Source organism: Condylura cristata, unplaced genomic scaffold, assembly GCF_000260355.1.
Source record: "Condylura cristata isolate star-nosed mole 26May11 unplaced genomic scaffold, ConCri1.0 scaffold00039, whole genome shotgun sequence".
In the NCBI taxonomy this organism is placed as follows: domain Eukaryota; kingdom Metazoa; phylum Chordata; class Mammalia; order Eulipotyphla; family Talpidae; genus Condylura; species Condylura cristata.
This window is the reverse complement of record NW_004567140.1, coordinates 1635837-1707925: the sequence shown is the minus strand read 5'-3', so window position 1 is coordinate 1707925 and position 72089 is coordinate 1635837.

Here is a 72089-nt window from a genome sequence, read left to right as displayed (position 1 = left end):
GGGGTGGGGAAGAAAGAGGATATTTGGAACAATAATCTGATCCACTTAACAGACCAAGAAAACCCTGTGCATGCATTTTAAAGCTCAAGGGTCATTCATTTAGAGAGTGCACGTTCACTGTACTGCAGGAGTTCTAGTGATATAGGAATTTAAACAAGACCCCTGCACCTGCCTTCTTGTGCTTACAGTCTAGACTAGTGAGGGCTTTGGGGTGACCCTACCCCGTCCAGCTCTCACAGATGGTGGGGCTGCAGCATGTTCACCTGGGAGCTCTTGTGAAGTAAAAGAATATAGAAACCCAACTGCAAACTTAGCACGGAAGTCAATTCAGTTAGAATAAGAACAGAAATCCTGACAATATTCATTTTAAATGATAGACACGATATTCTTAAAGACCCACAGCTCCCAGAAAAATAATAGTTTAATTAATTCATTGTCAAGGGCCCCTCAGTTACTATTTAACCCTACAACCTGCCCCCTCCTCTTTGATATATAGTGTGGTGGTGGAGAAACTTAGAAAGAGGACATTGGATCCGCTACTGCTAAAATTAGAACACTGGATTGAAATTAATAGAACACCACATTTGGGGTGCAGCGAGAATACTTGGGCCTCAGAAAGCATTTAGCAGAGGCACTCACTGAAGGACATAGTTTTGTGTTGTGTCTTCAAATACGATCTTTCTGATAAATTGAATTTCATGGGATTCATATAAGTTATGGTGGGCTTATAATTATATCGTCAATAAAATGCTGCTTTATTTAGTATATTCTGACAGGAACGAACTTCTATTTTGACTAGGAATCAATGTGAACAGAAATTTCTGCTTATATAATTATGCACATTGGATGAATATAGAATTCTCACAGCTTAGCTTCTGGTTCTCTGCTTCCCAGATGTGTTTCTTCGCTCTTCCACATTTCAGGTCCACGTGCATGGGGCATGTTCCTAAGTCACCACAGGATGTATCTTTGCATTTGTGTGTCACGAGGCAGGTGAGCTGGCCCCAAGGGCAGACTGTTCCTGAGGGCACACACGGGGGCAGCTGTGGTAACTGTTTGTGCACATGAACCTCCCTGGTCACAAGCTAAATGTCCCTGCCTCTGTGTCCCTTTGAACAGCTCCTGACAGTATCCATGGTCACACACATCTACATGCACAGAGGAAAGGACATTGGAGAAGGAAGAGACCCTGTTTTAGCCAATTGAAGTGAATAGCTCTGATGTTGCAAAGTTTTCAGCAATGGTGTCTTACTTCATTCAGGCTGCTGTAACAAATATCGCAAACAAGGGTCTGGTCTATGGCAAATACCTATTCCTCGCAGTTCTAGAAGTTCAGGCCAATAGGCCAACAGATGTAGTGTCTGGCCATCAGCTCTCTGTGCCCTCACGTGGCCAGGGGAGCAGGCACCCCAGTGGCATTCATGAGTCTCTCAGACAGGTATTTCGGGGTGTGACAGACATTCAGTGTGTGATAGCACTGTGACCCCATGAACCCACCATGAGACCCCCTTGCTTCGAAAGGGGACTGTGCTGGTGAGAATCAACTAACTTCATGGTGCACCTGAAACCCACGAGGTTTCAGGAGACTCAGGCCTAAGATAGCTCCTGCAGGTTGTGCTGTGCTTGGTGTGGGAAGAGCCTTTAGGGTCCTATCACAAGCTGCTTGGCATGCACTGGTTACATCCTCACTCCCTGTTTCTCTCTCTTTCTCTGTTCCCCCACCCCCTCTGATGGCAGCAACCACAGGCTCGCAGAGTAAAGCCTGGCCCCACTTGTCTCAGCCCAGGAACCCCCTTATAGAGCTTTCCCAGGGGCTCAAGGACAAACTACCTAGATGACACCACTGAAGACCTCAGAGTCATACGAAAAATGCTCACATTCCCTGGCGATCAAGAGGCAGCTTGAAACCCATAATGAGATTCATTTTGGTCTCATAATATTGGCAAAACCTTAAAGGATAGCTAGTTTCAACAGTTGACACAGTTGGTAAATGGGTATCAACACCTGATGATATTCAGGGGGCCTTTATTGGACGGTCTGGCCAAATTTATAATGTGCATATAAATTTATGCACATTATACTGATTTATGTACACTTCGAACAACTTATTTTAGAGAAGAAGACAACCTCTAACTCACAGGTATGAGGGTGTTTTAATGACAGAGCATAGAAAAGATTCATGAAATAGCTAAGGTGACCTTAGCGTCCATCCAGGAGAACAGGTCATACATGACGGTACATGCATATGTGGAATCATCTGCAACCTTTAAAAAGTGGTGTTCCCAGGTGGCACAGCCGGTTAAAGCACCACATTATGAAGCTCTCTGAAGCCACTGCAGCACGAGTTCGATCCCCGGCCAGGAAGCTGATCCACATGGCGCGGCAGACCTCTTCTGATCCGCCCACTGCTCCCCTCAGCAGTGTACTTTGTCATTCTGGCTGTTCCACTCCCCACTCTGTCTCTGGTAAATCCTCTCACCTACCACACCTCTGGCCTGTACCTCAGGTCTATAAGCATAAATAAACAAATCTTTTTAAAAAGTGGGGTTCCCATGTAGAAATATCCCCAAGATGCTTTAATGTGTGAGGAAATAAAACCAAGCACCATGTATGTGGTGAGCTCCTACCCCCTCCCCCTGTAAGACTTGGAGCAAATTAGATAGCCTCTTGGGATCTCTGTCTCCTTATTTGGAGAGAATTTCTCCCAGGCTTTGGCAAATTAAGAGTGACAAGGGAGGGCTTCCCTGATGGCCTAGGGGTTACCTCTCAAGCGGGCACCACTACAGCCTGAGTTCGATCCCCGGCCAGGGAGTGACCCACAGGGCACAGGAGGCGCCCAGAGCCAAGGACCAAGGACGGGGAGAACAGCGTGAGGGCAGCTTGTCGGGTCTGGAGTCCTGCTGATAACTGGGGGTGGGTCTCCCCTCCGTGGAGCGCCACACACTCTCCCCACCCCTCAGGGTGGTCATGGCGGGGAAGGAACAGGCCGTGCAGGGTGTGCACCCTGGTGACGACTGGGAGCCCCTAGGGCCATCCCAGGCGTGGCGCAGTGGGTCTGCCGAGGCCACGTGTCTCTGTTCTGCTGGGACGTCGTTGTGGCATTGTTCCAAGAGACACACGTTTGCCTCAGCTTACTCTTGTAGCTTTGCGTCTTTGTATACGAAGAGAAATAGGCTCACACACAAAGTTAGGGAGCTGGCGACACTGCCCATCACTAGCAAGCACCGAGGGGCTTTGGGTGAAGTCCTGCTGTGTCAATGTATACATTCCCGGAGGCCTGTTGCACAGTCTACACTGCTATCTATCTGGACCTTTTGGGTCTTCTCCCCACCCCCACATCCAGAACAGTGAGCATCATGGCAGAGAACTTGTGTTTTGAAGTCACAGGATTCTTCTGGTCACTTCCAAGCTCTCTCACATCCTGGGCAAAGTATGACCCCTCTGAATTCCTGACTTGGCACATTCTTCGTAAGTGGACTATTTCATGTAAGCGGTATAGCTCCAACGCACACGCACAGTAGGTGTTCTAGAATGAGCGGTTTGGGCAATGAAGACTAAATGAATCGAGAAGGGGAACTTGACCTGGTGCAGAAAGTCGGGGAAGGCTTCCTGAAGTGGCTTGCGATCGGGGTTACAGGAGTTCACCAGGCGGCAATGGGGGCAGAGGAGTAGGGAGGGGCAGTCAGCGAGAGGGGAGGATCATTCCAGGTGGAGGGGACAGTCCACCCTCAGTTCACAAAGGGCGTCGGAGGCAGAAGGCCCTCAAAAGAGGTCAGCAAGATGCAGCATCAGGAAGTGAGAGGTCAAAGTAGTGCCTGAGAAATGAGGAAAGTGGGGTGGTGACGTGGGCGCAGGACCCCCAAGGCCATGGAGAGGAGTTTGGGCTTGGTCCTGGAGAACACAGGAACGACGAGAAGTTTGGGAGGGTCAAGATATCTGGTCAGACTTGTCTGTTTCAGTAGGTGCTGAGCCGGTCGTGAGGGTGTGGCCTGGGGGAGTCGGTCGGGGCAGAGTAGAAATGGGGACGCCTTGCAGGAAGCCACTGCCCTGTTTCTCGCAAGAAATCTGTAGCTTGGGCCCATTTTCCTTCAGCATCAAACCCCCCTGCATGAATAAACAAACCCCAAGACGCCTTTTAGTACTGCCTGCTCCCTGGCTTTGTGGTTTCACGGCATCTGAAAACACACCTGGCTCAGCCTACCTTGCGTCGTCTACAGGTGTCCAGCAAGCCGGATGGAGGGAGCCAGGGCACACTGTGGCTGCGTGCCGCCTTCGCTAGCAAAGCCCGACCTGCAGCTGCAGCGAGCACCTCAGTTTATATTCCAGACCACCAGCCACCATAATTATACATTAGCAGGCCCCAGAAAGGCACAATATAGATGCTCGCAGCCAGGGTCCCTGTTATAAAGGCCCTGGTCTTGGTTGGTTATTAACTATACTGTACGAAGCCTCATAAACACCTTTTTACACATACAGTGCAACCTTTCAATATAACAATCAAATGCTTTTCAACAAATTACAGTCTCCTAGAAAAAGGACTCCTTGATTGCTTCCCAGAAAGAGGTGGAAGGAAACTTTAGACAGAAGTTGCTCGAAGTTTGCTGTTTAGAAGCATGTTTGCTTTGGGCTGGGAAGGCTAACCTGGACTTCAGACTGGAGGGCCCTGGGGAAATCAGTGCCAATTAATCCAGACCGGACAGAGAAGAAGTCAGGCTGCAGGAATGATTCAGCCCATCTGACCTGCTTTACAGGTGAGTTTAATGCGCTCAGAGACAAGTAGTCACCTTTTGAGGTCACCCGGGAACTCAGAGGTTGAACTGGAGCGAGGATTTCAGAGCCAGCTGCCAGCATCCTCCTGGGCCCAGCTGCCAGTGGTGTTCAGGTCCTTTCCTGGGTGCACGTTGAGAGCCCGTTGTCTTGTAAATAGAACCTTGAATCCTTATCCCGGCTACCTTCACCCTTATATCTGCCCTTCTAGAAATAGATCTTTAGGTTTCATAGACCAGTAAAATTTACAGAGCTGGGGTTGTGAACTTTTTATTCTGCCGGTATGGACGAGGGAGGAAAAAACAAGCTAAAAAGAAAATGACCCATGTGTCATCAGCTTTCAGAGGAGGAAGGATATCATGCAACAAGAAGGGAGTAAAAGAGACAAAGGAGTCTAGAAATGCTGTCTGTAGATGAAGGTGTCGTCTGATTGCAAAGGGTCGGAGGGGCTTTTGGGTGGTGAAACTTCTCTGTTTTGACTGAGGTGGCGATGTGAGTGTGGACATCAGTCTGGACTCTTTGTTGTTCGGGTGGGGGTGTTCCTTCCGATACAAAGCCCAACACAAAGCCAGCTACAAAGGGTGGAACCCCTCTACCCTGATCAGATAGCACTTTCTTGGCCCCAGATGTCTCTGAGTTTGGAGCTGGACAGACAGACCCAGAGCAGAGGTTCCCGAGTGAGCCTCATCCTGAGCCCTCCCCACCCTCCTGGCCCCAGAAAGGGTGGTTAGTAGGGGTGGTTTTACCAAGAGACACCTGGAGGCACCTGCCAATTGCAGAGCCAAGATGCCCTCTGACCCGCACTTGCCTGTGCGTTCTTCGAAAGGGCACGACCACTCTTGACTTCGGTCTCCCCACCTGACCATCGACAAAGTCTCCCCCGCCCAGGGATAAACGTGTGACTCTCCAGAGTCTATTTGGAGAGTCAGGTCCTTACAGAGGCCAGGGAGCTAAGCCTGGCTCTTAGTGTCAACCTTCATTTTTCTGTTCACAAAGCATGAAACTTAAAGGTGGTGGATGAAATGCTGATATCACATCAGCGTCAGAGAGCCCTGGGAATCAGCTCTGGCTCTGATATGCAGGGTTTGCATGACATGAGGCAGGGAACTTCACCCCAACCCCTCCATTGACTCTGCTATAAAATGGGGGTCACCCTTCTGGCCTTACAGCGACATCATGAGATGGAATGAGATAACCCGACAAGTTGCTGGGTCTTCGGCACCCGGGAGATGCTGAATGAGTATCTGGAGCTTAGTGTGACTTCTAGGCTGGTCCTCATGTTTCCCAGAGGCCTGCGGCTGATGGATAAGACTCTTGGAAACTTGGCCTCCTCAACTCTAAGCCCACGAGGAAGAGCGAGAAGTGCGGGTGGTGGCCCAAGCCATGGCCGGTGCATCATGGCAGCTCCTTAAATGCGAGTTGGGACTGTCACTGCGGGTGGGAAGCTCAGCTCAGATGTGACCATGAGAGAAACACATGTGCTAACTGTCACTTAATTGCATTCCCTCTTGTCACTCAATACAGCATCCCAAAGGTTCTGTAAGAGCGACTGGGGCTCTAATACGAAAACAGATTGTAAAGTAGAGTTTGTTTTTTCTTAGTGCTGTTGCCAGGAAGTCTGCTGTGCTGGTCTGCACATGCACCCCCAGTGCCAGGGAAAATGTGGTGCATGGAACAGGTGTTCCATGCATATTTGTTGCATGAGTGAATGCGCTTACTCACAAAAGAATGAATGAAAGCAGCGTACTGAGACCTTCTGCATCCCATGCTCAGCCAAGGATGATTGGCTGGAAACAGAAGCCGGGCAGCGAGGCAGACGCAGCACAGTCTCCGGTGACGTTCACATTCAGCATCCACCCTCAGTGCTGCTTGGGGTCCTCCTTTAGGATTTGGTTTGAGTGTCCGCACGTGACGAAGGGAACATGCTCATGTCTCTGTAATTCCCAGAGAGCTTCACACAGGAGAAGGCCCCAAGCTCGATGTTCCCCAAGTGGAAATAAGTAAATAAAGCGCCTACAAGTTGGGTGCCTGGCCCCGACCTCCTCAATCCAGAATGTCAAGTCACATGCATGCTGACCTAGAAAAGAAAAAAAAAAAACAGGCTGGCAACTGCATAAAACCCAAACAAAGACAAACAAGTGTCCAAAGTCAAAATCCAGCCCGCCAAGGGTGCCCAGCGGACAGGACGCCTTCTTATTCACACTTGGGCTTTAAAACTGCACAAGACAATGAGGGCACTCTAATTGGAGCCAGGGAGGAGGGATAGAAAGGCCAGTCGCTAGTAAAACCGAAAGCATTTATTTATTATTTAATTTGTTTGCCCAGGAGACTTCGCTCCTGATGTGACATGTGGTTTTCATTGTAGCCCAACTTTTACCTAATTGTACAGCTGGGGAGATTAAGGCACAAGGGGTCACAGGCCGAGCCCAGCCAGGACCCAGCCCCCTAGGAGAGCTTTGCTCCTGGCTTCAGGGTAGAGACCACACTCCTTGCCCCTGGTCCTCCGGGGGAGACCTATAAATGAAAAAGGAATTGCCCTTTCAAGTCCCCACTCTCCTCCTTCTGATTCTCATTAATGGGGGAGGGAGGAGGAGGGAGATTGGGAGGGAGAGAAGCAGGAGGAAGGAGCCACCACCAGGCAGGTTCCAGATCTCAGGCAGGGCCGGGGTGTGGCCAGAGGGAAGCTGCTCTTCCAGGGGTCCCACCGGAGTGCAGCTCCTGTGGCCCCAAGTGACTGGCACACAGCACAGTCGGGTCCACTTTCCAGCCCCCAGAGTTACAAGGGACAAAGAGCTGTCAGCAGTAAGCTCTGGAGGCTGGAAGGGAGGAAGAAAAAGCCCTACTTGGACCAGACACGGTCACCAAGATGCCAGGGGCGTCTTCTCCACCAGATCAGTGAAGATCCGTCTTTATCACTTACAGTGTGATGTGGGCCCAGTTACTTAACCTCTCTGTGCCTCGGTGACCTGATTGGGATAATCAGAAAGATGAATAAGCTAATGGATGCAACGTGCCTAGGACATATAACTGATGCCAGTAAGCACTTTGAAATGGTAGTGATAACCGATCTACAATTAATGGCTCAAGAGACCACACTTTATTCTGTGACTGTATAGAAGTGAGCTCCCCAAGAAAAAGTGAGAGTGACTCTGGGTTCTGAAGCATGGGGGCAAGGGGGGGCATGTGGCCCCAGCGGAGTTTCCAGAGTACAGGGTGACAACAGCATCGTGGTGGGCATAGATGCCTGTGGGCCGACATGGCTAAGCAGGAGAAGACCGGGATGCGACAGGGCCGGCAGACTGGCCACGGAAGGCAGAGGCGGTCTCATAAGCCAGGCAAAGGTGCCCCTTAGGCAGTGGACCCTGCTGCAGGCTCTTCACCAAAGAGGGAGATTCAAGAGCAGTTGAGGACACTATTGTGCATGGACAGGGACAGGGACTGAAAACTCAGAGGCATTTGCGATCGGCTCTCACCAAGGATCAACCCATCTCATGAGTCTTCAAGCCAAGGGCACTCTCCCAGAGTCTCCATTTCTATGCCTTTCTCCCACACCCCTTATCCTTGATGGGGTGCATGACAGTGGACCTGCCGAGGCCTCAGAACAGCCCTGAAGGCACAACTAGCTGACTGACCAAGACCTTCAGATTGATCAGAACGGAATTGCTGCTGCCGTGTGCATCCCCTGCTTCCATTACAGCCTTGAGCATGGGAAGGAGACCAAGTCTGCCCAGAGATGTCTCGTCTGGACAAAGTGAGGAGACTCTAAACTGCCATGGGCTCAGGTGGCGCTCATCCTTCAAAACTTGGGGTTACCTTTTGTTTCCTTTCCATGTGCTTCCTGCTGTGGTGGGATAAAAAGCACATCATTTGCAGAGAGAAGATTCCAAATAGGACCTACTGGTTTTACTGTTCTTAGTTGTGTGACACCTGTGCTTCTCTGGCTCTCCTTCCCTGGCCTATAGAGCTTTTGTAGCAAGGAACAAATAGTCACTCAAAGACTGTTGAGGTTTGGAAATACCAGGGGTCCTAGAGATGTGGTGGCATTGGCTGGGCACTGAACAATGAGTGGTGATAGAGTCAAAGAATGAGGTCATGGCAGACAGCACATTCCCCACAAGGAACCCTCCACAGAGCCATGTGAAGGGTGTCACCTGCATGCACGTACCCCGGGTCCTGTTGGCACATGATATGTGACATGTGGGATTGCCAAAAATGATCACATCTCAAAACATGTTAGCGCTGATTACTAGAGATTGTTGAAAAGAGGTAGACCTATGTTTATTGCAGCACTATTTACAATAGGTAAAACTTGGAAACAACCCACAGGCCCAAAAATACATGTTTGGATCAAGAAGGTATGGTCTATATATGAAATGGAGTTCTACTCGGCCATCAAAAAGATAGACTCATGCCATTCACAGCAACATGGATGGTGCTAGAAGGGATCATGCTCAGTGAAATAAGCCAGAAGGAAAAAGAAAAATATAGATGGTTTCCCTTATTGGAGGGATAAAGGGGAACCAAATAAGGCATAAGGGAAAAATAATAAAAACACAGTACAACAAAAAACAAATAGACAATTATAAACCAGAGACATCTGCAGGGGAGGGGGAGGGATAGGGACTGAAAGGTAGGAGGAAGGAGTACAGGGGACTGTGGTGATGGTGTGTGGGTGAATTGGGGAGGAAATTCTATGGGGTCTACACCCCAGGGGGAAAAAGTAAGCATTGATTGTTTTAAAATGAACATTGATGTGTATACACACACACACACACACATGCACATATAAGGGTACAGGCCAGAGGCTCAGGGGTGGTGAGAGGATTCACCAGAGACAGAGTGGAGAGCAGAACAGGCTGACTGATGAAGTACACTGCTGAGGGGAGCAGCGGGCAGGTTGGAAGAGGTCTGCCACGCTATGTGGGTCACCTCTGGGGATTGAACTTGCACTGAAGCGGTTGCAGCTAGCTTGCAGTGCTGCATCCTAGCCGGTTGCACCACAGGGAGGGCCTATAATTAAATTTAAAAAAGAAGAAAAGAGGTAAGAGTGTTTCTTGCTTTCCTCGTGGAGCTCATAGCATTTCTCAATCTTTAAATGAAAAGGGGGTGCCCGCTCACTGTCCTCGAATCTAGGGAACTTCTGAGCAGAGCCACTGACTTCGGCCAAAGGGAGGCCAGGTCTCTGTGACAGACCTCAGCAACTCCAGTAACATCTTGAACATTCCAATAGCTAAGATACAAATGCGATCTAAGCCATTGAACTTAGATAAGAAGTCCTGTGGTGATTTTTTGAAAGAAGACATTGTGAATTTGAATATTTATTTAATAAGCAATAAGAATGCACTTCTAAGACTTGATGATGTAGGGGAAATAGCGTGTGTTGGTTTCCCTCATTCATGCCCCATTCGGGTCCTGCCCCTGTCACCAGCCTGTGCCAGCCCACTCTCCAAGGAGTAGTCAACACAGTCGTCAGCAAGATTTGGGGGCCACTCCGGTCCCAGGCCAGGTCAGTTCTCCATGGCCTCTCTTGGACTATTTCTCCTTCTCTAATAACCGCAGGAAGAGGCCAGTTCCCATGTCCGAGGAGCTTGACTGATTTGTCCTTCATGCACCTGCTGGCCACTTCAATCTCTAAGAGAAAAATCAGCATCTCTAGGTGGCCAAGGTTGAGATTGGAATTTCTTTCTTCCTTAACATTGACCAAAAGGAAGGGCAAGTTCCAGCCTTAAATATTTGATGATGTTCAGCTCTGAGAGGGGAAAGGTTGAGCTGTTTTGAACCTTGTTCCCAGAAGGGCAATGGGTATTATTAAACACATCCATTACAGTGGACACCTGAGATGGGAGTTTCACGACTCTAGAAGAAAATGCCCCAGAGATTTCTGGGAGACCCACGCCTGAGAATCTTCCTGGGGCCATCTGGCCTGGACCCTGAGACTCCCATCACTTTTAGTCCAACTTGAAGGTAGCTTGAGAATGAAGATAAATGCATAGAAAATATACTCCTACCACCCACTGTAAATGGAGCACCTGAAAGCAAGACCTTAGACCATCAAAAATACCTCGGCCAGCCCAGAAGGCCTTCAGGAACCAGCCAGAGGGCTCCACAGAACACAGGCCAGCATGGAAGTCGGAGCCTCTCTCCCCGCAGAATGCGGGAGAAGCTTCCTGTCACTCTGACCTGTCCTCATGCGTGGCTCATGCTCAGTCCCTGCCCCATGGCGGAAATTTGTGGCATCTGTGCTTAAACGTGCCCTTCCCTTTCTACTTCTGTCCTGTGAACTTGAGCAGCCCCTGTCTTCATTGTCTGCACCCACATGTTTCCTGAGTGACTTAAAGGCATCAGATTTGCATCCTTACGCTTGGTCATAAGTTTCATAAAGGTTCAAACTTAATCTTGACCACTGGCAGCACTTGATTCAATGATGAGCACATAGTAGGCTCTTTCTGGTTGCTTCCCTGGGGTATTAGCCAAGCCTTTGAGATTTGCTGCTGATTTGGTAGTGTGGTGCTATATTTGTTTCAAGCATTAGAAGTCAAACTAAGAGGGACAGACCACTTTATTCATTCCAGATCATCTTCACATTATACATGCCTTTATATCAGTGCATTTGATGCCTTCACCTAGCAACCTAACAGCATTGTTTAAAAATTTCCCTGCAACACATGCATTGAACACACACAATCACCATCCTTTTTGTTTGCTTGTCTGGACAAGGAGCACCAAAGGACTTTATTGCTCTGGTACTAGCTCTCTGGCCAGACATGAAAAAGCATGAGGAGGATAATACATAGATATTAGTGTCTGGTTGTAGAAGGGAAAAGAAATCTGTATTCCTCCCCTTGACAATTGACCCTGCACAGGGAAAAGTGCCACACGTTGTAGAAAGAGAAAATGCTAAATCTGTCCTTCACATAATACATCTCTGCTTGGGGATGTAGAGATTGGGGGGCAAACACATTGAATCACTCCTTCTTTCATTATTTTTGACATTGATTTGTCATTAGGAAAATTTATTAGGCTCCAAATTAAATTGATTTGAAGAATCATTAATTCATGGGATGAAGCCAGAGCCGTTTGGCTCCCCCCACGCTGGAATGAGGCAATATCGATAAAACAAAGGGGAACATATCAGAGCTGTTTAAAATCCACTTTTTCCTACCTGGAGAAATATTTTGGACATACATTTGGGGGGGGGATATTCTATTAGTCAACCTCAGTCAAATTGCGACCAGGAGAGGATTTTTCCAATATGTAAATCAGAGGGACAGACGGATATTAATTTCGCAGAGGTCATTCAGGAAAATGAAAGTCACCAGCTAACCCAGCTGCAGAAAGAGGGATTTAAGCACAGTCCCCTTTCCCCCTACAACATGACCCAAATCCAACTCGCGTGCACCCAGCACTGCCCCATCCCCAAGGTGACGCTCCATCACGCCCCATTTCCAGAAGCCTTTCCAAACGGTGGGCAGGACCACTATGAGTCCGACCCCTCTCCAGCCCTGATTGTATTTATGAGGATTGTAGTTTGAAAAATGACAGAAGAAACTTAGAGAAAGGGAAATTATTGGGCTCATGTGGCAGAAAAGCCCAGGGCTAGAAGGTGGTTAAGTAATGCCCCCAAGACACTGTTCGTGATCTCTCGGTCTTCCTCCTTCTCCTCGTTTCTTCCCTCCCCTTTTTGACTCCGGCAGGCTCCCCCAAGCAGGGGCACCCATAAGCTCCATTGACACCCTCCTTTCGACTAGTAAATTAGGAAAATGGCTTCCCTACCTCAAAAGTCCCAACAAAGCCCATGAATGGCATTCTTTCTCTTGGCAGGGAACTTCCTCACTTATTCCCTCATGCATTCTACTGTCTTGTTGCCCATCTATTCAATACTGCCCCGCTCTCCATCTTGTGCTAAATTTTGGGGTCAGAAGGAGCCGTTGCCTACAGCCCTCCTCCTCTTGAACCTCAGAGAATACAATGTAAAGCACAGTTCCTGCAGGTCTCAAATGTGGTGAAGGGCGATGTGGTCACTTTTACTGCCCTAGAAATTCCTAAGAATGACTTAGCTTTCCAGACAAATGCAGAGGAGCTCTCATTCTAAAGGAGGCGAAGAGTTAAGGTTACATTCACTTCACTCATTGGCCTGGTGATATTTGGGGGCTTCTGGGGTGCAGAGCGAGGGCCCTGGAATGCCACACATGACAGAGAGCTGTGTGCTTGGGTCCCCACAAGCAGAGGAAGACTTGGGTTTCAAATGGCAGTGCCTGGTGACCCAATAAAAAGAACTTTAAGCACACACACTCACATGCACACGCACACACATTCCTTCAGCTACTTTGCAATTTAAAGAGTCCGTGTACTCAAGCTGGCTTTATTTAAATGCTGCTTGCTGGCCCTCCCTGGTGGCACAATGGTTTAGGACGCAGAACTGCAAGCTGGCTGCAGCTGCTTCAGTGCGAGTTCAATTCCCCGGCCCCAGAGGTGACCCACATGGCGTGGCAGACTTCTCTTGACCTGCCTGCTGCTCCCCTCAGCCTGTTCTGCTCCCCACTCTGTCTCTGGTGAATCCTCTCACCGCCCCTGCACCTCTGGCCTATACCCCAGTTCTGTGTGCATAAATAAATAAATATTTAAATATATATATATAAAAACAAATTCTGCTTGCCTCTGTGCATGTGTCTGTGCCCAGCCTGTGCGTTCTTCCAAAAGTCGGAGAGGTTGCAGCTTGCAAAGCCTAGGGTGAGGGGAAGAAAGGAGAGTGTGGCCTCTGCCTGCTCACAGCCTCTTCAACAAACCCACCTCCTCCTTGAAGCCCCCCGGGCCCATCTAGTCCCGAGAGATTGCCTTGGCCTGGATGCCTGAGCACAAGGCTTTACTTCTCCCTTTGGGGAGCTAGTCACCAGATGAAAGGACACTCCCTGAACCTTTTCACTGGTGTGTGCTTGAGACCATTCGTTTAGGGGAAAAGTCATGGAACTAAAGGCCCAATCACAAGTTACCTAGACCATCATCATTACCACAGCCCCTTTGTATTTATTAAAAATCCCTGATGATTAACCCACTTTTGACTGTGGGTTAGGCATTAAGTTGGAAGAATTTTCTATCACTCCTCTTATTTCATCTCCCTAACAACCTTGCAAGGGTAAATATTATTGCAGGTTTCCCTTGCTATCCCAAAGTAGACGTTCCTATTTGGTATGATTTGGTAAGTTATTTTTGGGGTCTGGAAATGCTCAAAATTTTTTCCATATGAATTAATGGTAATAGTGTTCCCAGACTCAAAACAAAATCTAGAGACTCATACCAAATAGGAAATTTCTTTTTCAAATAGCAGGGGAAACCCGGAGTCTCAGTTGACAAGGTATCAGAGAGGTTCAACAACTTATCCAAGGTCACATGTGTCATTAGTAGCAAAACCAAGATCCAGACCCAGACCCTCATGCCCTTCTGGAAATATCAGCCCATTGCTTTTGACACAAGAACACGCAAGACATACTTGTTGGATGACGGAATGAATGATGTCATCGTGCCTACATTTCAGGGTTTCCTATTGTCGTCCCGACTCTGATGCACAATATCAGGAGGCTGAAATTTGGGAGCTCATGACTGTTGCAGGTGGTCCCATTCAGTCCCAGAGGAGCGAGCGACAAAGGGAGTCCCAGGCGCAGGACTTCTTAGAGGAGCCTTGTGGATCGCGCCAGGTTCATTAATGTCGGATGGTTCAAAGACAGTCAATACTCCCGTCGCTGCCTCCGACCAGGCTGCGTGAAATAAAGGAATGCAGCTTTCCTGTGTTCTGCCCAAGCAGAGCAAGTTGTGTGGGTAATTTCTGGTCTGGCCAGTAAAACCTCCAGGAGCCTTCCTTTAGGTCTTTAATTATGAACTGTAGGGGACACCACAAAATAAATACTTAAAATGTCTAGACAACCAGTCATCAGGGCAGGATAATTAACTTCAAACATTCTAAATTGTTGGAGGAGTCGTTATTCACCTTCTGTAGTTCCTTTCTAGATCCTTCCCTGGCCAATATGTTTGTAGCGACGAGACTGGAGTCCCAGCTGAGGCCTTCTCCTGGTACAAAGCTGCCTCTTGCTCCGGCTCTTAAATGACAAGTCACAAAATGACCGGAGAGCATACAATAAAGGGACATAAACTGAGACCATTAGTTTTTCCAAGGAGCAATGCGTCTCCCCACCTTTTTGCTGCAAGAAAACAAAGAACCTCACAAAGGCAGGCTGAAGGACGGAGAAATCGTTTTATTTATTTCACCGATTATATGTATTTCTGTCTTGATCTTTTATTACTAAAAATGAGGTACAGGCCACCCCAATTCTTGATTAGGGCTCTATACTTCTGCTTCTGGACATCAAAGATATAATTAGGCCCCTGATGAACTTGGGGTGTTTCCTCTCTAAAACATTCCCATCTCCCACTGGGGTTTTCCTCCCCCCAAACATTCCCACCTCCCACAAGCTGCCTCCAGGAAGCTTTGTCAGCATCAGGCACATGTTAGTTTTGTCACAATGCAAAAAACAAATACTTCACGAAAGAGATGGATTTCACATTGAGAATTGCTATGGACACCTGAGACCCCAGCCCTCACTTTAGAAGGGCCTCTGCAGACCCGGGAGGCCATGTTGGTGATCAGGCCCAAAACCTGAATGTGAGAAGCCGGGCTTTGGGCAACAAGTAGATTTTCGAACTCAGCAGTGCGGAGCTGAGCTTGGCTCAAGGCAAAGAAAGCTGTTCCAAATGTCAACAGCTTTCTCCTACCCAGTTTCACCTCCTCTTCCTAGCAGACAATCTCTTCTAAAACATCAAATAATGAATAAGAATTCTCATTGTTTGATCCCAATGTCATTTTCCTTTAAGTCAAAGAAATGCCACGTCAACCGTTATTTAATGAATATTTTATATTACATTTATAATGACCATATTTAATTGCTACAGCTCTAATTAAAGGTGATATCCAATTGCATGCATGTACTTTTTCAAAACCATAATTGTCTTGTGCAAGCCACTGAATAGATTTAAGAATCTTCAATAACAAAATTACATTAATAGCATATGCTATTAAATATGATTGATGGCAAAATTGGACCCCTCCTGGTTCCCTACCACACAAAAGCACACACTGCTTTTGAAGATGGTGCCTCGAGTGTCAACAAGAGAGCCAGGGAAAATAGGCTGGTACCTCCAAGCTGCCTCTCCCTAAGAAAGGGCAACATCTTGGTTAGAATAAGCGGTGCCCGTCTAAGCTGTGAGTTAGATGGGCTGGTGAAACTTTACCTGGCAAGCTCTGAGTGGCAATCCTGTGCCCAGCAACAACCAGGAGAGCCCAGGATGGAGAAGTAATTCGAGGTAGGTGGCACTTTTCCAGAAAGTCCCTTGCAGGCTGACAGCCCAGGGTGAGAGTGCAAGCAAGCCAGCAGCCAGACTGTACTTGGCCCTGCTGAGGAGTGTGGAAAGGGGAGTGTATATACCTCTGCCCCTATGCCAGGCCCTCAAGAGTCTTCATCAACTAGTAGCCAGACAAGGGGTCAGGAAAACATCAGAGGGAAGAAGGAAGAGAGATGTTGGACCCCGAGATCAGTGCTGGGAAACAAAGCTAAAATGCTCGAGCATGCTCGAGCGGGGAGGAAAACCAAGTGTTCGTGGTGTCTAGTTTCCATCTGATCCTGATCACATTTTTTCCTGAGAGCAGAGGTGAGGAAATTCAGGAGAGTGAGTGAGTTGGTCTTCAAACCCCCAACCCCACACTCCTGTAGAGCACGCGGACTGATGCCGGGAAGGTGTGGGCGCTGGCCATGCCCAGCTGTGCTTCAGTCTGATCCACTGTTTGCCAACTCTGCTCCTGTTGCCATGTCTGTAGAGAGGACTCCTTGTTGGGAAGGGAGGAGGGTGGCTAAGACATTTTGCTCTGTTACCCCCAAGTCTTCAGTAGGATTTGTTTTTGGGAGTCTGGGGTCAAGGCTTGGGGCTCACAGAACGCAGCTTCAGGAAGGATGCACTAAATGGACACAGCACGGAATGTTCTCTTTCTGATGAATGCATTTCCCTTGCACCCCTGTGCTTTTGACTCAGGTTGGGAGTGAAAAGACTCTGAGTGGTGACAGCATCAGCCACTGTCACCTGGCCCAGTGACAGAGCCTCCTCACCCCGTGGCATGAGCTAGTCTAGATGAATCCCATTGACTCTTTGGGGAGCGGGTGCTCTTATTACTCTCGCTGACAACTGAGACACCAAGTTTCCAGAGTTAAGAGACCAGGTCTCACAGTCTATGGTGGGATTCAGCACTTGAACCCAGGACCAGCCGAACTGGAAGACTTTGCCCTTTATCACAAAGTTGCACAGTCTCACTAGAGCAAGATGATTGAAACTTCTGGAAGAATGGCCTTTTCCTCTACTCGCAGGTGGATGACTTTGCCTGGAGGGCCTTGTTTGTTAGCCTCAAACTAACCTCATAAATGTTGATGGATACAAGCTCATTACTTTTCATCGTATTGGTTCCAGGACAACAGAGGAGAAATAGTTCTGAGTGCCTCAGAACATGGCCCCACAGACCTCTAAGCCCCCCGTCCTTGCTGCTCAGGGGGACGGGCTAGACTATCTTCTCCCACTTCCATCAGCATGCTCAAGAGGTCCTGGCTCCGGGCCCATCTGGTAGAAGCACGTGTCTCAACCCCTCATCACACACAGATGGCGCCAATATAAACCAGAGCAGACATGAGATTTCTTGGTCAATTAAGTTTCAAATATTAGACAGTAAAACCACATCACTGATGGGCAGCGATAAAGAGAGAGAGAAACCTGACTTGTGGTATAATTTCTCCAACTTTATTGATTTGTGATTGATACATGTCAGTTGCCCAGGACCATGCTGAGCTTGCGGTGTTTGGAGGTGGGTAGGGGTGATAAATATTTGAAGAGGTGTGAGCCTGTGTCCCGAAACACACACAATATTGTCAGCCAACATTACCGCAATCAAGCTAAATAAATAGCACAACCAAAACACTCAGTTGTGTATATTTAGGTTGTAAAATGGGATGCTTTGGAGACGGTTTAATCTTCATGATAGTTTACTAGATGTATGTATTGTGAGGTGATTACTACAATCAAGTTAATTGCCACATCCATTGTCTCACAGATTTACCTTTGTGTGTGTGTGTATGCAGGTGGTGGGAACACTGAAGATTGATTCCATTGGCAGATTTCTGTGACACAATACAGTAGTGTTAACTGCAATCACCAAGCTGCATGTTACATCCCCAGGACTGGTTCATCTCCTAATAGAGAGTTTGTCCCCTTAGATCAACATGCCCCCCTTTTCCCCACCCCTCAGCTGTGACAAACACGTTTCTACTATGGTTCTGTGACTTCCATTATTTCAGGTTTCACATATATGTGAGATAACACAGTATTTTTCTTTCTCATGATAGATTTTTAGAGATGAGCATGTGATTCCTTCTAGCAAGATTTCTAATGAGCAATAAACATCTAAATGTTTCATTTCACTAGAAATAGGCAACTGTAAAATTTTAGAATATGTTCATTTTTATCAATAAAACTGGTAAAGATTTAGAAGAAACTTACATGACCCAGCAATTTTTAAAAACCAATGATACTAGCAACTAATAAAGGGAGTTGAAAAGCTTGCATACTGTGTGATTATTATGTAACTTTCTGGGAAAAACAGACTATAGGACTACTAGAGGCCAGAAGAGGAACTAGCTACACAGGAGTCCAGGAGAATAATCTGGAAGCTGGAACTGTTTTATATCTAGATTGTGGTGATGATTTCCCAACAATACACATTTGTCAAAACTTGGGCAACTGGACATTAAGAATGGTGAATATAACTGCAGGTGAGTTACACTTAAATTTTAAAATGGAAAAATGAGCATGATCCCAATTTTATAGAAAAGAAGACATTTCAGAAAGTCATACACTGGAATTTTAAGTTTTTTAAAATCTGGTTATGGTATTCATATCTTTCCTGGCCTCTCCAAATTATATGAAATTCTTCACAGTAGACATACATTTTTACGTGTAGAGGCTGAAAAAATATCTCCATGTTCATTTAAAAGTCAGAAAGGTAATTTCCAGTGTTAATGAGTTAGTAATAAAAGAAATACCCTATATCACATCTGTAAAAGTTGATATTGACGATGTAGTGATAATGTCTCAAAGGCATTAAAATTTGCACGCCAGTTTTAGCTTTTATAGTAGAAAAAGTGAAAGTTTTATCTGTACATGAATATTCACTGAATTGTTTATAATCGAGAAAACTTTGAAGTGTAAATATCTAATAATAGAAGATTTGGCTGTGTGAATAGAGTACATGCGTTGGGCGAGATTATAATCATTAACCCTCACCATGACTTAGTATAGGAAGATCTTTCTTGACAAAGATGTATATATACTATGTCACTGTGCATAAATATATTTCAGTTACATATTGTCAAATGTTAACAGTTATTATGTCTGGTTAATAATGCATTTTCAAGTCATTGTCATTTTTCCTTTTTTCCCAATTTCTTTTTTTTTTAATTAAATTTATTTATTTATTTATCTGTTTACATTGCTGTTGCTTTTAAAATAATGTTTAGTTTTCTCCCTGCTTCCAATTCACCCTAGTACCATCACCAGAGGTCCCTGCACTCCTCCCTCCCTCCTTCCTATCCTCCTCCCACTCCCTGCAGGATATTTCTGGCTTATAATTGTCTATTTGTTTTTGTTTTGTTGTGTGTGTTTTGTATTGTTATTATTTTTCCCCTATGCATTAGTTGGTTCTCCTATATTCCTCCTAAAAGTGAAACCAATTGATATATTTCTTTTACCTTCTGACTTTTTCACTGAACATGATCCTTTCTAGCTCCATCCATGTTGCTGCAAATGGCATGAGCTTATCTTTTTGATTGATGAGTAGTATTCCATTGTGTCTATAGACCACCTCTTTTTGATCCAATTGCCTATTTTGGGGCATTTGGGTTTTTCCCAGTTTCTTAACAACTAAATCATATGTTATCAAGTATATAAGGTACTTGTTGATACACATCATTAGATTGTTCTACTCATCTTTTCTTTTTTATCTTTAGTAAGGCTTTATTTGTGACCAATTCTAGAATGACTGGTAGGAATGTGTTGCATGTGTAAAATTCTGACTGTTTTTTTGTTGACTTACTGTTATATTGTTTGACTTTGAACATTTCTATGACATTACTTTAGTATTTTTCAGTCCAAGTTAATGATTGCTGTCCTTTAGCAGTTGGGATTAATCATTCATGGTTCAGAATGCATGTAGAGTTCTGTCCATGAACTTATTTTTGTTTCTTATTCAGTCTTTCTCTTTTCTTCCTCACCTTTCACTGGCTTTTCTGTTTCTTGTTGTTGATATTTTCTTTGTTGTTGTTCTTCAGACATCATAATATTTTATCAACCACTTTTCATTTCTTTAGCAACTTTTTTACATGTCTTCCTTTCTTTAATAAATTTGTTTATGTTGTGTAGAAGAACTGGGAAATAAGCCAGAGGTACAGGGGATGAGAGGATTCACTAGAGAAACAGGCATATCTACTGAAATCCACTGCTAAGGGGGGTAGCAGGGAAACAGGAGAGGTCTGTTATGATAGATGTGGGTCAGTTGCCTGGTTGGGGGTCCGATTCAGACTGTAGCAGTAATAGCACTGAGACTTAACCTCCAGGCCACCAGGGAGGCCCCCTCTCTTTATTCTAACATCCATACATACCTCACATTTTCTGACAGAACCCAAGGTTATCCATGATTCTACTTTCCTCCTACTGATGCCAATAACCTTCATTAACTTTAATGTGTTTTCCTCCATATCTTCCTTTTCATGACTGTTAGGCTGTCCACCCCAATTTGGAAAGGATGGCATGTTAGACTACAGATAAGCATTAATTACAGTGACATTTTAAAAACCATATCTGGGAAAATTTTTCTTTGTCTTTTTCTCCTCTTGCTTAGGCTTTTGGTCTTCTTGATGAAGGATATCTCTAGTAGTTCTTTCAGCAAAGGGCTGTAAACATTGTATGCCTAGCAGTATATAAATTATTTTCATTTTGAAAATATCATGGCAATAGTTTTACCTTTTAAGCATCCTCAATAAATTAGCTTATTCCTTTGTCCATGGAATTTGATAAAAAAAAAAATCATGGCTAGGTAAAAGAATCTAGGTTGGCCATTGTTTTTCTCACCCACTTTGCATGGTTCCATGATTACCTAAGAGTAATCTCATTTTCATTTTACCTAAATTTTAAAATGTCATGGTCATTATAGATTCATAGGCAATTATTAGAAATAATACAGTGAGATTCCATGTATCCTTTGTCGAAGCTCCTCCAGTTGTAACTTCTTGAAAAACTATATAGTACACGATCACAGGAAGAGGCCTGACACATGTCAGAAGCCTAGCATTTCTCTCACTTAAAGGATCCTTATGTTGTCCTTTTTCCAGTCACATTCTCATCCTTCTTGCCGCACCCACTTGAGAGCTCCTTGTTGCAATTTTCTCACTTTAAAAGCATTATGGAAGTAAAGGCATATAGTTGGTAGTCTTTGGGATTGACTCTTTTCAGCCTTGTTCTCTGGAGAATCACGTGGTCGCTAAGTGTGTCGATGGCTCCTTCACGCCACTGAGTGTGTTCCCTAGCGGAAACATCACAGCTTGTAGGCCACCCCCCTGTGGGAAGACACTGGGCTGTCTCCAGCTGGGGGCTGTTGTGAGTGACTTACACTTCTCTGGAGAATATGCCCAGTAGTACGGTTGTTCGGTGTTTATTAGTCCTCCGAGAAATTTCGATCAACTATTCTCTGAGAACAAAGGCTTTGCTTCAAATTTAGAAAGTTCTGTTACCATGCTTAATTGCTTCTTCACTATAACCTCCTTTGCTTTTTTAGTTTTCTTTTGGAATTCAAGATGCTCAGTTTTTCATTTCTATATGAATTTGTGTTGCAAACGATGATTTCTTCAATTCAGTGACATCAGGTTTTATTTTTGCTTTTCATTTCCAGTCAAAGATCATCTTGTCCTTTGATACTTGATTTATCTTTGAAATTTCTAACCCTTTCCTATCTTTATTTCTGTTTCCTAATATGTTTATTTGCTTATATGGTAATATATTTTTATATATGTTGTGAATGATACTAAGTATACTTATTTTAAAGGCATTTCCAGATAGTTTGATTGTGCTGTCCACCTTGAATAAAATCATTTCCAAGTACTGGTTTTACTGGCTCCTAATTTTCCATTGTTTAGGGTTTTAGGCTCTTCGAGTGGCAATCTCTAATAGCTTCTGTTAATTATTCATATGTTACACTGAAACCTCTCTCTCTCTATCCAGCTGGCTTATGGTCATCACCTCCCAGGACTGCAGGACTCTTAGGCCCTCTAGTCCAACTCTTCCTTAGATGGTTTCTAATGTTTCTCCAGAGAACTGTAGCAATGGGGCAGTTGCTTTACCAACCCTTCAACCATGGATGCTTTTGTGAAAATTTAATAAAAATACTTCACTAGATACATAATTGCTGACAGTATATCTTGGCCATGTCAAATTACTATAAAAAGTTGCAATGCTTGATCTCACTCATCCTGTGCCAATAACAAAGAGTCTACAGGTTAGTGTCGGCTGCGACACCACACCACACCTTCCACTGGGGCTCTTGGACATTGGGGATTTTACAGATCCGACTGGTCCCATTGTTGTCTTGGCCTGAGAGTACACAAGTGCCTCTGTCTTTCTAACTAGGCAGTCAGCTTTGGTAACCATAGTCCCAGGAGCAGACATTAACATTTTCCCCAGTCTCCTTTTACAGGAGGGGATATGTGTTATATGAGTCCCTGATTCCACAAAGTGAAACTGATGCAGTTCTCAACTTCACTGAGAAACTTCACAGATGTCAAAGTTAATACCTGCAGGTCAGCGTGCTTAGCTCTGTGCACCACTGCTGGGCCTCTGTTCTGTTTCTAGACATGAGGGTGTGGTTGGGGGATTCATCTACCTTTTCAATCTTTTAATTTTAATTGTGTATAAAATCATAAGCAGTTGCCTTCTTGATGTCATTTTCCTTCTTGCTTTATTTTTTTTTAAGATTTATTTATTTGTGCATACATAACTGGGGTACAGGCCAGAGGCTCAGGGGCGGCGAGAGGCTTCACCAGAGACAGAGTGGGGAACAGAACAGGCAGATCGACGCAGTACACTGCTGAGAGGAGCAGCGGGCGGGTCAGGAGAGGTCTGCCACACCATGTGGTTACCTCCGGGGCAGGTGGGAATCGAACTCATGCGGAAGTGGCTTTAGATTCTCAGTGCTGTGCTTTAACCCACTGCGCCACCAGGGAGGGCCACCTCCTTCTTGCTTTATAACAAGCCCAGTGATGTGTCCCCCTGCTATTTAGCACTAGGTTCTGGGAAGTCTAGCTCCAGCTCAGATATGGGCATGGACAGTGATTGATTTTAATCAGTCATGTGAGCCATGCAAAAATGAGATGGGAGGAGAAACCTGAAGGTTTCTCCCCTTAAAAAAAAAAAAGGGCGGGGTAAGCACCAAGAGAAACAGCCTTATTTTCAACATTCTCCTTCTGCATGTTGATGCAGTGGGGTGATTGGAGAAGTAGCTCTCCTCCGGCCTCGAGAGAGGTCACTTCAAACAAAGCCAACACACAGAAGAGAGCAGAACTGAAGAGCAAAAAAGGGCCACTGGAGATTTGTTCCATCACTAAATAAGCCAGCCCATAGCCGACCCACCATCTTCCTTACTTCCACCATCTGGTGTGAGACAACTGTGCGTTCTTAGAGCTGCTTTGAGTCAGATCTTGCTGTTCCTTTCAAGCTGAAGGCCTCCTACTCCACGTGCCTGCTGCTGTTGCCCGGTTAGCACCGGGTAGCTCTGTGTCTGCTCGAGTAGTGGTTAGAGTACAGCATGGTGATGCTTTCTACTGCAGGAAATAACTGAAAATAAACTTGAAAAAAGTTCACAGCTTCTTTTGGAGAATTGCTTAAGGAGAGCAATTCTGCATGCCTGCAGAACATTTTCTAGTCTGTCTATTGATTCTGATTAATAAATGGGAATTTGGGCAATGTACTTCATTCAGGGCAAGATTAAGTCAGTGCCTGTTAAATGCCAAGCCCAGTAGAGGCCATGGGGTGTTAAAGGAGCCCAGTGATGGAGAAAAGGCATAATAACAATATGAATAGCGTGATCTGTGCCCATGAAGGAGACGCATAGCATATGATGTAGGGGTCAGAGTAAAGAACAAGCCGGACTATGTAAACATTCCCAGGGAATGTTTGTTTCCATGAATTGCCAGGTTACCAAATCCTTTCTCTATTGATCCAGCTCAAACTCTACCCTTGCCCACCCTCATACTCAGCTGGTGTAAATGCTGAATTCAGGTAACACAGATTGTTGAGGATTTTCTCTATAGCATTTGATATACTTCTGAATGATTTCCAACTCAACTCCAAGTCTCTAGTTAGCATGTCTTTGAATGCAAGTGAAGCAGTTATCAAATTTGAAGAGATATTCCTCAGGGTGGTGTGTTCATTAAATGTGTAACTTTGTCAGAGCGCCACCGTGTTACGGATATTTTTACAGCCAAGTGGTGAGAAAAGTACCTTTGGAATAGTTACTTACTGACAGCATATAAAGTGAAAATTGCGCGTTCTCAAATCTTTACACATTTCTGTGACTTATCATTGGTTGCTTAGACTGCTGGAGACTCGTGTGAAGCATGCCTGCAGGCTACATATGTTAAAACTTAACAAGAAAAAATGTGCACCAGAACTCAGATGTAAGACTCTTTTAGATCTGCCCCTCGTTGTGTCTACTCATTGAGCTGGATTATTAGCGATTTCTTGACAACTGAGTATTGGGCAGCAACCAGATTTATATATATATTTACATCAATCTTCATTGTATACTTTTTTTCATCTCGGTTGTAATCCCTGTGGCATGCCCACCAGCACCTCACCCATGCTCTGTCACCATAGTGCAACCAGATTTTTATGTGCAGAAGAAATAGCTGCAGAGCTGACCTGTTCTTCAGTTGTTTGTGAAAATCATCACCTACATTTCCATTTCCTTCTTGTTACTGTGTCACTGTGGTTCTGTGTTACTGGGTTTTAGAACTAGAATAGAGTACACAGATATAGACCAGGGACGGAGTGCTGACAACAGTCAGGAATGTGTCTCCAATTAAATTCTTTATAGCAAAGAGATTTCCAAGCCCAGCCACTAGCCAGTGGGTTTTGAGCAGCCTTCGCTACATCAGAAACCAGCACTAGTGAAACACCCCCTGAAAACCAGTGCGAGGCAGCCGCCCCATCAGCATCTGATCTCATCCATGGCCTTTGTTTGCTCAGCAAACTCAAGAGGCACCAATCAATATTTAAGGAAGGATGGAGGAAAAAAGAGAAGATGGAAAGGAGAAAGAAGAAGTGGAGAGTAAAATAGGAAGCAAGGGGGCCCTCCCTTGTGGCGCAGCAGGATAAAGCACAGCACTGAGAAGCTGCAGCCACTTCCGCATGAGTTCGATCCCCGCCTGCCCCGGAGGTGACCACATGGCGCGGCAGACCTCTCCTGACCCTCCCGCTGTTCCCCTCAGCAGTGTACTTCGTCAGTCTGCCTGTTCTGCTCCCCACTCTGTCTCTGGTGAAGCCTCTCACCGCCCCTGTACCTCTGGCCTGTACCCCAGCTCTGTGTGCATAAATAAACCAATCCTTAAAAAAAAAAAGGAAGTGAGGAAGGAAGGGGGGAGGCTAAGAGCGGAGGCTCAGGGTTCCTCAGAATCCAGGGCAGGGCCGGAGCCCCTGGCTTTGGTCCTGCTCGTCACAGCCTGACTCTTCTCTGTTCCGGGGTCAAAGGACCGCACCGGGGCTGAGTCCTCAGAAATTGAGCATTAGCTAGATCATTGGGTTTTCCAGTGACTGTGGGTGTTGTGGTAATCGCTTTTCATCACGGGTGTCAGAGATAAAATGGGGACACTGACTGTGACGGAAACGAGGGCACACAGAGAAAGAGAAATGAGCAGGATATCTGGGTTAGCCCCGGTCCAGCACCCCTGGTTCTCGGGCAAACCTTCCTCTCTGTGCCTAGAATCACATCTTCAGCATCTAGCAATCTGGAGAACAATCACTTGGGCCTTATCTGAGCAGAAGAAACTTATACAGAACCCAACAGATAAAACACAGAAGAGTAGAATCTAATTATATGCATATTATAGATTCAACTGTATATGTATACTTATAAATAAGATAAGATTTACTTATTTACTTACAAGAAAGGATAAGACGATGCCTTGGTGCAAGCCCAGTACCGAAATCTGGGGTAACGGTAGGAAGAGGCAGCTCTACATCTTCTGTAATCATCTGATCTGTTTTTTTATTTTTGTTTTTATTGCAAAACAAGGAGATTTTCACAGACAAGCACTTGCAAATTGCTAAGCGTTCCTTTTATAGTCTCAAAAATCTTCGTTGTAACCAAAATGGCAAATTAAAACGTAGTCCAATGTCTTCAGACAAGCGCATTAACCTGGCAACACCACTTAACTCACTGGGGTCACTAGTTGGTGAGAATAGATTTGATTAAGCTATGAACAGGTACATTTCTTTCTTTCCTTGAAGATTTATTTTATTTATGCATGTAGACAAGGACATAGGCCAGAGGTGCGGGGTGATGGGGTGAGAGGCTTCACCAGAGACAAAGTGGGGGGCAGAACAGATAGAATGACTGAAATCCAAAGCTGCAGGGAGCAGCGGGGAGACAGGAGAGGTCTGCTGCGCCCTCTGCATCACTCCCTGGCCGGGGATGGAGCTCAAGCTGCAGTGGCTGCTGATAGCTTCATAGTGCTGTGGCTTAACGCCTTGCACCACCAGGGAGGCCCGTGAGCACGTAAATTTCTATGTCTGGCTACAACTTCCTAAAAGAATGTTTTCAGGCCCCAGAAACAAGAAGACAGTGTGCGGGTCGCCACGCCCAGGGCCTCTGTAGACCCCCGGCCTCTAAGTGCCTTGACGTCTGATGACATGCCCCCGAGCACTCACGTGTCCTGCCCCGAGACAGCAGCCACTGCCACCTTCTCTGTGACACAGAGTCTGACTCCACAGGCATTTTCTAGAACCTTTCAGTATTTCGGCTCTCTTAATTTCATCTCTCCAAACAACGCTTTGTCGTATCATCATTCATTTTATAAATGGGGAAACTGAGACTTAGAGAAATGAAGGGTTTTCCCAGGGCAGTTCAAGGCCTTAGATCCACCTGCTGGATGTCTTGCTCTTAATCACGTGGCTTTATTGTCCAAGTTTGCCAAAACCCTGGTTCAGAACAGAGCCGGGCCTGACTCCTTCCATATGCAGGAGGAAGCGGGTAGTCCCCAGCGGCGGCCGGCCGGCCTGGGACCGCAGCTGCAGGGGGTCAGGACTGCGCTATGGGCCCGCACACTCCTCTGGGTTCGCTCGGACAATGCTTTTCTCCGACCAGCTCTGCAGTCACCCCACCCCCAGGCTGCTGGCACGGCTGCCAGTTTCCTCCTGGGGAAGAAGAAAGCCTGCCATCGACAGGGGCTGCGGCGTGGAGCGTCCCTGGGACAAGAAGCATCTGTTGCTGCTCCCATTGTTCCAGCTGAGAGCGCGCTAATTGTCCTCTCCAAAGTTGGACTGCCGTCTCTTGCCAGGGGGAAATTATGGGCCCTTTTCAGCAGGCGCTGTCCTTTCCGCAGCTGTCAGCTGAATGGCCCCGGTAGGAACAGGCTGCATTGGAGGGGAGGAAGAGGGAGGCCCGTCACGCATCCCGATCCGCACAGGGAAGGAACGTTCTCACAACCTCGGGAGGGGCCTGGCACCCACCAGAGAGACACCACCCCCGAAACAGCGGCACTCTGGCAGGAGCTCTTTTCGACCATCCTTTTGACTCAGGGGCATGCGTGATGCCGCTGGTGCTGCTGGGAAAATCACAGGCTCCAAGGGAGGCAGTTTGGGGGGCTGGGGGGTCAATGTAGCCAAACAGGCTGGGGGTTCAGCCAGGCTGGGCCCTGATCCCAGCCCTGCTGCTCATTGGCTGCGACCTGGAGCCCAGTCATCCACCTTCCACGCCAGCAGGGAGGGAAAGGGTAGACATGAGCCAGGAAACAGCAACAGAATGTCCAGCAGAGATCTGGGCATTCAGTAGGTGCTCAATAAGTGAGACTGATTGCAGAAGCAGTCGCTGTCATCATGCCGACAGTCCTGGATCGCATTTACAGAGACAGCCTGTGAGGCAGGATCGCAGGCTCATTCGGGTGTATTCAACAAATATCCTAAGTCGGCTTCTACGGCCGCAGGAAGCCACCAGGGCTGGCCTGCTGGGCTGTCTCAGGAGGGGGCTGGAGCGGGGCTGGAGAAGCAGCTGCGGTTCCAGACGTGGTTACGAGCTTTGGCAGAGTCTGTTGGAAGGAGCTGAAGCTCAGGCCACGCCGTGGGGCCCCGGGGCCCGTCGGTGCGTGGGACTCCTCGGGATCTCAGTGCCATCAGAGCGCGGGGCTGGGGGAGGCTCGTTGTGTCCCCCACGTCCACAATGCCTGGCTGCTGTCTACAGAACAGGGACAGCAATGGCGTTGCCCACGGCGCTCCGGCACGAAGAGGGACCCAGGGAGCACCCTAACCCTAGAAAGGCGCTAGACACGTGGCCTTGGTCTCTTGGTGGCTCCGCTCTTACCAAGCTCTCCACCGTGAAGATTCCCAGCTTGAGTTTATGAGTCAGTAAGTCTGGTACACACACCAGCCCTAAAGAGCATGTAATTCCCCAGTCACATGTGCATTTCACAATCACATCCTTCCATGGGGAGACAGACGATGCCCTTCGGGGGCCTCTGTGAGACCCTCAGATCCGGCTTCCACCCCCACCACCCTCTTAAAGGGCCGATAGCTATGGAAGCAGCATAGTCTCTCCCTAGTGGTGCCTGTGGTCCACTCGCACAGTACAGCGCTGGGCTCCCCCTGGAAACATCACAGCCACACTAAAGAAGGAATACCGATCCCCATTTAGCAAACCTCTCCCTGGTGGCACAACGGGTTAGGATACCACACTGCAAGCTAGTCGTAGCCTCTTCAGTGTGAGTTCAATCCCCAACCCAGAGGTGACCCACATGGCGCGGCAGACCTCTCCCGACCCGCCCGCTGCTCCCCTCAGCAGTGGACTTTGTCAGTTGGCCTGTCCTGCTCCCCACTCTGTCTCTGGTGAAGCTTCTCACCACCCCTGCACCACTGGCTTGTACCCCAGGTCTGTATGCATAAATCAATAAATCTAAAAAACAAACAAAAAAATCTTACAAAAAAAATAGAATGGACTGAGAGTCAGAAACTATAAATACAGAATCACTTGCCCATAGTCACACAGCAAGTAAAAGAAGAACTTGGACACAAACCTAGTCTTACTCTTCCCAGTGGGTCCTCCCGCCCCTTCCTGGAGACTGGAGGGGTTGATCTGGCCGGGAGTGAAGGCAAACAGGCAGGAGGCTCCAGACGCTGAATTTACCCACAGTCTGGCTCCAGAGAAAGTGAGTCAGCTGCTAGGGAGACCAACTCCCGGGCCAGCACTAGGAGAGACTCTGTCACCCAGAATTTCCTCGAGGTAGATGGAGTGGTGCACAGGGGCTGGGAGGGGCCTGTAATGAGCAATAAAGGGGGTTAAATTAAAAAAAGAAAAGAAAAGCAGCATTTAACCAGTCAATGAAATTAGATAAAATTATCTGCTAGTCTTTATGAAAAGATCTAATGCTGTCCTCTACAATAAAGACACTATATGGCTTGCAAGATATAGTAAAATTAATTTTATATTGGGCTGCCAGGTGCTGTTAGACTGGCATGTTTATATATAAACATTCCCAGAGCTTCAAACATTGAGCTGTAAAGGCCAAGTCTCAGGGAGGGGCTTACTGAGGAGAAACTCAAGTCCCTGCATTCTCCCTGGGGGCAAAGGCTCAGAAATCTTTATGGCTCTATATCCCGTTGGGTGTTTCTCCTTAAACAGCCTCTCCTAACAGCACCTGGTGGAGCCCTGACTGTGAATGGTGTGATCTGACTCTGGGTTCCTGAATTGGAAACGATTGTCTTTGCTTAAAACTAGGTCAGGATAGTTCCTGTAGAGAGATACTGATTAGAATCCAGTTTCTGAATAAAAGGCACCAGGCTCATTCATGTGTGGAGAAAAGAAGCTCGACTAGAAGAAATCAGGACATTGTTTGAAGTGCTGACTCCGTGGGGAGTCAGGGTGGGCTGGAGGGGCCCCCCCGCAGCCTGCTGCCCAGCCGCACCCACACTGCCTGCTTCCCTTGTGTCTGGTTGGGGCCCTGGGCATCACTGATGAGACAAGAAAAGACGGCTCAAGTGACCCACTCAGACCGTGGAACCAGAGAAGCAAGTGTGCCTGCATCACCTCTCTCATCCCTTCTGCTGGCTTCCTGCCGGGAAATCACACGTAGAAGACAGCAGAGCCACAATGTGGAAGGAGCCTGGGCTCACAAATCACCTCTGGGGGCAGGATCGCTCCATCAAAATCCACTTTGAATATAATGTGAGAGAGAAATAAGCTTCTATGAGACTTAAACCATTCTGTTAGGGAATTTACTCAGAGCAGCTAATGTTATCCCAGTAGAATAACATTCACCCCTAAGACTGAGGAGGTACCTCTTGTTACTGTTCTTTAATGCACAAGCATATATGTTGTTTTTCTCTGCAATTACACCCACTGGCATTCCTGCTAACTCATTACGTAGCATTTTTATTGGTCTTTCTGTGGCCCCATAATCCTTCTTGTGGTGTGATTATTACTAATTAATTGAAGCCAACACTCAGAATAATATCCACTTTCTGTACCAACACGAGTGTAAATTCCCTGGGCTAAAGGTTTAAATATTCCTCACTTAACATGGCAAACATCTATCAGCAGCTCAAAAATGTTTGTTGAATGAAAAAAGGAAGGACAGGTAGATGTTCTACAAGGAAGACCTTATTTGGATATACTCACTACCTTACTTAGGCAGGGGAGCCAAAAAAGAGGGGGAGAGCTATAGAAACTATGAGCATTATCATTTAACTCGGGTATTAAGAATACCGGCTGTGGGTTTGCCACCCCAAATACAGTGGCTCTGTATTTTCTGATAATCTCTGACTCTCCCACTGACCCTGCCTGCCTAGAAAAAGCAAACCAAATGGAATCCAGCACGTCCCCCCCAATTCTTCTAATTTGAATTCAGGGTTCTCGGGCCTGGAGAGAGGGCCACAGTGCACCTGCGTCATGTCTCGCCTCATTTCCTGTGCTTGTGTGTTCGGTCTGTCCCCGGACGGCAGGCCTTGTGCAGAAGGCCGCGTGCCTGTGAGTCTGTGGACTCCGGTGTGGCTGCCATTACCTGGCAGTAAGCAAGGCCTTTGTCAGGGGATGCTGTTTTTGAGAGAGCTTTGGGATGCCTCTGACTTCCTCATTTAAACTTCGAGTTGGCACTTGTTCGCAGCACTGGTTCAGTTTCACGGGCTCAGCAGTTTCACGGTTCCGCGGAGACGGCCTGCCCGGTCCAGGAAGCTTGGCTGGGGGAGAATCTGGACAAGCTGGCACGAGGGTTCTGTGCAGGTGTGGGGGTGGTACTGAATACAGCCTTACACTGGAGTGTAAGGTGAGCGACGAGGAAGTGAATGAGCTGAGTCACGTCCCCTCGGGAGCTTCAGATGGCCCGAGGGGAAGACGCCCCATAAGGGGCTGTAGCCAGAGCCGGCTCCCCACCAACCCGCAGGGTGGATGGCGGCGAGGGCGGTATTAGGGGGGATGGGGTCTCTGCGTGCCCACCCACTTGTGAGAGGCCCTTGATCCATGGCCCGGCAGGCCGGGCCCCAGGCCAGGCAGATGTCCAACATTACAGCCTCACAGCCGGCAAACGAGATCCCAGCCTCCGTCTGCCCCCCCTCCCCCTCCCTCCAAGAGGACGCTGGTGCCAATGCCATATGTTGAAAGGGTCCAAGCACAATCCTGTTACCATTGTAGGAGGCATTAAATAATTACATTAATTTACCTAAATATGGAAAAAAAATCTTTACAAATCAGGGACACTTGGCAGATTTTCCGGCTGTACATTTGCCTCTTGGCACGGCAGGCTGTCCTGGGGGGTCCTATTGCTACTTGGAGCGTTTCCTTTAATGGTGGGGCGCATGGCTTCTCTTGTTCCGTTTAATTTTCTCAGAGCTGGTTTCACATTCTGGCTACAAACAGATTGTAGGAAAAAATGGCCACAAATGTATGGATTGTGCTGGAGTGTCCCCTCAGGGGACGTGCGTAAAAACAGTCATTTCTTGGATATGAAACCTTCCACGGGGCAGCCTTTCACTGGATTGTTTCAGAAAGGAGGCCAAGGGGATGGAAACGGGGAGCAGGAAGCAGAGAGGGAAGGAAAGGGGTAAAACCGGAGAGGCGAAGGGGCCTGGGCGCTGGCGGGGGGCTGGGCTGGCCGAGCCCGGCGGCACGGCTGCTTCGTGGCTTCTGCCTCAGGCCTCTTGGGTCTGCACTGTCAGCATCCGCCTCACCCTGTGTGTCTGAATCACCTGTGTTACCTGGGAGCTGAACTCGGCACTGCAAGAGGGGGACGGGAGCGCAGCCCTGCCTGCCTGGGACGACACGTGAGGTCGTGTGGCCGAGAAGCTTCCCAAATGCTGCCCTGTAGTTTCTAGCAGGTCTCCAGTGAGCTGGTGGCAGAGAGTGAGAACCTGACTCCAGGTGGCTGTCTCCGCCCACGGGGACACGAGATGGCTAAAGCGCCCTCTCTGGGAACAAGGAGGGTCTGGTGGACTGTGGTCACTAGGACCTTGGGGTGGCCTGATGCGGTTACTACACTTGAAGTGTGACCCCGGACTCCTAACGCATCCAGAGTGTTGGGAGCCAAAGTCACCACCATAAAATAAAAATAATTTAGAAGAAAATGGCTCCTGGGGGAGGCTGCCCAAGATGTCGGGGTTCAGTGGCAACTGTCACACGCTTTATCGGGGGCAGAGAGATACTGGGACCCTGAATGTGAATCCCCCCTCCCACCGATTCCCAAGTCTACAGGGGCCCCAGGCTCCCACCACCACCTCTGAGGCTGTGGGGAGACAGGCCTCAGATCAGGGGGCAGCTGCAGAGACCCCCGAAGGTAGCCTGGGCTGCTGTGGGCAAGACTCTCATGCGAAGGTGAGAGAGAGCTGAGCGGGGCGGTGCGTGGCTGGACCCTCCGGGCAGAGCGGCCTGGGCCCCCTCGCCAGATATTTGCTGGAATCAGGATCTGGCTGTAATTTAGAGTCTCCTGCGCCAAGCTTTACACCAGCTGAGCTTTTCCTAACTCCACCACACGCCACTCATTTGTAGCCCGTGCGGCCTCGACGGCCCTCTCCTCCCTGTTGCTAATTCCCATCTTTCATCTGCTGTCGCTCCTCAGGCAATCTGATGGCAGCCGCCTCGCTGCCCTGCTGGAAATGCAGAGTCCCAGGCCCTGCCGTCTCCCTCACCGGTGGCATCAGATTCTGCTTGGGAAGCCCCGGCTCTGTGGGTGTGGGGGGATGGGGTTCAGCAGACACAGGGACCCACAAGGGAGCGCACAGGGTCAGCAAACGAGGGAGCCCCACTCCCCGTGACAGGAGCTGAGGTACAGAACAAACCACCGTCCCACCACCGTCCCTGGGACATACGTACTCCGACCGCTCTTCCTCCACGCTGTCTGCTGCCAGAGCCTCTTCTAGGAGTCTCTGAGGTGCCTCCCTCCCCATGCCCATGACTCCCAGGCCAGTCCCTCTCTGAAGGGCGATGTGTTTGGAAATGGCATCATCATAGCCGTCACGAGGCAGAGTAAAGTCCCCCGGGAGTGGAGCGGTCCCTGAGCCGGCATGACCGGTGTTCCATCAACGGAGGAGAGGAGACAGACGGGGACGCGGCCGAGAGGGTGAGGCAGCCAGCCAGGGCTGCAGCCAGCAGTGAAGCTGGTGGAGGCAAGGCAGGAGCTCCCTGCAGGTTCCAGAGGGAGAGGCTCTCCCAGGACACCTTGGTTTGCGGCCCTGTGAGACGATACAGTCCTGTTGTTTTAAGTCCCTCATTTTGTGGGATGATGTCAGGCAGCCCGAGGAAATGAACAGTCTCCCGCTGGCCGAACCCAGCTGGACTCCAGAGGGCGAGAGAAGCTGGAAGAAGCCATTAATAGGAAGCTGGAGGCTGGGAGAGAGTGTGGATCTGGAGCAACAAAGAGAACCAGAAGCGAAGGGGCTCTCAGGATAGATGGATGAAGAGATCAGTCCAGAGACAAAGCAGAAAAAGTTCTCGCCAGTGTTACTGGTGGCCGCTGGTGGTTCTGTGTGAAACGAATCGCGGCCGCAGCAGTGAGGGTCAGCTCAGCTCACAGAGGGCACAGGCCACTGACGACAAACCTGGCCTTTGGGCCCGTGAGCGTGCCCCCCTGAAACCTCCCTCCGATTTGGCTTGAGCTACTGTCTCCAAAGACCTAAATGCCAGCAAGTGGCAACACGGTGCGATTATTGTCATGACTCTGATAAAAATGGGCTTCCACAGCAAGACCCACTAACCTCGTGTCTGGCCTGAGGGAAAGAGACTCCTTCGAGACCTGAAAGCTGTCAGGACGCAGTCCATAGAAAAGAAGTTTTCCTATACAAAATATCTAGTTTCTTATAGATTTTTTTTTAAATGAAAAATCCACTACAACCTAGATACCCAGCAAAAGAGCATCTGAATTTTTTTGGATGGTCGAATAAAAGCAGAAAAAGCATCAGGTAATTTTTCAATGCCCATTCAGTGAAATTCTGTTTATGCAAAACCTACGGCATGGAATGACAGTTTTCCAGAGGTCCTCGACGGGACGCCAGGCTTGGCCCAGCACCCCTCTGGGGTGGCGCCCCGTGAGTGAGCACACTCAGCTACTAATATCACAATCCATTTAACCAGAACATTGTACACTGCCCTGTTTGGCTTCCAGAGACGATGTCCTTTGAACAAACACCCCGAAGTGTAAGAGGTGGGTCACAGATGCCCTTTATTTCTGTTCCCTCCCGCCGGGTGGCCCTGGCAGAGTAACAGGGCAGAGAGTGCGGGCCTCATGAAGAGCAGAAGGCCTGAGAACAGCAGTAGCAGACTGTAGTCCAGAGTTCACGCACGCTGGTCCACGTGGCCAGAAGCCAGGCCTGGAGGTGAGAGGGCCCCAAATGGACACAGGAGAGCTGGGCCCTGGGCCCCACTGTCCCCAGCAGCCAGTGTGCTTAGCTAGGGCCCTCTGGATTCCGGTTTCCTGGTCCCTACAGTAAGGTACCACCTGGGGGGTTGTCGATGCCCTCATGGGCGCACATAATTTTTCAGGGCTCTAGAAAAATTTAACACAGTGTCAGAAAGAAATGTCTAAAGTATCTACATTCAGCCAGCCTGTATGTCTTGACTTCGCTTCCGTATGTATGTGCAGCTCTTTCCACAGACACAAACACAAGCAGACGCATGGCTGGAGACAGCCACATACAGAGACCAGATTTTATTTCAGCATCTCAGCAATCTTATGATGTAGGGTTCACTCCACCTCCGTTGTAGGAGGAGGGAGTTGAAACTCACAGGGGGACAGCCCATGTGGTCACACGTGGTACACATGGGGGCCAAGAAGTGAAGCCTTTGGTCTTAGTAACCGCATCACAGACCCAAAGCAAAGACACCTCATTAGTCCTCCAATTTAACAGGTTTGTGGATTTAACTGGCTATAGGGAGAGATGATAGAGATATTAAACTAGATGGACAGAGATTGCCCTCTCACTATTGATGGAAACCTGCCTCTATATATCCTCATAGATAAATATGAAGAACTAGAAAGATAAGGATTTATATCTGTTTTCCATGTATACACCTATCATCTATGTACCTACCTACCTACCTACCTGTCTATTTAATCTGTCAAGATCTAGAGAGAGACTGTGCAGATGGTAACCATCTCCACAGGACGGTGAGCTGGGAGAGGTGGTAAATAATAGAGTCAAACTTGTTGAAACCAAAGCTCAGAGAGGGTAAGAGTGGCCAGACTCACCCGGGGAGGTCCTATCAGCATGGGCCACTCTAACACCCCAGAGCTTGGGTCACACGTGACTCTGACACGTGCTCGCTGTTCCGCGGGTTTTAAACAGGGTTAAAAACATCCCAGCGTCTGAACTTCTGCTCGCTGGGTGAACTCCCCTCTCTGCCAGATGTAGGGAAGCGAAACAAACGCAGCGCGCAGCCGGCTCGCCCCGCGTCTTGCTCGGCGGAGGCCCTGAAGCCGCGGGGGACAGCGCCCCAGCCTCCGCCGGCATGAGGGATCACAGCGGAAGCATATTGTCATCAGATTAATTTTCCGACGCTCCTACCCCGACCACAAAATCCTGAGAGAACGAGTGTCAAATACACTTAATAATTGCATAATTATGACATCTGTTACTCTCCAGCACCTCTTAGTGGAAAATTAACTGAAGAAATAGCAGGTTCAAAGATGTGTTAACACTCTGATAGCAGATTTAATTGAAATATGACGGGGGAGGATAATGGAGATTAAATTAAGCTCTCAGATAATCATCTGACACAAAGATAATTGAGCCAGCTTCTGCCGCGTTGATGAACGCTTCGGAGAGGCTGGCGGGCGGCATTGGGAGCAAATCCTTCAGGCAAAATGGAATTCTCCCCCCACCCCCATCTCTTGTCATTCAACATTTGTATCCTCCAAATCGATAATGTGAACAGCAGCATAATTGGAAATAAAAGATGATCTGAAATCCACAGGAAATTGGGTTGAGGTGCAGGGAGGAAATACAGTCGCATCCCAGGCCTGGGGTGAGTTTTCATGAGCCCGGCAAGAGCGGGCTGGCCCCTGCCCTTTGCCTCCCCGGCCAACGCCTCTCCCCCTGAGGGAGACAGGAGGGTCCCCAACTCAAAATGCACGGATGCAAGGCACAGCTGTCTCTGTGCTTTTTCTCCTGTCCATGTTCCACAGGGCAAGCTGGGCTGGCGCCTGGTGCCCAGGTCCTTGGGGCAACCCCAGTGGGCAGAAGTGGGTTCAGCTGCAGCCCTCCTCTGTGGCTCCTCCCCATGTCTCCCCTGCTCCCTTCCTCTCACCCCACTTTCTAGGGAATGCACAACAAGTCAAGTATAGAAAATACAGCGTCCCCCCCATCCCACCCCCCTGCCTGTGCAAGAGGTTAGTCTCAGTGCTAAGAAGCTGTCCCTAGACACAGCACACGAGTTGGGTCCTGGCCAGGGAGCTGACGCACAGGGCACAGCAGGCCTCTCCTGTCTCCTCGCTGCTCCCCTCAGCAGTGGATTTCTGTAGATCTCCCAGTCTGTTCCCCACTCTGTCTGATGAATTCTGTCACCCCCTGCAACTCTGGCCTGTACCCCAGTTCTTGTATGTATAAATAAATAAATCTTTTTTAATACAGGGATCACTCCCTGCTGAGTCTATCAGCACCCCAACTACTGAATTCTGGGCTTTGAATGTTAAACCCACGTGATTTATCCACTTGAGTGACACTAATCCAAGAGAACGTAGTCGCAGTTCCTGTGAGATTCCACCTCACGCCCTGGGAGACTGGGCTGTGTCTGGCACCCAGGGCCCAAAGAACCAATGTTTCCATCTCACCTCCCAGGAGACTCACTGACACTCATCTTGGATAGGGCCTCAGATCAGGAAAGAGTTCATCGTGCTGAAACCGCAGGGCATGGTGGGTTCTTCCAGCATCTCTTCTCTAAGTCCATTTTTACAACCGCTGGACATCTGACTCCCAGGGAATTTATGATGGCAAAATCTGTGCTATGATTTCTGTCCTAAATTTATTGATGAGTCAAAGAACAAGGCATCCGTAAGAAGGCAATTTAGGAGATTATTTTAATTATCTGCCTGCAACCAGATAATGCAGCACCAGAAATTCCTTCCAAAGAGATTCTTGACCCTCCCCTGGCCTCCCTTTTTATCTCCAGGAGGGAGGTGTGAGGCCGGTAAATCAGGCAAACCCACATTCCTCCTTCTCTTGTGACGCTGCAGCTGACGCTGGGCTGCTGGGGAGAAGACAGTGGAAATGCTAGAAGACCCCAACATGCCCAGAGTGACATGTCTTGTTGCCCAGCCCCTCATAAGAGTTTCTATCATTTCTTTGAAAGCGTGATTATTTTTTACATTGTGTATCACGCTGGTTTCTTGGGCAAGTTGCACCATCCATAATATGTTTTGCTGAGTGTGTTAAAACCCTTTTACATATTTCAAAATAATATCTAATTACAATGTCAAGGTTATAGCTCATGTGGCTGAAGTGGAGGGTTCCACCTCCTCCTTCGGCCTCTCAAAGGAGCATTTAAAATATGTCCTATAATTAGGAGCAATTATAAATTCCAATTAAAAAGGAAGCCACACAATTTTGAAGATATTTTTCTTTGATGTGACTTGCTTTAATTTATGTGCTTGTTGCACTAAATAGCCTCTGCTTCCTCAGATACATTTCCAGACAGAAAAGAGGAAAGACCCCCCCAAAACTGCATGGAGCAAAGCAGACCAAATCTGAGAAAAGTAGGAAAGTTCATTAAAAAGGGTTATTGCATCTATAACTTCTGGACCGGGTGTTCATTGATTAGAGATTAAGCAGCATCCTGTGTACTACTCAGATTGGGATTTTTAATTAGGATGTCATTATTCCATAGATATACTGAATGCCAAATTGATTTTTGAAGCCTTTTGAAATAATAGCACTACTTCTGCAAAATGAAAATCATAATAGATTATTGACGTCTTCAGGAGTTTTGATCCAAGGGCATCTCCCCAATGTCAACACTTTCAATATTTTTAGTTGCATGCAAAGAGGCCTCATAATTAGGCTTCCAGATCCAGTTTGTGCCATTGACTCTGTGTTATTAATGCCGATGGCATCTCATTGATCACCCCTGAAATATAGGTGCAACGCCATTGTTTATGGCGGACTTGTTTACATACCACAGAGCTGTCTTTTGTTTTTGCTTTATTTAAAAAGTGTGCATGTGTTCATATTCATAAGTAAGTGCCATCCTTAATTTACAGATCAGAGGCTCACTGTCTTTCACAACCCACTGGACCTTTCGTGTGTCAGTAATTCTTTCAGAGTGCTCCTAGATCAAGAGAGATAGCCAAGAGTCCCAGCGATTAAGTACAGACAATTTCAGAAATATCTGCACCCTGATAACATAGTAGGATTATTATTTTTTTTTTACATTTTTAAAAAGATTTATTTATTTATGCATATGAACTGGAGTACAGGCCAGAGGTGCAGGGGTGGTGATTCACCAGAGACAGAGCGGGGAGCAGAACAGGCCGACTGACGAAGTCCACTGCTGAGGGGAGCAGCGGGCGGGTCAGGAGAGGTCTGCCGCGCCATGTGGTCACCTCCGGGGCAGGCGGGGATCAAACTCCAGCTGAAGTGGCTTTAACTTCTTGGTGCTGTGCTTAACCCGCTGCGCCACCAGGGAAGGTCCTTTTTCTTTACATTTTTAAAGGACAAGTTTATTAGGAAAAAGAGAACGAAATAGAGAGGCACTGCCTAGTCACAGGCAGGCAGGCAGGAGAGCTGCTAACTAAGTAGGATTATTTAAAAAATACACTAGAATCGAGATAAAAATATTATTACAAGTGGGATGCCTGTGTCTTTGAGGTTCTGCCCGCTGCTCCAGTTTGTAATCAGCTGGGCCTGTTGCCTTGATGTCAGGTGCATCTTGGCACCTTTCAGTACACAGAACGGAGAACAGCCAGCTAGGCAAGACAGCTCTCCCAGAAAGAGAGTAGAGAGAGCTGATATGGAGACTGAGCTGCCTCAAGCTAGCACTCTGCACACTGTTCCTGTGTGTCCCTCAAATATTACAATTTCAGTAGTTTCTGTGAATTTCTGGCACCAGGGTGCCTTGGCATGCAGTTGGGAGCCAGGGTGTTTACATGGCTGTGACAGGATTTACCTGCGCACCCATATGCCAAGTAGGATGCGAGTGCGCTTTTCTGTTCTCAGTGACTTGCTCAGTGACTAACATACTCATGGACAGTGTCTGCAAGGAAGTCCTTTCCATTAGCACTTTCCCTGTTTTAATCTTTTTAATTCAAAGTACGATCTGATAGTGTACACCCTGTACCCAGCCAGTCACAGCGACACATGAGGATATACATTCTCTGGCACATACTCAAAGAGGCTTAAGCAGAGGAAATGATGAGAAGTCATGTCTAGTTGAGACGTTTCAAAGACACCGCTCTAGGAAAGGCTCCCCTCTGCCACCCCTAGATTTTCTGTCACTAGGGAAAATGCTGGAACTGCCCCCACCGGCTACTCAGGGGATGTGGAAACACAATCGGTCCTTGAATCGTGTGACCTGATTCCAGGGTGATGGAGGGTGCCACACTTGGGGCCCTCCCCCTCACCCCAGCCTCCCCCTCACCCCGTCCTCCCCCTCACCCCAGCCAGCCCTTCTCCCCACTCCCTCCTACCCCCGTTCCCCTACACCTCCCATCACGCCCCTTCCTCTCCCCCACGTCCCCCTTCCCCTCCTTTTTGGCCCCTTCCTCTTCTCCACTCCCCCCTAGCTGGCCTCCCCGTCCCCGCTCCTCACCCAGGCCTCCCTCCCCCCAACCCCTGCGCTGAAATGGGTGTCCCAGTAGCGTCATCCACGTGCATGAACCTGAAGAAAAGTCCTCCTCATGGGCTGAATGAGAAGGCACCCTGGCATCGCCCCAATGGAAGGAACGTGGGGGAACCCAAGGATGCCCCGGCACGTGGAGAAGGCCGACGCCACAGGCTGTACATGCGGCATTCTGTTCCAAGCTGTTTGGAGCGGACATGGGCACAGAGACTGAAAGTGGAACCCACGCTGTGAGGGGGACGGGGACTTTTTCACAGATGTGGTTTCTGCTCGGGATAAAAATGCCCTGGTTGTGCAACTCGTAAACGTGCTGATTGCCACTGAGAATGGCTAAAGTGGGAGCTTTTCTGTTATGTAGATTTTAACGCACACACAGATGCCCCCCCGCATGGAGAGTGAGATTTGCTTGAAAAAGAAAAGGCTCGAAATGTAGGTACCCCCCAGTCGCCACATTCTTAAACCATGAAATGCGCTGAGAGAATCGGGACCTGAGGGCTGACGTGTTGGTCCGGGAAGGTCACAGCTCTGTGAGTTCCACACTCTGCGGGTGAACCCCAGACGCTGCTGCACCAAGGGCTAATTCCCAGCACACTGGTGACTCCCGCAAACCTCTATGTGTTCTTGATTTTGAATTTCGTAGGACTCTGTCGCATTACAAAATATTCTGATTTTCGTCAACAACATAATAAAAACCATTCTTAACCCTGTGGGTCCCACTAGGCAGATTTAGCCCCTAAACTGAAGTGTTGGATCTCTGATCAAGAACCCCAGATCAGTGACGAAGCGGGATCTTCCTAAGGGTACGTGGAATTCCTCTGAATTCCAGAGATGTCGCTTTGGCTTGGAAAACATGGCAGCTGGTGGATTCACCAGAGTGAGGGACTCTGGTTGAGTCCAACCTGGAGTGGGGCCCCACTTCCCCTTCCCTCCTTTTGTCCCATGACCAGCCAGGTCCCAGAGTTTGGCACAGTTTGCGCCTTCCAGCCATTCAGGGCAAACATCCCTTTGCTTCATGGTGGGATGTGAAGAAAGTCTTATAACAGCACGTACAGCGTTCTTTCATTAAAATAGAGACCTTGTAATAAAGTAAGAAATCTAAGTGGAGAAAGTAAACAAAGACAGCATCCGCTAGAATTAATAAAAGGTCAGAAGGGCACCAAGACTTCTAGTGCTGCAAAAATAAAATCTAAGCATATATTTTTAATAAAACATCTGTAATGGTACACTTTGGGGAGGCAGTTTTGGAAGAGGGAAGACAGAGTCCCAGCCCAGATAATCTGAATCCGGCAGCCGCCTCATTGTACAGATACCAGGTTTGTTCAAGGAGACTTGAATAAATCTGCAGTTTGACACCTACTTTGAGCTAAGGATTAGGGAGACAAGATTCTTGAAAAATTCATATTCTGATTTTTCCTATGCGGGTGTGGTGGCTGGGAGAGGGGAGCAGTGAAGAAATAGCAGAGATTCTAGTGGTAAGAATAACAGTTCTTCCTGTGGCCACCCCTGCCCCCTGGAACTCTTAACCAAGGGGAATTTCTTCTAATACGGTCCTGCTGTTTAGAAATGACGTGTCTGTCCGTTGGCACAGCATCCCAGGCTGGGGAGGGGATGGCTGGTTGCAATAGCCTGTCTTCCCTGATGCGTGCCAGCCCCTCTTCTTCCACTGGCTCCCAGAATCCTCCGCCAGGAAAAGTTCTGAAAGCACAGCAATGCTGGTCTTCAAGCCTGGGCTGCTCGCTCGAGTTTTGGTGACCTCCTTATCAGCCTTTTTTATGGATGTAGATTTCTCCTCCCATCTCTGTCCTGGAAGTCTCTGGATCAGCTGCTGGTATCATTTCGTCTACACATTGGACAATAGTCGTCTACAGTGGCCTGCAAATCATTTAAATATTTGGTTACAGTGGAGATGACCACAACTGACGGGTCTATGCAAGCTCAGAAAAAGTTTGCTTCATTAGTTCTAACTTTATTTCCCGTAAAATAGGAGGTCATTTGAGTAAAATGATAGTCGGAAAAAAAAATTTAAACAGAACCAGCAAATAAACATGGTCTTTATGAGTTGTAACTTAATCCCTAGCTGATGTCATGTTTCATGTTTCAACTGCCAGAAAATGCCTGACATCTATATATCAGACAGATTTATGGAGATTTCAGGGTAAGAGTTGAGAGGATTCCTTGCGTGTTGGTCTGGGGATAATTTGGAGCCTCTGTGATCCATAGATTGAAATGTGCACATTTGGGTAAATTATAGGAATAAGTCTTCACTTAGTCTCTTTTTATGTTTAAAAAGGCTTCACATCTGGGAGGTGAGTTCATGAGAGAGAGGCGAGAGAGACTCAAACTATGGTTTTCTTTTGCCCCTATTTGGTCAATGATGTTGACCAAAGAGATGACATGTGGCAGACCTCAGAACCATGACCCACACTCCCTTCCCATTCCCAAGTGTCTCTTGGTGGTATGTGGTTGGTTGTCTTGGCTGTGACAAGGGGGTGCCAATGAGGTGGCACCTGGCAGTCCACCATCCAGAAATTCCTCTTTGCAGCGGTGACCCAGCAGGGACTGAACCCCCCCAAACATATATCTCCCTTTATCTTATAGAAGTTGGTGGCCACAAGCCACCAGCTGTCCAGCAGAGTGAGGGGTGACCAGTGCTGATAGGGCAAATAGTTCCATATTTCTCGTGGCTTACCCAGGAAAGATGCTTCCCCTGTCTGTTGGAGTTCTGGGTGTTCAGAGCGTGACCTGCCAGCCCATGGTGCAAGGACCCAATGTCCTTCCATCTGCTGACTTTGCCATCTGCAAAAACTAGGAGCACTCCACTAGAGTCTCCCCCGGAAAGGCAGGAGAGAGGTCAGGAGAACTGCAGGGGAGGTTTGGCAGCTTATCGGACAGACAGTCAAGGGGCGCCACTCAGCCGCAAAGGATGCTGGGAGATGTCAGCCCCTGGCTTCCAGCCTCCATTTAGAGGCCGGGCCCCTCCTTGTAATGCATGATTGGCTGTGATTGGCTCCAGACCAGCACAACTGAAGTACATAGAAATCCCAAGTAGTGCTTTTACATCTGTAAGTCACTCTTGACCAGGAGCTTGATTTCACCGGGTCCTGTCTGACAAGGGCACAGGACAAGTGATGTCTCCACCTTCGGAATCAGAGACTGTCTCTCGGGTCTCTGACCAGGTGGGAACTTCCCCACACCCTGAGCCACAAAACTAAAAGGAGACAAACTTGACTGAGAGCCCAGATTTCCAGGGGGACATTCATAGCCGCTACTACTATATTCACGTGGTAGGTAAGGGCGGGAGATGTCTGTAGGAGGAGGCTCATCTGGGAGAGCAGAGCAGTGGTGGACATGGGAGACCAGTCAAGTGAGGCTCTGTGAAGAATTGGTAAAGGTGTTTCTCTTGTGGCACAGGGGTTAGGCTCAGTGCTATCAAGCCATGGCCGGCCACTGTGGCCTGAGTTCGATCCCCGGCCAGGGAGCTGACCCACAGGGTGCTGGCAGGCCTCTCCTGTCTCACTGACCCGCTGCTCTCCTCAGCAGTGGACTTCAGTAGATCTGCCTATTCTGTCTCTGGTGAGTCCTCTCACCACCACCCCTCTGGCCTACACTCCAGCTCTTGCATGCATGAATGAATAAAAATCAAAATCTTTAAAAAGGCCCTCCCTGGTGGCGCAAAGGCTTAGAGCGCAGCACTGCAAGCTAGCTGCATCCGCTTCAGTGCAAGTTTGATCCCCACCCGGGAGGTGATCCACATGGCGCGGCAGACCTCTCCTGACCTGCCCGCTGCTCCCCTTAGCAGCGGACTTCCATGATCTGCCTGTTCTGAGCCCCACTCTGTCTCTGGTGAATCCTCTCACTGCCCCTGCACCTCTGGCCTGTACCCCAGTTCTGTATGCACAAATAAATAAATATTTTAAGCAAATTGTAATGACTCACAGGATCCCTGAGCGGGAGGGAGGCATGAAACTATTTCAGTTCTCTGCTTTGAGGTGAAATCCAGCACAATCCAGAGGTCCAATTCCATTGTGCCCTGAGTTTTTTTCTCTTTAAGAATGAAAACATAGGTTTTCATTGTGTTATGGAAATACAAGCACATGCGTGGTTAGGCTGGCAGAGAGCAAGCTGGAGCGGCCGGCGACCTTCCACCAGAGGTGTGTGATGAATAATAACAGTTCCCAGAGAACGGAAATACTGGGGCAGCTCGAGGTTAGACTCCTTCTCTGCGTTCATTTCCACAGCATGTACATCATAATAAAATGTTTTCATCCTTCATGCCAAAGGGAGTGTGGAGCTCAAACCTCTTTGCTCTGGGTTTGTAGCTCCAAAGAAATATCGCAAGGCTTCATCATCACACTTTCAAAGAGGTTTGTGGAAATGTTTCATTAATTCTTATAAAGAAATCTTTTTTTCTTAATTTTTTCATTAACTTCAGACATTTACTTGCAATTACATTTGTTCAGTGAATACAATGACAGAAATTAATAATTCATAGCTTTTGTCAGGGAAAATTAACAAAAAGGACAGTTGTTCAATCAAATACAACTTTAAATGCACAATCTTTATTTAAATAAGATTTTAAAAATAAATAATGGGGACTGTTATTGTACTTCCTATAAACCTCCTCTTTTCCAAATTATATCTGTGCTCTACCCGGTGACATGAAATCCTGGGTTGTTCAGAACACATCATGAAAATAACAGGTTCAGATCGGATGTTCTGGAAGGGAAGAACTTATCTGAAGCTTGGTATTTGAGGTGCTGCTGGATCTTGTGGGGGCACTGTGGTGACAGACAGAATTGGTGACAGTCAGAGCTGGAGAGAGCTGGCAGGGCCCTGACAATCTCTCCTCTCACACCTGGGCAGTGAAATCTTCAAGAAGGACACTGAGCTCTTCAAATTCACGATGGCGTAGCCACCCAAGTGGCCCAGGAGCTACATTGCCCTGGGACCTGCCAGGCACATGACTCCCTCTGGGTGGCCATTGAAGGTGTCCCTGACAGGCCCTTTCATTCCTCCTGGTTCCCTAGCACGTATCTGAACTGCTACCCTCGAGACTGGCTACTTTGGATTGTGGAGACTTATTCAAATCTTGTTTCCCATGTTCAAATGAAACTCCCTAGCAGTGGAACTCAACTTACATGCAAAGGGACAGATGGATAAGATCTGGCAGAAATCGGATGGTGCGGAGAACACACACAGAGCCTGCCTTGGGCCTGAAGGCATGGATGTGTGGGACATCGCTTTCCCATTCCCTGTCTGCCCTTACCATGGGAGGCTGGGCCGATCGGTCCAATGTACAATAAGATCTACTTGTAAAGAAACACCAAGCCTTAAGAACTTTCTGGAAAGCGCTAGCTGTCAGTGGATTTGCTGGGGGAGAATCTAGTGTGAGGGTAAAGCATGGTATATCTTTAGCTTTGGATCCTGAATCAGCCAGCTAGAAGGTCTGCGCCCGGGAATGTCACTACTAGGCCCTCCAAGCTGTGCTTTATTTATAAAATGGAGCTGTAGCTCTTAGCTCTGTCCTAACACTGCTCCTCACTTGGGGGCCGTAACAGCAGCTCTTTCTCCTGGGGTGCCTGAAGGTTGACTATGCAGGCAACCTTCTGTAGGCTGTGTGTAGGCTCACAGGGTGACTCTGCTGCTTGGCCATGTCCAGCCTGGGGTCAGCAGATGGGCTGATGGCTCTGAGCTGAGCGATGCAGAAATGCAAGATGCAGGAAGAAGTGCATGCGCCTACTTGAGACCTGGGCTTGGCGTTGGCACTGAACTCCCAGCTCTATTGCCCTGAAACAGAGACATGACTAAACCCAAAGTCGAGGTGTAGATTCTGCCCAAAATGAAGCTACACAAGAGGGTGAAGGATTTCTTTTCTTTTCTTTTTTTTTTTTTTTTTTTTTGATTCGGGCAGTCATGGGGGGGAGTGTCTCCTGGAGGTGAGGAAATGTGTGGTCTTCCTGGACCCACCAATTTCCTGCTTCCACACTCACTGTCCCTCATCTCACACAACAAAAAGAAGCAAATGGATTTGATTAGCAAATACTTTCATCTACATCCTAATTGAAGTCTCTGGGACTTCCTTGTTTTGGAAAATCCCATTTTAATGCACAACACATCAGGTAGCCAAAAGCACGCCCTCTCCTGTCAGCTGCTCGCCCCCGCCCCCGCACCCCAGGGTCCCGCCTTCTGACCCTGGACCCACACATCGGGTTCTGCCCGGGCAGACTTTCCTCTGGTTTTGATTCCCACCGTGAGTCCCTCCAGCCCATGCACTTGAAATGGGGGGCGAAAGCAGCCCCGGGGATGCCCGAGTCCATTCCATCCCGTGGTCACTGGTCACTGGTGCCCAGCACCCACTGCCCACTGTCCCCGGCGGAGGCTGAGCAGCTGAGCTAAATTGCCGCCAAGGAGGCAGCCATTTGGCCATCGGAAAAGTCCGACCAGTTGGCACATTGTTGTCTCCAAATGAGCCGGCAGGAAACGGGGTTTCCTAAAACTCGGTTTTAAAGCACTTAGAACAGGAAGCCATTTCCCAAGCATGTCAGATCTCTAATGACTGACTAACTAGAAACAGGCTATCTTAATACCCTGCCCCGAGCCATTACAAATGGCTTTCTTTCCAGACTTCATTAGAATATTTACTGCGATTTGGATAGAAGACTTTTGACACTGCAGTCATAAAATTTACAGGGGACCTTACTTTTTTTTTTTTTTTTAAATGTCTGAGAAGAGACTTGGAAGAAGTGGGGAAACCCCTCAGCTCCCCCAGCCGCCCATCTCCTTCATTAGCGGTCTTCATGTCTCGTGACCTCTGGTTAAGAAAATAAACACCCGCGTGGAAACCTAACAAATTGCCTTCAGAAAACGCCGGCTACATCTCCCCCTTCGTCATCTTGCCGCCTTCGTAGACATGTGTCAAGGGAGAGCAAATTCACAACGCGTCCAGGCTTCAGGGGAGGGATTCTCCTGTCAGATACGAGGCTGCACCCCTCTCTCGGCCAGTGCGTGGTCGTCATGCTCGCCTCACCTCTGAGAAAATAGAGAGTGGCCAGATCTGTGTCCCTGGAGCTCCATTGCTTCTTGCCTGCCCTCCTTCCACGTCCACTCTACACAGGCAGGGTCCATTCTGTGCAGACGGGAAGTGAACTCACTTCCCCCGGGTTTTCTTTTATTTTTGTAAAGATTTATTTACCACACAGAACCGGGGCACAGGCCAGAGGTGTAGGGGCGGTGAAAGGATTCACCAGAGACAGAGTGGGGAGCAGAACAGTCCGATAGACCAAGTCCACTGCTGAGGGGAGCAGCAGGGAGACAGGAGAAGTCACCATGTGGCAGGCACCATGTGGGTCCCCTCCAGGGCCGGGGATCGAACTTGCCTTGAGGTGGCTGCTGTGAGCATCATGGTGCTGCCATTTAACCGTTGGGCCACCAGGGAGGGCCCTTCCACCTGGTTTTCAGTCCACATGTCCAGTGCCTTCATCAAACCACCAACCACAGCCCCCACCAGAGGACAGTTCCAGTGGTCAGTGGCACGTGGGGGTGGCTGTGGCGGCTGCGAGTGGGGGCAGCAACCCTGAGGGATAGCCCCCCACAGGGTGAGCCAGTAAGGGCTGACACTAACAGGGAGGGCCTTGGAGGGGACCAGGCTGTTGATGAGGGAACCGGGGAGGATTCTGGGGAATAAGACAAAGGAGAGGAAAGCATGGGTGGGGCATTCTAGAGTGAGGACTGGGGAGGACCGGAGGCCTGTGACGGGCAGGTGCTGTGCTTTTCACACAGAGTGAGTGGCCACGGGCTCTCTGATGGCGGCCAGGGGTCCAAGGTGGCAGTGATGGCAGATATTCAGGGTTCTCAGCCTGAATATTAGCAGGCTGCAGCTCTGCATCCCACCCTCCAGTCACAAACATCCTCACTGAAGTTCACTTTAGTGCCATAGATTTTCTTCTTCTTCTTCTAAGATTTATATATTTATGCATACAAGAACTGGGGTGCAGGCCAGAGGTGTGGGGTAGGGGTATGTGAGAGGATCCACCAGAGACCGAGTGGGAAGCAAAACAGGCAGATTGACGCTGCTGAGGGGAGCAGCAGGGAGACAGGAGCGGTCAGCTGCACCATGTGGGTCACCTCCGGGCGGGATGTATCTCAGACAGCTTCATAGTGCTGGCTTTAACCCCTGCGCCACCAGGGAGGCCTGTGCTACGGATTTTCATGCAAGGAGGCTGCCTCTCCGCTCCCTGGCATGCTCTGGGCAATAGGCAGTTTTCTCTATGCTGCTTTCTCATTTACCGACAAGAAAAGAGAGGGTTGCTCCTGAAGTCAGTGTGATTTTGTTTAGTCCAAAAAGAACTGTGACTTGCCATGTGTCTTCCTTTTTGCCTGGGTTCCTAGGAAGCTCCATGTTACACTTCGGACTTTTTTTACATCATTCATTCTTCATTTTGTTCATTTTTCCATCTCGGTTGTAATCCCCATGGACTTCCTACCACCAATTCACCCTATATTTCATATTCAATTGAACAATAATGTTAGCCTTTATGACTCGGGTATTTCCTTTTTTTTTTTTAAGATTTATTTATTTATGTATACAAGAATGGGGCTACAGACCAGAGGTGCGGGGAGGGGAAGAGACAGTGAGAGGATTTACCAGACAGCAGAGAAGGGAGCAGAACAGGCAGCTCTCCTGAAATCCACTGCTGAAGGAAGCAGGGGACAGGTCAGGAGAGATCTGCCACGCCATGTGGGGCACTCCCTGACTGGAAATCAAACTTGTGCTGCAGTGGCTGCAGATAGCTTCATAGTGGTGTTCTTTAATCCCTGCACTACCAGGGAGAGCCTGGCTTTTGGGTATTTCTAAAGCCTAATTTTCTTGTTTTCCATTACAAGCTGCCTCTAGTCCACCTGGAATTGATGTATAAATAACATGCCCATAAAATTATACATGCCAAGAATATGATAAGAATTGAGCTACTTAAAAAATAGCATTGTTGTTTATCTTGTTGAATTCTAATTCCATGGACATGAGGCCAGGTGTGACAGGATGAGAACAGGAAATGAGAAAGAACCGTTGTTATAGATTGCTAGGCTAACATCCCCTGGAATGCATAAATCAGTGAGTGACATCTCTCTTACCCATGCCCTTGAGTAGCCTCTTCTGCATAGGCTAGAGACTAGCTCCAGCCAATGGCATAGCAAATGTGCCCCAAGGGCAGGCCGGTTGGACTAATGTGGGTGTTGGCACTTGCCTTCTTGAAATTCACTGCCATCTTGTGAGACAGCCACATCGGCCTCTCACAAGTGATCACTGGTGGTAAAAGACTACTTAGTGACCAAAGCCCATGGAGGCTTCCCTAGGGAGTCCAGCCCAGCGCTGCCCCCCTCCCCAGCTTCGTGTTCCCTCTCAAACAAGCCCAAGATGACAGGTAAAGAAACCATCATCCAACCAGCCCACAGAAACACTGGGATAGACAGATCTTCATTTCTAGCCTTTAAGTTTAAGTTGGCGGGTTATCCAACAGTGGGTAATTAATAGAGATCCAAAGATGCCTTTTAATAATGCAGTTCTAAAGCATTGCTATGAAGTATCTGGGTCCAATGAGCACTTGGCACCTGCCTTAGGACATCAAGGCCTACCTTCTCCAAAAAACTATCTTGCCAGAGAGTAAAATACACCAAGGAGCACGTGTAATTTCAGAGACCCTACCACATATCATGAACCCCACATGGCCCAGGGGGTACATTGATAATCACTACCCTCAAAGAGCATACAGATTATAGACTGAAATAAATGTAGCCAGACTGGGATTGGCAGAGGAACACATGGAGATATGAAAAAAAAAAAAAAAAAAGCACTGTAGAAGAGAAAGTCTAGAAACAGATCCTAATAAATATAAGCATGCAATATACCCTCAAAGCAAAAACCCATATCAAAGGCATGTAAAAAAAAAAATAAAAGGCTTTTTTTTTTCCATGTGTGGCACTAAAATAATCAGTTAGCTACTAGGGGGAAAAAAAACTCAAATTAAGACCTTGTGAATAAGTAGAGGTTAGAACTTACAATCGGTGTTATTATACATATACTACATTTCATAAATGTTCGACAATGGTAATAGCTTGTTATCAAACTATTGATATCTTCAAATTGGTCATAAAAGGACTATTTAGACCACCTTAATGGACAAATGCACACCATTGCCAACAGGAAAGATTTATATATTTGACCACACATACATTTGAAATTTGTTTATGAAAAATATAGGAAATGAAATTGAATAGAGAGCATATTTCACTTAAGTGAAAAAATATGTCTAGAAAGATGTCACAAGGAAATATTTGACCATATTTTTTTCTTATACCAATCTGTGGTTTCCAAGATTTCCACAATGAGCCATGTTTTGCTTATCATTAGTCAAAGAAAAAAAGACAGAAAAAATTCTTCCCCCCCAAAAGTAGTAAGAATAGTTAAAACGTGCATGCCAGGCATCAGATTAAGGAATGGACATTTATTTCACCATGGAACTCTCAACACACTCCCAATTTGCAAATGATAAATCCAGAAGCCAGGACAGTGAGATGGCTTCACTGTCCAGCCGGCCAGTGCAGTATTCTTCGCCATACACTGCCGGCTTCAGTATTCGAGTATGGAAGATGTCAGCCCCCGTCTTCCGTTCCTGGTTATAATAAAATCCCTAAAGCCATCGGTCTTTCAGTCTTTCAAATAGGATCCGTTTCTTCTCAATTTCATTTCCTATATTTTTCATAAACAAATTTTTAATTGTATGGCATGTGGTTAAAACAGGAAAATGAGGCCGTGAAGATGTTGCTGCCGGGGGACAGAAGGAACAAGAGCAAATGAAGCAATGAATGATCCTTGCAAGACTCGAAGACGAAGGCTGCATCTGTGGAACCGTCCCTTCCCGGCTAACTGCCTTGCTGGCCCAGGGGCTCTCAGTCCGTGCTTTTGGGGTAAAGAAGGAGTGGGTGCGAGAAAGAAAGGACAAGGCATACAGTGAGTAGAGGGGAGACATAGAAAGGAACCCAGAGAGCTGTTGGAGCTGATCACATCAGTTGCCTCTGAGTCCATCCCAGTAATATTTCAGCCAGAACAGAACTAATACAAAAGCCACAATCATCAGAACAGTTAAATAAGGCTCATCCCTAGCTGTTGCAGAAGGCAGGAATTGCAGAGTACATTTTAGAGATAGTTCTATCGTCGGTGTCAAGGTTTGGTATTTAATCAGTCAATACCAACCATCTCGAAGATTCGTTTGTCCCCATCACCAATTCATTCCCAGATCCTGGGTAGCCACATCATCTGAGGAAATGATTCCATCCAGACAAACCTGTCATGAAATTGATGCCCACAGGGCCCTGCCAAGTGAGAGAGTCCCAGTGTTTTCACTTCATCACGGTCGCTTGGAAAATTCATACATTGCCTAAGAATTATTTGTTGTTTGACCACAGACTACCCTGCTTACACGTAGACTCTGGACGTTGCACTCACCTTCCTTGTTCCTTATCCTTAGAATTTTTTTTTTTTTGATCCTAAACTAACATCACAAAGCTGAGTGGTACGTTGCAGTGGTTAATGACCCCCCACCGAGAACGAAGCAGACCTGAGTTGTCCTTCGGCAGTCACCTGGTCACTTCATTTACCTGCTTTTTCTCAGCAACCCTATTTTTAAAGTAGGATAATGATAGTTTCTCCCTCAAGGTGTTTCTGTGAGTAGGAGTCCACTTCTTACAATGGTACCTGGCATATGGTAAGTGCTCAAGAAATGGAAACTATAATTATTGAACTAAGTACAAAATATAGCTTTCAAAGTTGCTCTGGGATTTTGTTTTTTCTTTTTTGACTCTTGAGCTTTGTTTGAGTTAGAAATAAAATGCAGGCTACAAATCTACTCCAAATCTCTAGTTCAAATACTGGCTTCTAAAATCATCTTACACCTTCAGTCATCTCTTGGGTGCTTGTTATAAAAAACTCAGTGTGATTTTGCAGGACACCTGAAGTTAGCTAAGTGATATTTAAATTGAGATCTTCATTTTCAATTGAAAATAATTTGCTGGCGCTATTGCACAGTTGACTAACAACAGAATCCTAGAACTGAGCATCCTTCCTCCCCTGGATAGGGAATTTCAGATTTTGATTGAATTCACTGTGGGTTATTCGGCCCAAAATTTAGTGAGCATTGGCTGTGTAATTCCAATTCCTGTTTGTCATCTTCTTCAGAAATATTTGATTCCCCCCTCCTCTTGTCCTTTTGATATCCCATTCAATAAACATACTGAGCAAAAAAGCAAAACCAAAAAAATCCCATAAATCCTTCAATTCAGCTCTCTGTTTAAAAAATCCCAAATCCATGCCTTGTGACCCAGTGATTGCTGAGACATCACCTCTGCCACTCTGGAAGGGGGGCTATAGGAGAGCCCAAAGCTTGGACTTTACTCTATGCCGCCTGGGTGAGCAAGCCAGACAGGAATTCTGGAAGAAGGGGCTATAGGAGAAAGCTTGGACTTTACTCTATGCCAGCGAGGCGTTCTCATCCCAAGCCCTGTATTTGTAGATGGACATTTAGCTTTTAGAGGAAAGGTCCTCATAAAATTTGTTGTGCTCTTTCCCGCAGCTTCTAGGCTCGCTTCCACAGGCCTGCTTGCCCTGCGGACTCCTTTTAAAAGTCAGGGAGGCTTACACTATTCTGCCTGTATTTTCTCCCTCCTGCACCAGTCTCTTAGGTGAACTGCATGAACTCAGGGGAGGAAGAGGAGAACAGGCCCAGTCCTTTTCTAGTGTCATTTCAGCTGGCCCCACTCATGTCCACTGGCCCACCAGCCAATGTCAAACTGGCCTCCAGCTCAAGCACAGGAGCTAATAAGTCACACTGCAGGCCCCCTGGCCTTCTCCTTCCTGTCCTTTCACGAGTTATTTTATAGCAAATTCATCGATGTCCAAATCATACATTTGCCAACCCTAAATTTTTACCAAGATTTACAACACAAGGCAGCCCTGCTGATGAGAGAAATGAACCAATACCTGCATTTTTTTCTTTCCATGATGAAAAAGCCACAGTGCCTTATTTGTTCTCAAGCTTGGCTTTGAAATCAAGGGCTCCCTTTGCTGACAAAAAGGAAATTTGGGAGTGGGGGAGGGGGTGCCAGCTCTCCAGTGATTTACCCTGGCAGCGATCTTCATCCTGCGTTCATCTCCTGCTTTCTCCCCAAACACCGTTGTTCCAAGTTTCCAAATCCCTCCTCCCCTAAAAAGCTTGCCAGGAGAGCCAGCCTCACATGGCACCAACTGCTAAGAGCGCTGGGCAGACGTTTTATTTATTTGGTAATTGAGGGCATACTGTTTTGTACTTATTTCTAATGTATTGTCCAAACAAGGACTCTTAGCTCATCTCTCCTGTGAGTGTATAGATGAATCCTTGAACTAAGAGCAAGTCTTCAAGTCTTCCTGATTCTCATAGGGCTCTCGCTCTTGAAACAATCCTGAACTGGGAGTACATGCCAGCATTCCTGGTGTGAATGCTTTCCGAAGCGTTACCTGTTTTCACCTAAATATTAAAGGTAAAGAGAGATAGGAAGAAAAAGATGTCTCCAGTAATTAAGGCAAGTGTAATGATTACAGGAGTCTTTAAAGACATTCACTCATGTGGGTCACGTTGACTCAAATGAGATTTGAACAGGCCTCATTTGGAAGTAAATCTCCAATCTTAGAATCTTACCAATTTCCCCAAACAAGTCATTCAAAGAAGCAAATCCCAATGGGTTGAGATAAAGAGCATCACCTAGAAATTTTTGAGCAAATCCAAAAAAGTCAGGAGCAAGAAAAGAAGGAAAGAAAGTAGCCTTCGTCATTAAGTACAGTGTACCTAACATGTATGCATTTCAAGCATACCCACAGACGCAGTAGGGCACGTTTTGTTACTTGCTCTGAGTTAAATTTCGAGTAATTGGTCAGTGGGATTAAAAGCTCTGGGATACAGGGAATGTTTAATGGCCTCACACCTGCCTTCCCGTAAAGTTGCAGCCTATTCCTGTTCTGTAACCTTTAAAGCTTGCCACCAGCAATTTACGGACGCAGCCAATTAGACGACAAACTAGGCTAGATTTCAGAAGCCCTTTCGAAGGCATCGGCCACTCCTGGCCTACAGCACCAGGAGCTGAGGCCTGCTGAGATTCTTGCTGAGAGCGATCACGGCTGTCTTCCAGGTGGAAGCGTACCGAATTCCTTTCATGATTCAAAATTACTGCTCTCAGGGTACGCTCTCACCAGAAAACGTGTTGCCAGATCATCACGCCCTTGCCTCCGACCCCACCACCCCAATTCTCAATTGTCTCCAGTTACCTCTAGAGTGCGACCCCCTTGTCCTATCCACTGGGACTCCCCACAGCTAAAAGAGACCCTTCCTCGTTGTCTAGGGTTTGAAAGAAGCACTTTGAAACAGTTTCACCAGTGAAAGCTGCACCTGTATAGGTTTAGCCACGCCCCCACGATGACGTGTGCTGATTTCCACTTTCATTTTCAGTAGCTCTTGCTCCTGCCACCCGCTTGCTTTGTCGCCATGTTTTGGTCTGTTCATTAAAATCTTACCTTGTCAAATGTCTCAGCCCCCAAAGACTTCCAGCAGGTAAGAAACACGAGTCCTTAGATGGTTAGATAATGGCCACTGATTTTCTCATAGATCAGAGACCTTCGCAGGAGGAAGGAGTTGCCGGTGGCTGGCGTAGAAAGCGATCTGATATGGCGCTGGGAGAGCAACTGTCCATGGAAGACCAGTTTCTGCCCTTAGCATCAGTAAGCACAGGAGAGAGACTCCTGTGCCGCCTCTGGCTTGAGGGGTTTCTCGGTCTAAGAGATTTTCCTGGCCAAAGTGTCCATTCTTGCATTTCCTTTGGCGTGTTTTCTTACAACTGTCCATATCTCATCAACTTCAGTCAAAGAAGAACATTTTCTAAAGGGACAAGTATCTTTGTGAACCAAGTTTCTGGTTAGCTCTTCCCATAATTGCTTTAAAATCAAATATTATGAATCTCTCTATACATAGAGATGCTTGATTACAGACCTGCTAATGAGCTCTCACCCTTTCAGGTGCTTGGAGGACCCAAGTGAAAGCCCAGAGAGCTCTGGGCATATCAAATTTGCTGATTTGAATTAATGAGAAATATCAATGTAATATTTACAACAGGGGTTACCCAGGATTTCAAGACACTTTTAAAATGTGATAATTTCGAAGCTGGTTTATTAATGTGCTCATTTGACACCTTCAGTTGCCTTTTTTTGTTTTTAAGAAATTAAGTAATTAGGTTCACTGTTACATTTAGAAATACTTTCTAGTAAGACTCTGTGGGGTGCCTTTTTGAAGCATATGCCTTCAAAATTCACCCAACTTGAAAGGACATTACATGTTAATAAATTAGAATATTTGGTGTACCCAATTCCCATTCTACATAATCTTTTTATGTTGTATAGAAAAACCTTCATTTCTTGCTAAGTTAGATCTTAAAAACTCATGCCCCTCCAAGCAAAATATTCAAAAAAATATGTCGATACAGAAAAGGGATTCGCAGAAAGGGATCAGCACTGGGAAATTGTCTTTTTGCCGGTTGTTTTTGTTTGCTTGTAAAAAAATGAAAACTTAGTATTGGTTGCAGTTAAGCTGACTTCAGGATTATATGCCCCAGAAGAATTTTGAAGATTAACATTTTTAAAAAAGATCTTTTACAAACCCCTTTCAAAATTGCCTGGGAAAAGAAAATAAACGCAGGTGATGTGCTGATCCAATTTCACCACACCATTGAAAACTATCGAAAATTATACTATACAGTTTTCCATAAAAAGAATTTTGCACAAATTTGAGCATTCAATTGTATATGAAAACAAGAGGCCCATGGTGTTATATGTGAATCCCTCCTACTCAGGGCTTGTTTGAGGTACTTTGGGGGAAAACAAGGGAAAGAAACAACATTTGGTTTAGAGTCTCCAGCACTCGTGTGCATTTCTCCCTCCATGTGGCTTATTCTCCTACCATAACATTAAAAACTTCCACCCCCCGCCCTCCAACCCTAATCTTAGCGAATGCCAGAACCAGCCTCTTTGAAGATGGGACCCTGGATTCCAAAACTAACTTAGAAAATGAATTAGATCTCTTTGAACACGATCCTTCACTAGCCAGATACTTTACTAAGCCAGATAGTTCACTGAGCCAGGTACTTCCCAGAACCAGATACTTCACTGAGCCAGATACTTTACTGAGTCAGATACTTCACTAAGCAAGACACTTTACTGATCCAGATACTTCACTGAGCCAAGATACTTCTCTGAACCAGGTACTTTTTTGACCCAGATACTTCACTGAGCAAAATACTTCCCTGAACTGGATACTTTACTGACACAGATACTTCACTAAGATACTTCACTGAGCCAGATACTTCACTAAACAAGCCACTTCACTGAGCCAGATACTTCTCTGAAACAGATATTTCATGAGCCAGATATTTCACTGACCCGGATGCTTCACTGATCCAGATATTTCACTGACCCAGATACTTCACAACAGATAGTTCTCTGAGCTAGAGTCAGATATTTCACTAAGAGAGAGATTTCACTGATCAGATACTTCACTAAGCAAGACACTTCACTGAGCCAGATAGCTCTCTGAACCAGATATTTCACTGACCTAGATACTTTACTGAATCAGATACTTCATTAAGTGAGATACTTCATTGACCCAGATACTTCACTAAATCAGACACTTCCCTGAGCCAGATACTTAACTATAGATGGTTCTCCAAGCCAGATACTTCACTGAGTCAGATATTTCACTGAGCAAGACACTTCACTGAGCCATGTATTTCATTAAGCCAGACACTTCACTCATTTTTTTCTATCTGTAGAGTGAAGATCATGGCAGTAGCTGCCCCCACAGAATGTTTGTAAGGATAAATTCAGGAAAGTCATGGGAAGCATTTGTTAGAAAGCCCCAACACTGTTGGCCCTCCCTGCAGAAACACTGCAAATGTGTAGAGTTTATCGCATTGTAGGCTGAGAGGGGGAAAGCCAGTGCTGGTAAAAATGACCATCAGTGTATCCAGGGCCACTCTCAGACACTTTGCCTTCAGATGGTTTTCAGTTGAAAATTGTGTAGTTATTTCACTTCAGCAGGTGATAAAGGAGGTGAGCAAAGTCAGAGTACTGTGGAGAGAAATGATATGCATCAAACAGACTGAGAGGCAAGGCTGTAGAGCAGTATGGAGAGCAGAAAGTCTTTGGAAGTAGGAAGTTTGAAGTTCAGTTATCATTTTTGCCCAATATTAATCGGCATCTGTCATTAGGCTTCTCGGTCTATTTCCTTGTTCAGAAAACAGTGTTCCTTAAACTTCCTGATGTGTGTGCCCTGATGTCCTCATGAAATAGTACAAAATGTGTGTAAATGCAGCACCTGGTGAACTCTGCAAAGAGTGACCATTATTGTGGGGTGTCCTACTCAGGAAGAGGCCAGCCACCACCATGCCCCAATTCTGTTAGATTTAGTCCTGGTCCACTGTGCTTGTCCCACTTCCTTCTCCACTCTTCCTCCACTCCGTCCCCTCCCATCACCTCCTGGATGTCGCAGGTCCATAGGAGGGTCCCTGGGCATTTGGAGGTGGGAACAGTGAAATAGCCTACATGTGTACCCTGACATAAATCAGCACCACCTCAATAAATATAATTAAACAAACAAACAACAACAAAACCAATGGGGAAAGCTGAGGGTGGAGGTGTAGGGAGTACAATCATAACATAAACGGAACCCTGTGAACAGGGACCCTAGACCAATCTCAGTCAAGAAGAAAGTAGAATGTGTAGTGAAAACCTTGGGAGCAAACCTCTGGAACCCCTTGGAAAAGAATACTAATACAGGGCCTCCTGGTGGCACAGTGGGCTAAAGCACACCACCACAAAGCTGGCTGCAGTGCTTCAGCAAGAGTTCCATCCCCAGCCAGGGAGGTGACCCACATGACGCAGTAGACCTCTCCTTGGCACTTGTGAGAACTTTCACCTCAAGACTGTTACCTGCACCTGGGTGCCAGCAGTGAACAATGTCCAGGTACATTAGTCCTTTCTCACTCACTGCCCCCCTCAGCAGTGTACTCCATCTGCTTGCTCTGCTCTCCACTCTGTCTGGTGAATGTTCTCATGCCCTTGCACCTCCTGGCCTGTGCATAGATAAATAAATTTTAAAAAAAAGAATACTAATTTGTTGACAGTGAAACACACTGACTGTTAAAGACTGTGGCCAAGTGGGTCACTGCTCACCACGTAACTAGTCACATGGCAGCTTACCTGCATCAGTTTCTCTTTTTCTATTATGCCACTAGCTGATGGAGTGCGTGAAAGTGGGATGAGCACTACCTCTAGGTCTGGTCCATTAAACACCTGAGTGACGCTTCACCCTCTGTCCAGTTGGGTGTGGATGATCTTGAGTGACTCATGGGAGAGGTGGTGGAGCCTCCAATAGCCTGGGCCCCTGAGTCACTATGTGGATCAGCCTCACCCGCCCTCCTGCTGCATGTACGCCAATGGAGCTTTATATGAATGCAAACTAAATATGGATTCTGTTAAGCCACTGAAGCAGAGAGTTTATAATAATTAGATAGGCCTTGAAAATACACCCAGACCGCCCCTGCCCTGGGACTCACTATGTGATCCAGCCTTTATCCCACAGGAATATTTTGCATTTTGATTCTATGCTTTCTTAAAATGTAAACAAGTCAAATTGTTCTTGGCATTTCATTGATTCTGTTTATGGAGGTAATTTCAATTTCAAGGAAAATCTAAGTAAATTAACATCAAAGCAACTGTATGGGGGTGCATAAACTTCAGCCATTAATAAGCCACTGTCAGTGAGAAATAGGACAACTTGAGGTATCTATGTTCGTCCAGACAGCTCCATACCAACAAAAACTCAACACTGGGACAGTGAAGAGAGGGAGCAAACAAAATTCTGAAGCCATGTTCTACTGACACAGTATTATCAAATACATTTTTAGTGTGCTTTTTGAAAATAAAAATGATTTTATTTTCTCTCATCATGAAAAGAATGTATATTTTAAGAACAGCCCAAGCGTCCCCAGAGTCCTAAAAATGGAAGCTGGGTTCATCTAGCACTTCATCGCCCAGAACCCCGGCATTAGAACACCTGGCGGTGCTCCGACTCCCATTAGCCTTCCCATTCTGCTGACCCGGGAGGTGCTCACTGTGCTCTCCAAGTGATAAGGAAAAAGCCTCATACCCTGTATTCACTTTGACTTCTAGGGTTATCTGTCAGTGTTAGTCTCGTACGCTTCCTTTGGCTTGCTTTTTAGATCTCTCTTGCTTTTTTTTTTTCTTCCTTTGAAATATTCACCTGATTGCATGTCAAAGTTCTAAATAGAATACAAAATTAACCAAAGTAACAAACAAATGTGGATGTGCACTATAGACAAACAACTTCTAAATATATTGGAACAGTTCGAAGCGATCTATTGAAATAGATTTAGATTAGTCATTTTCCTGGATAAAGGCTTTTGGGAGTTTGGGTTTCCATAAGGACTCATGTACCTGGACATTGTTCAGTGCTGGCACACAGGTGCAGCTAAGTCTTGAGGTGAAATTGTTCACAATTGCCAAGGAGAAGTGCTATAGACTCACAGGTGCCAACTTCTGCTCATTAGCCAGTGCTGCAGACACAGGTGGTTTATTTTCATCCTGAATACTTCTAATGATTTTCAAAAAATGTAAGTACTCTGGTGAGAGCTAAGGCTGTCAATGTATCTCAATAGAAGATTTTCTGGTCCAGAGCACAAGACAGCATGAAAATCAAAATAATAATCGCTTCTTATTTTTATCTGTACTTCATAAGTCTCAAATTGCTTTGAGTGCTATTATCACAATTTATTTAATATCAGTCTTATAATAATGGCAGAACATGTCATTACTTTTTCTTACAAGTGGGACACATCAAAGTTTTGAAACACTGTATGATTTTTCTAGAATCACAGTGAATGATAATAATTATAATTAATGACATTTAAGGTACATGATGTTCCTGTTATGCAATAAACCAGATCTAGCATGCTTTATCTCACTGAATCATATCTGCCATACTTTTTTTTAAGATTTATTTATTTATGCATACAGAACTGGGGTACAGGCCAGAGGCTCTGGGGTGGTGAGAGGATTCACCAGAGACATAGTGGGGAGAAGAACAGGTAGATCAACGAAGTACACTGCAGAGGGGAGCAGCGGGCAGGTCAGGAGAGGTCTGCCGTGCCCTGTGGGTCACCTCCGGGATGGGGATCGAACTCATGTTCAAGTGGCTTTAGCCTCTCAGTGTTGTGCTTTAACCAGCTGTGCCACCAGGGAGGGCCCCCATACCTGCCGTATTTTACAAATAAGAAAGCTAGAGCTCAGAGGTAAAGTGATGTCCCCAAAGTCACACAGGAAATGGATGGTGGAGCTGTGACTTTAACCTTGACAGAGCTAGAATCTGCTCTTTTAAGCAGCTCTGCTTACTGCACTGGAGAGGTGTCCAATCAGTCCTTACTCGAGAACCAGAACCAGACCTATGGCTCAGCACCAAACATAAACTTGATATGTTTCTGTTTGCCTGTTCTTAATACAAGGGCCTCAAAACAGAGCTTCTCCTAGCAGACCTAAGATTCGGGTGGAACTTAGTTCTAAGAGGGAGTCCATGAAAGAATGGCATGGTTCACCGATCAGCCTTTTCCCAATTATAAGCTATTTTAACTTTCCCTCAAATCTGTAATTATAGGATTATTGCAAACTCAATATATGGGCTGCTGATTTGAAGCCTGCATACACAGAATTCTGACAATAAATGACTGACACCCCACCCCACCCCCCCAAAAGTGGTATGCCTTAAGAATGTTTGAGTTCCACTTCTGAATTTCTGTACAAGGAGATCTTCAAATATGACCAAGGTGGCTTTTAGCACAGAAGGTTTTAGGGAAAAGATACTCTTAAGTGTATAGTTCAAAGCCATCTCCTCTTTTAAACAGTTGCCTAAAACAGCCATCAGTGCTATAAAAATAAATGCAGACTTTACAGAGCCCTGGTGGAGACTCTCCATTTGTAATGACTCCTTAAGACTGTCCTCAGTCTGAACCAGCAGTTGAATTCTTGTCTTCCACTCTGGAGATTAGATGCTAGAGACAGGGCTTTTTTCTTTGCTTTTTTTCTTTCATCCTACTGAGAGAACAACGCATGCCCTGATTGTTCTTCAATTACGAGTCTCCTCTGATTGAGATGTAGCCTGGACAGTGCAAGCAGTCCTTCCCAGGCAGTGACCTGCCCCACTAGTCCCGCCTACCCCCTTTGTTTTATTTAAAATTGGAGCCGGGTGGCAACTGAGAACCTATTGAAATCCAGCACCCTCCTTCTCTAAAAGAAACGACGGTCCACAGAGGTTTACAGAACTGGCCAGAATCATGCATTTGATTGCATAGAAGCCATGATTCCAACTCCGTTGTGAATTTGCCTTCAAACTCTGCCTGCCACAGCCCCTGTCTGTGCAACATGAGGGGGGTGTCTCTAAGACACCCCTACCTGGAGAGAAGGCATGGGGGCTGGAAGAGGCCAAATCTTGTCCCCCTGTGCTGGCCAAGCAGGCAGCACCCAGCTGCGGGAGGCTCCCGGCCCCGGCCCCTCTCCCACTTCTGGTTGAAGATGCAGATGGAAAGGATCTCTGGAATGTCCAGTTCTGGAACAAATGGGTCTCAGCTGGCACAGAGGAAAAGGTTCTGGCGAGCCTGGGCATACCTCCCAGCTCACGGCTGAAGCCGGTTCAGCCATGGCACCACCCACAGCCCAGCCCTGAGCACCTGAAACCATGCAGCTGAAGGAGTTGGAGGGGTGGGGGAGTCATTTGTGGAGAGCTTTCCCAGCGGGAAATTAGGAGCAGTTGGAAACTGTGGGGGAAGGGGCCATGCTTTTCCATGCTCCCCCCCCTTTTTTTTCCAAGGGGGTCAAAAGCCAACAATCTGACACTTATAAAAGTGTCAGCCCAAGGGGGCAGGCTCGGAGGCCGACTCGACAGCTCTCCCAGCTCTATCAGCCGCGGAGATTCAACACCACGTTTTCTTTCTCTTCTTTCCAGCAGCCTCTGTTGCTCCTGGCAGATTTAATGGTGTGATTTACAGCACTGAGAGACCTTTGTCAGGGCCAGTAAAATGACAAAGAATAAATATATGGAGCAGTATGTTAACAGCCCGCCACACAATACCTTGTCAGTTACAGCTTGATAGCGATACATTTTAATTTTGTCTTTCATAAAAATCTTGGCATGTATGCCTCATTTGAACACAGGCTTCCAAGTCAAGTGTGTCATCCAAGCATGCAGTTTATCACCCTCTATATTTTCTGTCCTTTTCATTTAATGTCATTCCTATGGCAACAGACATCGCCCTGGAAATCATTTTCAAAATAGCTTATTTGTTGAAAGGGACTGGGTGAGGCTAAAATATGTGTTTGGCTGGGAAGAATGTCAGAGTGTGAATATAGCTTCGTTACATTAATCATATTCTTTGAGGACTTTGTGTAATCAGATACTTGAAGGAGGCGTAGTGTAGGGTGGGTTTTTGATATCCACACCCCACCCCAGATTTTTATGGTTTTATATTTCATAAGGATGAAAATAAGAGAAGCAAACTGGCAGTGTACTTCTTGTACAGAGACACACATTTGCTCTGATACATCCCAGGACACTATTTACAGGGTAGTGTCGAAGACCAAGTTGCCCTTCCTCGGAAGCTGCTTCTAAACCCAGATTTCTTCAACCACCTTTATTGAGCATCTACTATGTACTGGACATGCTGTTGGGAAAATCATGGTGAATAAAAACAAGTTCAGTTCCCACGGAGGGGGCAGGGCTAGAGCTTATGCTGGTTTGGGACACAGATCTCAGATGTCTGGACACATTGGTTAAGTACTCTAGAAACAGGGTCTGAGGCTTCTTGTGAAGGTGATTCATGGAAGTCAGTAAGCAAGGCTCGCAAGGGGCATTTATATAAGGTGGTGGGACAGGGATGAAGCTGGGCAAAGCTGACTCAGGTCTCCACCTGACACCGCAGGAGCTCTGTTGTAGGATTGAGCCCAAAATCTCACCCGCCTGTGTACCCCTGTAATGAATCTGTCAGTGAGTTCAGTGCATCATGGGGTGCTTCCACCATCATCACCTCCTAGGTGTCCCTGATTCGGTGACTCCTGTTAGCCAAGCAGTCTTCCTGGAAGGTGGGTGCATGTGTGGGCTGTGAGCCAGGCAGAGTCACAGCAACTAGGGAGGAGGCCCCCCGCCAGGGAAGGGGATCTGGTCAGGGCACATAGCTGCCACTACAGGGACACAAATACAGGGTCTTTTTAAATGGCTGTGAGGCTGTGGGCCAGTAAGAGGATGTTCAGCAGTGGATGGTACGATGTCATGAGATGATTCCTTGGCAGAGAGGACATCTGGGATCTCAATCACAAACCGCTCCACAAACTTAAAGATCAGACCCCACGATCTAGGTAGATGGGACAGTGAGGGCAAAGGAACAGGTGTATTTCTCCTTACAAACATAGCAAGATTCATTTCTCTTCTCAAACACAGCAAGGAAACCCAGGTGGTTGAAGTAGCACCGGCAAGGGGTGGGTCAGTGAAGGGCGGCCGTAGAGGGCGTGGCTGGCCACAAGAAGGAGGGGGGGCTTTCTTATAAGTCAGTGGAGATGAGATAAATGTCAGACAGCCCCGGCCAGAAGTCAGAACAGCCACAGGCAGCTCATCCTGGCATGAGGGCAGACCTCCTGAGACCCTGCAAGGGAGTGCAGGCACTGTCTGTTCACCTAGCAGACAGGCTTCTTAGCTTGAATCATTCCCAGAAGAGGTGGAACTTTCATGAATCTAAACAATAGTCACAAATACTGGTCATTCTTCCATAAAGCCACCTGGTTTCTGGTTCACATGGCAGGCTACAGAAACTTGCTTAGTCTTGCATGATGGCCTGTGGTTTTGATGAAAACCTGAACTCTTTTCACCATGTAATATCCCGAAAGATGTATTTCAGGGCCAGATGTTCCCAGATTAGAATCTGCTGCATTGACCCATATGGTCAACATCCCACAGGCAGGAAGCCACGCTGCCCAAATCCATCCGTGGACTGTCTACGTGGCCATTCTGCTTAAAAATGCAGACCCACAGGCCCCACCCCAGACCTATTGAATCAGAAGTGTGATTTAATAAGACCCTGGGGTGATTCAAATGCACATTAAAGTCTGATCGACTCTGTTGTAGAACATAGTTTCTACAGGAAAATGTGTCCTGAAGTTCAATAACTCACCTATTAACAAGCACTTGGAAAATGCAGTCACTATGTAATCTGCTTCTGACTTTCTGGAAAAGAGTGTTGAGCTTTACCCTATCATTAGGAAAGAGAAAAATATGAGCTACTGCGTTCCACATTCGCTGTGATTCACACAGGCGCCACGAAGCTGCTTAGAGTCCCAGCCAAGGAAGCCTCAATGCACAGGGATTTGGAGAAGGAAGGAGTGAGTCTACAGCTCTGATGGACAGTTTGACAGAAAGGAGAGGTCAGCGTTAGTCAAAGAATGCCTTAAACTATTATTTTGGGGAGATGAGACTTCCAGAATGATGGAAATTTTAAAGTAGGGGTACAATGGTTTATTGTGAGACAGCGGGTCCCTTGGTGGAGGGTGTGATCTGAAGAGGTGTGAACCCATTCCCCTAAGTCAGGTCCAGCACTGGAAAACCATTTACAGTGGTGAACATCTGGTCCTGGAATACATCTTTCGGGACATTACATGGCAAAAGAGCTTCAGAATTGCATCAAAAATAAATAAGCATAAATAATCACCCAAAAATGTCCTCCTTCATACAAGCAATCAGAACACATAACAAAATGATCAAAATCACCTTGTGCAGAAATCTGGAAATTTATCTACAATTTTCAGTAATCCAAGACATATTTGTTCAATGAAATGCTAGTTCTGTAAGATGGAATAGAGACCATCCAAAAGAAGATTCTATGCTGGAATGAGCATCATTGTGCTTGATTAACTTAAGCAGGTTTCCCTTCTACAGAGTCATCCACAGCCTTTAAGCTGCCGAATGTGTATTACAGAGGATACAGTTTTCCCTGAACTTAACTGACCACAGATCTCTTTTTTTGTGAGCTATTTAGTGGATCTAAATCCTGAAAAATACCTTTGGTTAAAAACTAATGAGACTTTGAAGGGAGAGTTGAGAAAATAGCAGGCGTCTAGACACTGGGGGGAAGAGTGAGCAGAGAATATCTTCTGGGAGCCCAGGTATTTTTCTGGAAGGAATTTAGAAAACAAGCACATTGGAAGTAAAGTAGTAGGATTTTGGAGTCTTTGATGGTTGGACAGGTTAATTCAGGCTGAAGAGCGATGTGTTCAACAAGTTACACAAAGCATACAACATAAAAAAGGAGAATGATTAATTGAATGTCATCATAATGAACACTCTCGCAGTGCAAAAGAATGCTAAAACACACGAAGGGATAAGCCAGATGACGGGGAGATACTTTTCCATGCGCTTATTAACCAACAAGGATTACTATCCAGAAAGGATAGTAAGGATGTCAGATTGTAAATGGACTAAGTGATCAGAAAATAGGTACAAAGATGCTCGACCTCCATAATGATCATGGAAATACACATCAAGTTAAAACCATAACACATCTGACAAAAATTCTCATCTGTCAAATCTGACAAGATCAGCTGCTGGTGGAGAAGGGACACGGGGCAACCCTCACAGACTGGGAGAAGAGACGACTGGTATAAACTAGGGTGCCCATTGGGAGGTATTTCAGTAACATTTAGAAAATGTCAAGATGTGTGTATAGCCTAGAGAAGCTCCCACTCGGATGCCAAAGGAGACAAGTCCAACCATGTTGCCTCGACGTGTTTGTGGAAACAACCCCCCTAGCCCTCCCTACCACCCCTTAAGGGAAACTGACTTAGGGCCCGCCATGCCATGGGCACCCAGCTTTGTCTTTCTCCAAATCCTGTTTTCCTCACACATCACTGTGTGGTCCATGGAAGGTTCATGACTCAGACACTCAAGTAAGGGGCGCTTGTTTGGGGAGCAGTGCCTGATGCTGAGTAGGATGCCTGCTTAGGAGCAGGTTAGGGGGAAAGGATGTCCTGAAGGAACTCTGCAGAGTGTTGTGGACTCCACCCCCTACTCCAGTTTTGAAACTAGAACTCCCAGCAACACCAAGGGGAAACTGTGAGGACGCAAGGGCAGAGCTAAGCAACCACTTTTGGAGATCTATAGAGGAGCCATGTTGAGCTGAGTCTCTCTCCCTTGGCCTCGTGGCTGGTGACTGGTCGCTTGACTTTTGATGAGCTTTCAGTGTGCTCCTGGGGTTCTAAGTCAGTGGAACTGGCAGGCTGCTCTAGTTAACTTGTATCTATCTTTCTCTTTCCATTGGGTTGTTCCTTTTTTTTCCCCTTTGTAAATAAACTCATTGTTGGCCCTTTTTGTGTGTGCCTGCAGTACCACTGAATTTTAAGCGTGCAGGTGAGGACCTACAGGCAGCCCAGTTCACATTGGGTTGCCCTGTAACACTATTACAGTTCACTCAAAGCCACACAAAAAGAGGCTAACATGGAATGGTTACAGCACATTATCTTGAAGGTGTAGGTGTGACAATATAGACCTTGGAGCCCCACAAATGTAGGTGCCTTCGGAACCTAGCACACTGATGTATGTAACCTCAGGCACTTCAGAATCCCTAAAATGTGCCACTAACACTCAAGTCTCTGTTATACATTCTGGCCGTGGCACTTGTCATTTAGCCAACACTTGGTAGAAATCAGAATGTCACCAATAACCCTGGAGATTAGTAATAATGCTAATAACATTCAAAGTTGTGTAGACAGAGACTCAAAAAAGCAGGGGGTGGGGGGTAAAGAAAGGAAGCCTTGGGGAGTGGGAGAAAAGGACAAAAGAAACTAGAAATCACCAGAGAGAGAGAGAGCATAGAAACAAGGACAAAGAAAATCAAATCTCTGAGCAAAAAGGCATTCCGTGGCCTGGAGCCACTCCTGACCCACGGCTCCTGCCACGTGCAGACACACCGTGTGGCCTTGTAAAGGATCAGACAGTCAAAGGCCTGGGAGTCAGGAAGCTATAACCCCCGTGAAGCTTGTTCCCACACAGTCCAGCATGCCCCTGCCAAGACTGGGCGTCTATTGGGCTCTCCTAGGCTCTTGGAATTCTAGTCACCATGGAGCTTGGTGTCCAGGGTAGCAAGGCCATTCTTGGGCTTTCGCTAATGGGGAAGGGATCTGGGGAGGGACTGGAAGGACGTCAGCCCAGGGCAGTGGGCACAGGAGCCCACCTGAGGACATCAACCCCAAGTTTCCATTTCTGCTCAGCACCTGATGGAAGCAACTTATTTCAAACCCTATCACCCAAGAATGTGGCAAGAACAGATGAAAGGAATTACAGCAACTTTCCAAAGCCTCCTAAAGTGCTCTTGCATTGCCAGGACCCCCCGGGTAGGAAGTTTCTAGACAAGGGAATTTGTATGAAAGGGAATTTCTTTTGTAAAAGGGAAGTAGATCCGTGCTGAGATAATTCCGAAGAGGGATAATTCAGGGGAAACCTGGTCCCCTGGTCCTTTGCCATTACCCTCGCCTTGGTGGCCTTATTGAAAATTCCTCCCCTCCCACCCTCCAGGCTCACATCAGGGTGGGGCAGCTTTCTATGAAGAAAATAGAGTCTGCAATGTTTGGCATATTAATTCGGAGCATATGGCCAAAAATATTGTTTGCTATGGCTCGTGGGCTTATGATATTTAATTTAAAATAGATTTTCCTAAATAAAAAGAGACTTTATACAGATGGCCATTAAAAGCAAACCATTTTTGCTGCTCGGCATTGTTAAAATATAACGTTTTCAAGGCATTTTCTAACACCTTGGGCCGTTGGCAAAGGAGCGGGGCGTTCCGACGGGAGTGGGGCGACCACAGGTGGGCCAGCCGTGATTGTCCCTCCATCTCGGTAAATTCCACTGTCCTCCGTACAGAAGATGTCCTTCCCCTGAAGTTTTATTCAGACCAAAGAAAGGCCGCCTTTGGAGAGCAAGGCTGCAGGGATGCAGCCAGGGCAGTGGCGTGATTCATGCTATGACGTCATTCTCATAAATCCTAGCAGATTTGTTACCACAGCAAGGACCGCGGCCCCTCACTCCACGTCTCCGTTGGTGTTAGTCCGAGAGTAGCGGGGCCTTCGCCGGCAGAGTGCTGGTGTCTTTTCAACAGCAACATGTGATGGAGGGCCGCCGGGCCTGGTGTTGCCACAAAGGCCCAGAGGCAAGAGAAACGGGGCAGGTGGACACAGGGCGTTTCCAGGGGGTGGTGACGCAGACGACGCCGTCACAGAACAAAAACCACGTGGAATTCACCTCCCCCAGGCCCCTGACACAAATGATGTCAACCCGGCTTGTTTTCTTCAGCAGATTCATTGGAAACCTCAGAAGAGAGGACGGCCGGACACCAGCGGGCAGGGCTGGCTAAGCCGCTTAACGGTGGACAACAGAAGGAAAGTGACAAGGACAGGGAGTCGATGGTGTTAGCTTACAGGCGCCGAGGGGGACATTCTGAGGGCCCGGCCTCCATGTCGCGGCCTCCCCTGACAGTTCTCTGCCCTGGAACATGATCGCCAGGACCACATACCTCAGGGGCAGATCTGCGGACTTTGTTTTTATGATGCAATGTCAGCCCCTAAAGACTTCTGTTGGAAAAGCTGATACTTGAGAAATGGTTTCGTATGAGTTGGGGATAGAAAAGAAAGCTGATAGCGGTTTCTCGACTGTCAGTAATCCTTTCTTATGAGTGGCCCAGGAAAAACAGCCCACTTCCTGATGGAGGCTCAGGGAAACGTGGAGCTTCAGAAACAATTGTCCCCTGCGTGGTGCTGTCTGTAATTAGGAATGCAGCCACGATGGCTTGGTTTGTTTTTCTAGTTCAGTAACCTTTAACAACACTTGTAATCAGTTGGGTTTTAAAAAGTGGGGGTGAGGGCGATGGGAAAGAGTTACATTACACCCAGCACAGTGCTCCTGCAGAAAGCTCGGCGGACACACCTTTCTGTCCCGGTGGCTTTCCTACCTTTGTTTGAAGGGATATAAACAAAGCTTAGGTGAACACACAGATCCTGCAATCCCTGGGGGTAACTTTAGAGGGAAGCTGTCTCCTTTGTCCACAGAGGGAGGGGTTGGGTTTGCAGGCCGCCGGACGACTGTGGCCCTAGGTCCGGGGAAGTTTGGGGGCAGTTCCTTACCTGGCCTGCACCTGGATGTATCACTTGCTTCAATGAGGACTTGAATCTGCCAGGACTTGAAAAAGTCAGAATAAGCAGCTAGCAGAGGTAACAGAACAAGGTGACACCTTTGCTGAAGCAGGCAAGACCCCCACAGGGACCCGTGTGCAATTTAACTCCAGAAAATCCTGCAGAGGGGTTATCAATTAGCACACACTGGGCGAGCAGGAAGGTAAATATTGATCTGTAAAGTTCCTGTCTCGGTAGTTGTCTTTGAATGAACGCGTGGAGATTGACCTCTCTTAGTCTGGTATGAAAATTAAAGAAAAGGCGGCATTAAGGTTTGGTTTTGTTTTTTCCTTGTTGAAATAACTTTTTTCTTTTCTGTTTGCAAAAAGCCCTATTGTTCAGGACAGACAATTTCCGTCACAGAAGACGGAAAATCAAATGCATCTCAAACTTGAAAATATACACACTTTGTAGTAAAAATTAGGGCATACTCTCTATGCTATTCTGTAATTTACCTTTGTCACTTTTGAGTCTTTTATTTATGCGTCTTTATTTTGACCGTTATTTAAAATTGATACATTCCCAACTGCCTCATATTAAATACCAACCCAGCGGGACAGGCCCCGGATGTATAAAAGCTGATTTCATCAATCCTTTGTTTTTACACGTTCAGACTCCAGTTTCCTCGGGTGTTGTAAACTGCTTCATTGAACCCCACTCTACACAAATATTTGCACTGAGGAGTTGTTGTTGACCAAATAGAACAACTTGGAGATGCTTCAGAGTGCTTTCTGAGAAGTGAAATCAAGGGGCTTCAGGGGGGACAGTGGCCTTCCAGCATGCCTGAGTAGAAGATGTGCGTTGACGTTCCTCGTAGGTGTGACTGAAATAGAAAAATACAGAATGTTCAGGAAAATTCTGTAAAAATACCAGGCACTTAACTCAATTGTGTGGGGCCACCGAGGAGCCGGTAACTGTCTGCCATCTCTAATTTCCGAGCTTGCTATTCTAGGAACCTCTGTTTTTATGACACATAAATGCACGTGGCATCTTCCTGGGCTATTTGGACCAAATACTGTAATTCTTTCAACTCAGCAGGCTGTTTGGGGGATGACACAAACCTGGTTCAAATGGTGATAGAGAACCGGTGGGAGATGTGGAAATGACAGAGGTGAAGAGCCAAATGCTAGGACGGAAGGGCTCGAAAGTTGTCCTTAGTGAACTCAAATATATGATTTGATAAAAATAATCTTAAACCCTGCTGCCAAGACGAATGTTTACAACATTGAAGAGACTCAGCAGACGGTCTTGGGTATGGAGGGCGGATGTCACCCCCGTCTTCCAGGGTCGTGCACCCTAGACCTGGGGAAGCAATCAGACCACCCCACCCCAGCCCACACCCAGCCCCTGGGTCCTCCATCTGGGTCCCCAGGCATCTGTTGGCGCTGGCACTGGACAGAATGCCCAGTGTCCTCATGGGCTAGTGGGTTCCCATAAATGAGCAGGGCAGGAAAGCACAATTGGCCACACTAAGAAAGCAAGGGATGGGTGCTCAGTTGAGGCAGGCCTCCCCTCACACGTTCTCAGGCAGGCCTCCCCCCGTGCGACCAACAGGTCTGTCCAGGTATGGCTCACATGGCATGTGGAGCTAAGCTCAGCAGAGGCTCCATGGACCTCAAGGGAAACTGACCATTACCTTAGAATATAAAAAGCGCTCTTCAGAAGTAGCCTCTTATGGGAGACACCTACCTGCAGGCAAAGCGAACATCAAGAGCAGGGTTCTGTTCCTGCACCATCCTTGCCTCATCCTGTGAAGCTCCCTCCTCTCCTGTGACACTACAGGTCCCTACCCACTTCATTAGTGCCGGATTTAAACCCCAACTTTGTCCTGTTTACTCCGGAATTTCTGGACATGTGAATCCTCCATACCCCTTTAGTTCAATTTAGTCTGTACTTCCTATGAAACAGTATGTGAACTGGTTCATTAGGCCCAAGAAGAACCAGAGGGGTGGGGGATATTTTCCCCTGCACCCCAACAGTAGACTGAGGAGCTGTGAGGCAGGAGAAGAGTGAGGGGCTAAGAGTCAAAGCCGATTGAACAATGCCAAGGAAGATTGTCTTGCTGCAATGTGGAAGTACCACCCACAGATTGCCTTCCAGTATGTAATCACGGCTCCCCCTGGAGTTGGGGGCTGCAGGGAATAAACTCAGGGTGGCTATTGCAAACCCTCATGTCTAGGAATGGCACATTCGATTATTCAGTGTCTATTGGATAGCTTTTTTCCTTGTTTTTCCCAGGAAAGAAGACCCAAAACAGAGTTTCTTTGTGGTTGA